Source organism: Mytilus galloprovincialis, chromosome 3 (genome assembly GCF_965363235.1).
Source record: "Mytilus galloprovincialis chromosome 3, xbMytGall1.hap1.1, whole genome shotgun sequence".
Lineage (NCBI taxonomy): Eukaryota > Metazoa > Mollusca > Bivalvia > Mytilida > Mytilidae > Mytilus > Mytilus galloprovincialis.
Window position 1 is genome coordinate 19679921 of NC_134840.1, and position 63514 is coordinate 19743434.

Genomic DNA, 63514 nt, shown 5'->3' on the forward strand with positions numbered 1-63514 from the left:
ATTTAGTCAATAAACCAACTTATAACCCATCAAAGTTTCATACCTTACATAAATTTCAAGAAAATCAACCAAAAACTGACCAAAAAAGACATTTTTGCGGAGTTATCTCCCCCTTCCAAATTTTAATTTCCATAGGAAATTAGAAATGCTGATTTTGAGTTTTCCTCAAGTTAGATTTTATGGGACTTTTTTCTGTGTATATTAAGGGCATAATGTTATAGATTAGAACTAAAACATTTTAGTTTGGGGCTCAATCTTAGTTTGACTGGACTAATTGTAAAAAAGTTTGAAAATAACACAAACAATATTCGAAACCTTTTTTAAACATGGTATTACATTTGTATATGTGACAAATGCAGTTAACAGCAATTTTGTTGCCAATTTACCAACTGTGTAGACGCTTTTACCACTGTTCCTGCACTGGTACCTAAGTCATCAAAAAATAAAACAACACCACAGAACAAATCAATTACACTACAAATTGTGATTGTAGGTAAAACATCAAGAAGCTGTTGTATCTGTAATACAACAAAGAGCCCATTTGTTAAAATGCCAAACAAGGCCATATTACATGAGTTTGTAACACAAGGTGTTCAATGGCCAACTAATGTATTTAAGTAAGATGTTGTCCAGTTAAAATATATCTAATCTTGTCTTATAGCCGATAAAACCTTAAAGAGCAGGACAAAAACAGATATACATATATTCAGAATGAGAAAAACAGCATCCCATTTGAATTTGTTCTATATTATTTGGCTTCTTGACAAGTCATGTGGTATGGTACCATATGCACATAAAGGGTGTTAACAATTAAACAGAATCAATATAAAAAATTCAATAGTCTTGGCCTTGTTTTTTGTAGGAATACCTGTTCAAGGTATGAAAAAAGATGATGTGACCTATTTTCAAGTACTATGATTAGCATCTATCGGGTTATTTAAAACATGATTTACCTATCTTATCCAATGAAAAGGACTCTAGGGAAAATGGCCCTAGCTCTTTAGCCAAATTATGAAAAAAATAATGTTTTCACAAAATCCACCTACATTGATGATGTCACAAATACATCAAATGTTGAAAAAAAATTGAAATATATTAGTAAAACATTTTAATTGTATGTCTTCATAACAATATCACACGTATAAAATGATTTCTTTTTTTTTAAGGTTGTATGTTCTTTGTGAGGGTTATTCCATTAAAATGTATCAGGGAGGGAAGTTTAATTATTGAACTTGGGTCATGGGTCGTTATCAGTATGCGTCTATTAGCATTATGAAGAATTATCTGGAAAATTGTTCTTGGTTGTAGGGATATTTTGAAAGTCCCTACCTACCTTCCGACATACAATTAAATGGAATAGCCCTCACAAACTTTTTTTGCTTATTAGCATAGATGCTATAATAACATTAACTGAATGATTTATTAATTGTAATGTTTGTGGCTCATGTTGACTGAAATGACATTGAATGAAATAAAGTTTGTACCAAAAAATGTTATAACTACTTTGAACCCAGAATTATATGCAAGTTATTAGGCTCTTAGTTAGGCAGTCAAAAGGGGACTTTAGGTTTGCACACCGTTTGTCTGTCTATCATATTAAGTTGGTGTATCAAATGATTACAAGTCAGTCTGAAAGCTACATGAACTTGGCCACATTTTTTTTCTTGGACGCTGTAAGCAGTAAGACAACAGTATTTGATGTATGGATGTATGGAATGATTATTCGATTGCAGGCTGTACATTATGGTTTACCTGTCATTGACCTCTTTTTTATGGTTTTATTGTCGAGCCTTCAACTTTTGTTGCAGAAAGCTCGACATAGGGATAGTGATCCGGCGGCGGCGGTGTTAGCTCACTTCTTAAAAGCTTTATATTTTAGAAGGTAGAAGACCTGGATGCTTCATACTTTGTATATAGATGCCTCATGTTACGAACTTTCCGTCAGTCACATGTCCAATGTCCTTGACCTCATTTTCATAGTTCAGTGACTACCTGAAAAAAAAGTTCAGATTTTTTGTAATGTTAAATTCTCTCTTATAAGTAATTGGACAACTATATTTGGTATGTGCGTACCTTGCAAGGTCCTCATGCCTGTCAGACCAGTTTCACTTGACCTCAACCTCATTTCATGGATCAGTGAACAAGGTTAAGTTTTGGTGGTCAAGTCCATATCTCAGATACTATAAGCAATAGGGCTAGTATATTCGGTGTATGGAAGGACTAAGGTGTACATGTCCAACTGGCAGGTGTCATCTGACCTTGACCTCATTTTCATGGTTCTGTGGTCAAAGTTAAGTTTTTTAGTTTTGGTCTATTTTTCTAATACTTTATGCATTAGGTCAACTATATTTGGTGTATGGAAATATTTTATGATCTATATTTTTGATACACAGATTTTATTTGACCTTGACCTCATTTTCACGGTCCATTGCTAAGTTTTAAGTGTTTGTGTTTTGGTCTGTTTTTCTTTATTTATAAGCAATAAGTCAACTATATTTGTTGTAATGAAGAATTGTTAGCTGTACATGTCTGCCTGGCATGGTTCATCTGACCTCGACCTCATTTTCATGGTTAATTAATCAATGTTTCATTTTCTTGGTTAATGTTGAGTTTATGTGACAGTTGTAATAAAGCTTTATATTTAGGTCTATCAAGATACATGTAGTATCAAGGATTAGTAAAGAAGGCGACGCATTTCAGTATGTGCACTCTTGTTGGTCAATGATTAATTTTCATACTTGCCGGTAATTCAGTTTCTCAGATGTTTTAACTATCAGATCTGATGTGTGGAACTTATGTTTGTGTTATATGACCTTGATCCAACAGTGGTCATGGATTTAAGCAACTATTGGTAATCTGACCTTCAACAATAAACAATCGTTAGAACAAGAAAACTCTAACAGAGATCATGGATTTAAGAAATTATGGGTAATCTGACCTACAACAATGAACAATTGTTACATAAGACAACTCTCCAACAGTGATCATGGATTTAAGCTATTATGGGTAATTTGATCTTCAACAATAAACAATCGTTACAATAAGAAAACTCCAACAGAGATCATGGATTTAAGAAATTATGGGTTATCTGACCTTCAACAATGAACAATCGTTACAACTCTCCTTTGGTGTATGACCGTTGTATAGGGTATATACCCATTGAATAACTGTCACATTTGTATATGCACGTTATTTAGGGTATATATACTAGTGTTGCATTGGCATATGAACGTTAAAAGGATTTGCACCCATCAAATAACTACGTCTGGCTCGTTGGTGTAAGAACTATGTATAGGTATATACCCATTGAATAATTGGTATATGAACTTTGTATAAGTTTTAGACTCATCGAATAACTTTGTCTCAATTGTGTATCAACGTTGTATAAAAGTTATTAAAAATACCAGGATTATAATGGCTCGTTGGTGTATGAACGTTGTATAGGTATATACCCATTGAGTAACTCTGTCTCATTGGTATATGAACGTTAAGTAGGGTTAATACCCATCGAATAACTTTGTCTCAACGGGTTATCAAAGTTGTATTGTGTTTATACCCATCGAATAAGTGTCTCATTGGTGTATCATCGTTAAATGGCATATACCTTTGTCTAATTGGCGTATGATCGTTACATAGGGTATATACCCATCGAATACCTGGCTGTGTCTCATTAGTGTATGCACGTTGCATAGGGTCTATACACATCGACTAACTTGGTGTATGCACGTTGTATAGGGTTTACACCCATCGAATAACTTTGTATCATTGGTATATGAACGTTGTATCAATTTTAGACTCATCAAATAATTTTGTCTCAATTGGGTATCAACGTTGATTAGGGTCTAAACCCATCGAATAACTTTGTCTCATAGATGTATGATCATTAAATGTTTGTTTAATTTGTGTATGCACGTTGTATAAGGTATATATCCATCAAATAATTCTGTTTCATTGGTGTGTGACTATTGTGTAGGCTATATACCCATCGAATAACGTTGTCTCATTGGTGTACGAACGATGTACAAGTTTTAGACCCATCGAATAACTCTGTCTCAATTGTGAATCGACGTTGCATACGGTCCATACCCATCGAATAACTCTGTCTCATTAGTGTATGAACGTTATATAGGGTCCACACCCATCGAACAACTCTGTCTCATAAGTGTATGAACGTTATATAGGGTCCTTACCCATCGAAAAACTCTGTCTTATTAGTGCATGCACGTTATATAGGGTTCATACCCATCGAACAACTCTGTTTCATTAGTGTATGAACGTTATATAGGGTCCACACCCATCGAACAACTCTGTCTCATTAGTGTATGTACGTTATATAGGGTCCACACCCATCGAAAAACACTGTCTCATTAGTGTATGAACGTTATATAGGGTCCATACCCATCGAAAAACTCTATCTCATTAGTGTATGAACGTTATATAGGGTTCATACCTATCGAATAACTCTGTCTCATTAGTGTATGAACGTTATATAGGGTTCATACCCATCGAATAACTTTGTCTCATCAGTGTATGAAAGTTATATAGGGTTCATACCCATCGAATAACTCTGTCTCATTAGTGTATGAACGTTATATAGGGTTCATACCCATCGAATAACTTTGTCTCATTAGTGTATGAACGTTATATAGGGTCCACACCCATCGAACAACTCTGTCTCATTAGTGTATGCACGTTATATAGGGTCCATACCCATCGAAAAACTCTGTCTCATTAGTGTATGAACGTTATATAAGGTTCATACCCATCGAATAAATCTGTCTCATTAGTGTATGAACTTTATATAGGGTCTACACCCATCGAACAACTCTGTCTCATTAGTGTATGCATGTTATATAGGGTCCACACTCATCGAAAAACTCCGTCTCATTAGTGTATGAACGTTATATAGGGTCCATATCCATCGAATAACTCTGTCTCATTAGTGTATGAACGTTATATAGGGTTCATACCCATCGAAAAACTCTGTCTCATTAGTGTATGAACTTTTTATAGGGTTCATACCCATCGAAAAACTCTGTCTCATTAGTGTATGAACGTAATATAGGGTTCACACCCATCGAAAAACTTCGTCTCATTAGTGTATGAACGTTATATAGGGTTCATACCCATCGAACAACTTTGTCTCATTAGTGTATGAACGTTATATAGGGTTCATACCCATCGAAAAACTCTGTCTCATTAGTATATGAACGTTATATAAGGTTCATACCCATCGAATAACTCTGTCTCATTAGTGTATGAACGTTATATAGGGTCTACACCCATCGAACAACTCTGTCTCATAAGTGTATGAACGTTATATAGGGTTCATACCCATAGAAAAACTCTGTCTCATTAGTGTATGAACGTTATACAGGGTCCATACCCATCGAAAAACTCTATCTCATTAGTGTATGAACGTTATATAGGGTTCATACCCATCGAAAAACTCTGTCTCATTAGTATATGAACGTTATGTAAGGTTCATACCCATCGAATAACTCTGTCTCATTAGTGTATGAACTTTATATAGGGTTCATACCCATCGAACAACTCTGTCTCATTAGTGTATGAACGTTATATAGGGTCTACACCCATCGAACAACTCTGTCTCATTAGTGTATGCATGTTAAATAGGGTCCACACTCATCGAAAACTCCGTCTCATTAGTGTATGAACGTTATTTAGGGTTCATACCCATCGAAAAACTCCGTCTCATTAGTATATGAACGTTATATAGGGTCCATACCCATCGAATAACTCTGTCTCATTAGTGTATGAACTTTATATAGGGTTCATACCCATCGAACAACTCTGTCTCATTAGTGTATGAACGTTATATAGGGTCTACACCCATCGAACAACTCTGTCTCATTAGTGTATGCATGTTAAATAGGGTCCACACTCATCGAAAACTCCGTCTCATTAGTGTATGAACGTTATTTAGGGTTCATACCCATCGAAAAACTCCGTCTCATTAGTGTATGAACGTTATATAAGGTTCATACCCATCGAATAAATCTGTCTCATTAGTGTATGAACTTTATATAGGGTCTACACCCATCGAACAACTCTGTCTCATTAGTGTATGCATGTTATATAGGATCCACACTCATCGAAAAACTCCGTCTCATTAGTGTATGAACGTTATATAGGGTCCATATCCATCGAAAAACTCTGTCTCATTAGTGTATGAACGTTATATAGGGTTCATACCCATCGAAAAACTCTGTCTCATTAGTGTATGAACTTTATATAGGGTTCATACCCATCGAAAAACTCTGTCTCATTAGTGTATGAACGTAATATAGGGTTCACACCCATCGAAAAACTCCGTCTCATTAGTGTATGAACGTTATATAGGGTTCATACCCATCGAACAACTCTGTCTCATTAGTGTATGAACTTTATATAGGGTTCATACCCATCGAACAACTCTGTCTCATTAGTGTATGAACGTTATATAGGGTTCATATCCATCGATTAACTCTGTCTCGTTGTATAGGGTCTATATCCATCGAATAATTCTGTTGCATTCGTGTATGAACGTTGTTATAGTGTTTATGCATTTTGTATAACTGTGTCTCATTGGTATCGTATCGTTGTAGGGTCTATATCCATCTTATAACTCTGTCTCATAGGTGTATGAACGTTATATAGAGCATTCATCTTCTAGTTAAAGCTAGATTGATTGATTGATGTTTGTTTTACGTCCAGTGACAAATATTTCATTCATGTTCAGGACGAATCATATTATCGATGATTACATAGTTAGGTTATTCTACCGCTAGTCTCTGTCCGTTCAATAAACGATTTAAATCCAGTGGCAAATATTTCATTCATGCATATAAATTGAGTTTAAGAACCATTATGTATACACCTATGAACTGCAGACAAAATTTACAGGCTGTATATATAAGAACCAGACAATACTTACAGACTGTACGTTAGAACAGACTATACTTAATACTGTATGTAAAACAACAGGCTATACTTAAAGACTATATCTAAGAACCACAGACAATGCTTACAGACTGTATCTAAGAACCACGGACAATACTTACAGACTATATCTAAGAACCACAGACAATACTTACAGACTACATCTAAGAACCACAGACAATACTTACAGACTGTATCTAAGAATCACAGACAACACTTACAGACTACATCTAAGAACCACAGACAATACTTACAGACTACATCTAAGAACCACAGACAATACTTACAGACTGTATCTAAGAATCACAGACAACACTAACAGACTACATCTAAAAACCACAGACATTACTTACAGACTGTATCTAAGAACCACGGACAATACTTACAGACTGTATCTAAGAACCACAGACAATACTTACAGACTACATCTAAGAACCACAGACAATACTTACAGACTGTATCTAAGAACCACAGACAATACTTACAGACTATATCTAAGAACAACAGACAATACTTACAGACTACATCTAAGAACCACAGACAATACTTACAGACTAAATCTAAGAACCACAGACAATACTTACAGACTACATCTAAGAACCACAGACAATACTTACAGACTATATCTAAGAACCACAGACAATACTTACATACTACATCTAAGAACCACAGACAATACTTACAGACTACATCTAAGAACCACAGAAAAGACTTACAGACTGTATCTAAGAACCACAGACAATACTTACAGACTGTATCTAAGAACCACAGACAATACTTACAGACTGTATCTAAGAACCACGGACAATACTTACAGACTGTATCTAAGAACCACAGACAATACTTACAGACTACATCTTAGAACAACAGACAATACTTACAGACTGTATCTTAGAACCACAGACAATACTTATAGCCTCTGTATCTAAGAACCACAGACAATACTTACAGGCTATATCTAGGAATCACAGACAATACTTACAGACTACATCTAAGAATCACAGACAATACTTACAGACTACATCAAAGAACCACAGCCAATACATACAGACTGTATCTAAGAACCACGGACAATACTAACAGCCTCTGTATCTAAGAAAAACAGACAATACTTACAGACTGTATCTAAGAATCACAGACAACACTTACAGACCTCATATAAGAACCACAGACAATACTTACAGACTTATATCTAAGAACTCCAGACAATACTTACAGACTGTATCTAAGAACCACAGACAATACTTACAGACAACATCTAAGAACCAGATAATACTTTGACTGTATATAAGAGCCACAGACAATACTTACAGACCATCTAAGAACAACAGACTAAACTTTCAGACCCACAGCCTATACTTACAGACTGTATCTAAGAACCATACACAATACTTACACATTACATCTAAGAACAACAGACAATACTTATAGACTGTCTAAGACCCACAGACAATACCTACAGACTGTATCTAAGAACCACAGACAATACTTACAGACTACATCTAAGAACTACAGACAATAAATACAGACTGTACCTAAGAACCACAGACAATACTTACAGACTGTATCTAAGAACCACAGACAATATTTACAGCCTCTGTATCTAAGAACCACAGACAATACTTACAGACTGTATCTAAGAACCACAGACAATATTTACAGCCTCTGTATCCAAGAACCACAGACAATACTTACAGACTACATATAAGAACCACAGACAATATTTACAGACTATATCTAAGAACCACAGACAATACTTAGACTGTATCTAAGAACCACGGACAATACTTACAGACAACATCTAAGAACCAGATAATACTTACAGACTATGTCTAAGAACCACAGACAATACTTACAGACTGTATCTAAGAACCACAGACAATACTTAGAGACTACATCTAAGAACCACAGACTACATATAAGAACCACAGACAATATTTACAGACTATATCTAAGAACCACAGACAATACTTACAGACTGTATCCAAGAACCACAGACAATACTTACAGACAACATCTAAGAACCAGATAATACTTACAGACTATGTCTAAGAACCACAGACAATACTTACAGACTGTATCTAAGAACCACAGACAATACTTAGAGACTAAATCTAAGAACCAGACAATACTTACAGACTACATCTAAGAACCACAGACTACATATAAGAACCACAGACAATACTTACAGACTGCATCTAGGAACCATATACAATACTTATAGACTGTTTCTTGGAACCTCATGAATCATGGAAATCAGCCAGACTGATATATACCCCTTTCAATCATTACAAATACAACATATAGTTGACCTACTACTTCCAGTATTTTAGAAATGGATCTAATCACATAAATTTTAACATAAAATGAGGTGAAGGTCAGAAGAACCCTGTCTAACTGAAATGTATACATTGCCAGGAACCAATATACCAAATATAGTTATACTATTACTCATAGTATATAATAAATTTAAATGACAAACATTTATTTTTTCTTTAAGCAGATGCTGAACCATTAAAATGAGGTTGAGGACATGGACATTTGACAGGAAAAAAAATCGTAGCATCCAGGTCGTCTAACCTTAGAAATATAAACTTTACATTTGAGAAAAAAATATCCTGTAACATGATAAGCTTATGGTCATTTATCATAATTTAAAACCATTACATATTGCATGGACTGTAGACCATTTCTTAGAAACCCATATAATTCACACAAAAAGTATCCTGATCTAGTTTTACTTGGTTAAAATAGTAAAGTTATCATTTAATAAAAAATCCTTTCACATATGCTAAGATACAATACCAAGTCCAATTCAGGCGTTATATTACACTCAATTCTTTGTGTAAACAGGAAATGTGACTTTGATTATGACAGTACAATCCTGTTGAAGCAATTGTCTCTCTTGTTTTCTTTCTTTTCCTCCTTTATTTTCTTTAAGATGCAAGTTATATTTAAAAGCCATATCTATATTTGGAACAGCTTTCCTTTTTGGAGAAGACATTACTAAGTTGAAAAACTTGTGTCTAATCCATTTGTAATTTTTGAACAATAAAATATGTTTAAACTAGCTTTCCTTTAATATACATATTGGATAAAATCAAATCAATCAAAACAAGTTTAACTAATTTTGTTCTTTTTATTATCATAAAACTTTTAATTTTTCCAAATTTGCATACAGTTAATATATTTTCGTGCATAGCATTATGGTACAAAATAGACAAAAATGTAACCAATTAAAACATATATAACAAGAGGTCACAATGTGGTTTCAAAAGATTTTTTTTAATAGAAAGACTAATTCAATTGACATTTTTATAAACATTCTATTCTATTATAGACCAATCAAATTTACTTGTGACTTTTGGACTTTCTGTCTTGTAACTCTTAGTCCTTTGACTTATTACTGTTTTTCAACACATAATGTCAACAATCAACGAGCATAACATGTGAACAGTCAATTCCAGTTGAAATATTCATTATATTTAAAGTTAAATTATTTGTTATAATGAAGTTTAAGCATATCATAATCATTATGTTTGCTTTCTGTATTCACAACATTTAAGGGCATACGATACAGTTTTAATCCCGTATTTACAGTTTGATGAAAATTTCCATATAGCCTATTTTTCGCCTAATTAAATCAAATATGTAATAAAAAATATACCTTCATGTGCTACTTTTTGAGTTAAATGAGGTCGAAATTTTGTATATTTGCCCAAAATTAGGATTTGTGGTTGTATTTTCCCTTTCAAGGGAAAGCCATAACTTTTTTGTTTTAAAAGATAAACACAAATTGTTTTTTGTTAAATAATTTGTAATTTCTGTATTTTATAAGAATCCTAAAAATTGTGCATTTTTTATTCAGAAATAACTCATATTTATCAAATGGTCATGAATTGAGAAAAAAACGTATTTTTTTTTGCTGTATATTTATCAACATTAAAAAAATTGCACTATTTTAGTATTTACAGTTTTATAAAATTTGGTTCACATAATCTCCCTGCAAAATGAAACAGTATGTTGTTTTAAAAAATAGGGGTCCATGCTCTGGTTTTCAAATTAAATCAGTTTGAGTGATAAAAATCAGTCGAAAAAATGCATCTTTTCCAGATATGTCACAGTTTGACGTCACGAAAATAACATTTAACGTTAGCAATGTCATTACCTCCCCTGTAACTGTATCGTATGCCCTTAACAATTATATTGTGAATATAATAATACAGATGATAAAGCATCCTCGATGCAATGAAGAAAGTCCCCAATGAAAACTGAGATTTAGAGCTTACCTGAATTATACCAGATCTAGAAGAATCACTGGTGTGATACTTTCCAAAGTATTTTTGAATGGAGTTTTCATACATACTTTTTTCTTTTGAAATTCGTATTAAATCTTTATTTAGAGAGCCAGTCATTGTTGACAGACCTTATGGAAATTAATTTTTTTACAAAACTAAATATATTTTTTTTTTGGGGGGGGGGGGGGGAGAATAATACTACACATATCAAAGAAGCAAGAAGTTCATAACTACAAGGTATTCAAGTATGACACCTTTATATAATGAAATATTATGAAATACAAAACCCAAAAACCCAAAGAAAGTAACCTTACTAAAAACTTCAAATAGTTGTCAATGCTACTCCAGTAGGAAAAGGTATAAAAAAACCCCGTCTAAATGTATCTAAAAAGGAGTAATTACAAAACAGATATATCAGAAAAAAACAATTCCTGAATTTTACATTACTCTATCATAGTGGTAAAAATATAAAACAAAAAATGAAAAACTCAAAACTAAGTGCAATAAAACAAGTCTTCTCTGTTCTTTAAAATTGTTCTTGCCCTTCACTCTGTGACACTTGTATGGCAAGCACTAAGAAGTCTTGATAAACCTAAAATAAAATTACCTTCATGTAAAATTCACAAACTCTGGTTTAATTATTGAAATAAACATTATGAAAGAAAAAAAAAAGTTTAAACTATTTTTATTACATTTCCAAAAGATGACTGGCTTTCCCAATGATATATTAAACTCAAGTTGGTATGGTGTCTTTTCCTAATCTTCTGGTTTGGACATGTCGCAAAAACAAACTTTTTTTGGCTTAAAAATATTCTACCAAGTATAGTTCATTCTGGACTGGAAAATCTCTAGCTTGCAAGGTAGATCCAACTTTCAAAACATTAAGTGTAATCAAGCGTATTTAAATTTAATTAGAAAAAAAACCACTTTTATAATCAAGGGCAGATAATTACATTGATTTGATAGGACAATTTGTGTTTTGTTCTAATGGACAGACAGACTGACAGGGTGAGTCCTATATTCACCCCAAAAACTCAATAAGTTGGATAAGGATATGATTATATCATGGCAACTGTTTGGAGCAGCATGTCCAGTCTGCCTTACTTCACTAGAGTACTAAACAGATTTTCCATTGGCCAATAAAACATAAAATCTCCATGAAAAAATGTTAAAAAGATGAATTGAAACTATGTCTTAATTAAATGGATTTTAATGAAGTTGTAATATGTATATGTTTCATATTAAAAGGTGTTTTTTTCAGATCAAATAATCCTAAATTTCTTTCAACATCACCATACAGCAGTACCTGATCGCTTTAATCTTCACTTTTGTTAGGGTAGATGTTCTTTTGGTTAAAATACTACTCACAACTTCAATACACTCTGAAACAATATACACATAGATATATCTTTATATCATTAGATACAGAACAGAGAAAAAGAGTTTTAATTTGCAATATATACACACTATTTAACTTGATTGACATACTCAGATAAATGAAAAAAACAGTAAAATTCTTTTTTTCAAAACTAAAGTTTGCTTTAACAAGTTGAAAGTACATAAAGAGTGAATGATGAACTGCAATAACAAGATGTTTGATTTTTTTTATAAATTTATAGATAAATTATACTCAAAATTAAGACTTTCAAAGAGATAGCAGAAATAGCATTTTTCTTGAAAGAAAACAAACTCCCTAAGACAATTTTACACTTGACGAAAGGAAGCTTGATAACGTCTCCTCTCGCATTGTGGCGTCACTGATAACTTCTCCTCTCACATTGTGACGTCGCTGATAATGCCTGGTCTCGTTTTGAAGTCTTGATACGAGAATACTGAGCGACAGAGCAGGGTGATATAGGCGTAGGGAAGGACGATAAGGATACGTAAAATCCATGTGCATTTATAAAGCAGGATTGGTTTTTGATGAGCATGGATAGATTATTAAATTTCCCACCTGCGCACATGCTCACTTAATCAAACAACATGGTTTTGACGACCTTTTAAAAATCTTCCTCAAATCATATTTATAAAACATTTGTTAACACATTTCTAATAACTTTCATCTTTTTGAAAAAAGAAATTAGATATAAACCGCTGAAATGTAGGAACTTCCAAATATTTTGGTGAATCATTTTAAAATGACTGTCTCTTAAGAAAGCTAAAAAGTAGATGACCGTATCATACTTATCCCAGACGAACAATGTCTGGACAAATTTCATTTGTCAGGAATATATGACCGTTTTGGAAGTCATGTTATTTATTGTATCCAATTAAATTTTTTTTTAACTTATTATTATACACTACCAAATGCTCTATGTATGTGTATCATTCTCATCACAGAAACTCCCCTCTTCCTCAACAGGATTTTCTTTATTCGGTATCTAATAAAAAGAAAAAGCAAATCATATTGAAATTAACCACCCCTCTACATAATACTTTTATATGATGTATTGAAAACAAAAGAATTAAATGCTTGTTGAAAACTGTATGTCCTTTTTTCCACAGGTTCAAATTCACGTTAGGCAAATAAAGGTCCAAATTTTCGTACTTTTGTTCAAAACGTTTTTGTATTTTTCTTAAACTGCAAATATAGGCAAGTACATTGGGTATAACAAACTACCGGTACCGGTGGGATTTTTTTAACCCACAAATGGAAGGTCATGATGGGCCTAGAACCAACCTTAATTTGAACCTCTGTATTCTAGTGTATATCAATTTTCTTGTAATTTTAGCTTCCTAGCATTTTGTAATAGTGTTTGCAAAGTAAGACTTGTCAATGATTAAGATATCGAAATTCAAGAGAGAGTTTTTTCCCCACAAATTTTCAATAGCCTATATCTCATGATATATCTCAAACAAAACAAAAACACAAACAAGACAGTCCTTTAATTGTTTTTTTTCTCTTTTGTCCTTTATTAATCACCTATCAATATTTACCAGTTTTATGAAAAGCTGAAAAGCTGAGTAGCAAACATCCTTAAAGTAATTTACCATATTTTCAAATGGTGCACGATGAATTCTGAATGTATATAACTAACCTCAAATGTAGAATCTCTGTCTGTTTTAATGTTGCTTACAAAAAAAAATGAAGGCATAAGAACATAAATGCTCATAAGAATAAAAAATAGTGCACATTGAAGAGCCATTGGTGGCCTTCGGCTGTTTTCTTCTCTTTGGTCGTGTTGTTATCTCTTTGACACATTACCCCTTTCCATTCTTTATTGTAAGTCGATCATTCAATAAATGTGACAAGCCTTAGAAAATCAAATCTATTTTTTCATGTTAGTAGCCTGTTGTCTATTTCTCACATTAAGAAAAATTTCTTGCATTACACTGCATATATATTTAAATAAATGCATTCAAGATACATTGTAATGGAGTCTAAATATATTCTTTATATGATTTTGAAAGCAACACTGTTAATGGATGGAAATGCAGAGATCTCATATTTTATATGCAGTTCAATATATATATTCATATACATCGGCACAAGTTATTAAATATATACAACAATACCTGATAAATACTATGTTAACCTTTGTTTGTTCGGATGACAGTCACATCCACGGTGAACTCAAACACTAGATCACTCGTCTATACCCTATATCTATAAAAAAAAAAATGCAATATATTAAATATGAGATGAAAGTACTAAAACATTCAACAGTCTTGAACTAAAAGAGAAGGGATTACAGTAGTTGTACAATTATTAAGTAATTTTGTTGGTAGTTATTTTTTTCCGGCTCATGCTTAAGTGAGTCCACTTCAAAATTATATCAATGTATTATCATGTGATGTAAAATATATATGTTGTGTCCAAAAGTAATTTATGAACACAAGTTTTTGTACAAGCTATCAGTTATTTAACACACATCTCCTTTCAAAAGATAATGCAATTTTATCTTATATAATTAACAGTTTATTGTTTTTCTCATATAAAATATTATAAACTTTGTAAAAAATCTGAAAATGATACCATGCATGATGATTGGGGTCAATTGCTTTGTTTCTTACAATCTTATCATTTTTAAATACTGGTTTACTAAAACAAGCTATAAAACCAGATTAAATCTAAGAAATGACTGCACTTAGTCAGGAATATGACAGTTGTTTTCTTTTTGCTTGATGTATTTCAGCTTTTAATTTCGCTATTACATTTTTAATTTTCCTCAGAGTTCCATATTTTTGTTACTTTACTTTTTACATGTAACTTGCATATCTGTCTAATTTCAATATCATATAATTCCTCTTGAAAAATAGATGCATCTTCTGTAATAGGGCCATGTTTCTAGACTTACAAAACAATAACAGCATGCATTGTTGTAAGGGATTTTCCAGTAAAAAGTATAAAGGGGTTCAGAAATACACATTTTAAGGTTTAATTGCAAAATTATTAAAATTCTAATGTAGTTAAACTGTTTTTTTTTCTTTTTTTCTACCAATCTCAACTGAAGACACACTTCTCCTTTTGGCAGGGGCTCCCATTGGTTTCTTCATTTCTATACACTGGAAACAAAATTCCAATAAAATGAACTTTATTAACCAATAACAAAAATATGATATATTTTACGATATTAGTATTCATTCATGTGATATCTACACTTCACATAAAAACTGCATTTACAAATAAGAAACGTGTGTAACCTGAATAAACTAGAACTGGGAGTCAACTCACACAAATCCCCCATCCAGCACTATTATTTTTATATTTATGAAAAATCTTTATTTCGAGTTACGAAAGTCAAAATGCTTGAAAATGGGGAAAACTATTTTCATATTTTTTTTGTGTATCTCTTAAACATTTTTGAATGATGATTGCTTATAGAATTGTATACAGTATTGTTGATTCGTGTAATAAAAATGTAATCTCTACACAAAGTATGTTTATTTTCTGCAGAAACAGATAGCCTTTTGAAATACTGCGGATGGCTTGTAGTTTAATTATCATCATTATCATTAATTCATAGCCAATATAAAAAAGACGATGTGGTATGATTGCCAATGAGACAACTATCCACAAAAGACCAAAATGACACAGACATTAACAACTATAGGTCACCATAGGGGCGTACGGCCTTCAACAATGAGCAAAACCCATACCGCATAGTCAGCTATAAAAGGCCCGGATAAGACAACACTGTCAGTGTCATTTTAAACGTAAAGAGAGATAGTAACTAAAACTATAGCACATATATGTAAAAGATCTCTTCTGCTGCAAATTTCGTTAAGAGTGGGCTTTTTGGGGCAGCTGTAGAGGCAATATTTGTTCTGGCAATTTGCAAGTATATTTTATTTGTCTACATAATTAATTTTCTTATGCTTGATTTGTTCAGAACAGAATACATTTTGTCTTGTACATGTATCTACAGTTTATCCCGTTTTATTTTAAAAATGAACAATGTCACTCTCATTAAAGAATTTTATGGGTGCATTTATACTTTCTAACATATAACCTCTTATAAATAATTATCACATAACTTTTTCAAATCCTGCAATCAAAATACTTGGACCCTTCCTCATGTAATGTATAACTAAGGTTGGGTAGATCTATACTTTGTTCATTAAATGTAAAGTAAATCTAAAAATTCTGTTTAAAAAATCAGACGCCATAACCGTTTTAAGACTCCCTGTATATATAATTCTTAAGAAATTAGAGAAACATAATATTTTTGTTACTTGCAACTCGTCTGTCATAACTTGCCCTTCATAACTCGACTATCCTAACTCGCCTATACACCTCGCTGATAAGAAACCCAATGTTTTTTGCTGTGTAATGCCATCAATTTCAGCAGTTCTGAGGGGTTGCACTTGCAAAAATTATGGACATACAGATGGATGATATAGGGATTTCTATGTATATCCCAAAACTTTGTTTGTTGGGACTAGGGGATATAAAAACAAAAAGTGACAATCAACCGGAATATATTCCATTCATTCTTATAATAATAGACATCATTTTCATACCTTTATATCAAAGGTGATCTAAGTTTGGTCTCCTGTTACATGCATAGGAAGTCTCACCACTTCAGCATAGGTCATCTTTGATTTTAATTGTAGCCCCAGGTATGCACAGTATTCTAACTGGGTCTTCCATCATTTCCATTGGTACAACTTGCTTCAGGTTGGAATCTCCTAAAATTAAAATGCTTCTCAACCTTTTCTGAAGTTTTTAAATCATATCTAAATAAATATAATCTGTATAAAAAAGTTTGTCCGATCCACCATAGATTTGAAAATTTTTCCATTTTATAATAATGAAGCATAAATGCATGTAACTCAAGAACAGTAACAGTGACAGTCAAATTTGAACTTAATCTGTGTTTCGTTGTTATAAGCAGTGTACAATGGTGTATAAGTTTTATAACATTTGTTGAGACAAATTAAAGTTAGAGACTAGAAAAGAGGTTTAGCAATTGGTCTGAGGACACAGTTATCGTCCTTCCATTTTGGTTGTCCACATATATCTTCACTAGTGTGAACAGTGTATTACTTGCCAATTTTTTTCATACCCTTTCCTAATTTATTTCTTGACATTTTTTGACATTTTATGCATGAAATATCGAGTAAGGGGATGAAATTACATGATAAAAAATTTGGGTGTTGAGTTTTTATGTTAAGTAGTGATTTGGTCCAGTTACAAAAGGTCTAAAATTAGTACCGGTATGTCTGAAGCTGTCAAACTGAATTTAAGACCCCTAAACACAGAATTGTCAATATTTTGAGTTAGAGCTGGTAGAAGTTTCTAAAATTTTGCTATTATTTGTCCCAATAGTAGTACACTACACTGTAAAAATCTTTTTGAGATTGAACTGGTGAGATTTTTTTAATTTGAATCTATTGTCTAAAAGAAATGCACTATGAAATAACTGTTCTCAGGCCTAAGAGATGAAATCAGTAAATGTAGATTCTGTACTTTGGCAACTTCCCTGAATAGTTTGCTGGTTTCAATTTGTCAAACTCAATAAAAGTAAAGAATTTAAATCTTTGTTTGATAGAAATTTTGACATTTTACGGCTAAATAAGCATTTTAAAGCAGTTTCCATGTTTATGCATAAGAGGCATGCTGACTTTCTATCTGAAAGCTTTTCATGCTTTGATATTTGTGTTTCTGTACACAATTCAAATTATATAACCCATTAGTGAACTTTGAATCTATAAAAAAGTAGATTTTAACACAGAAAAAATGTGCAAAATATGTTGTATTTCATGGCCCTGGTTAAACAACCTGTTTCATGTATGTGTCCATCTGTAGTCAATCATAAATATTTTACTAAATCTATAAAAAAAAAAAGCACTTTACAATGATCAGTACACCTTATTCATTTCATATGCCACCTTTAATGTCTTCTTTAGGATAGTTAGTGGTTCAAATATATGCCAATTGAGACTAAAACAGCATGAAAGTTTTCCTTGAAAAGTGAAAAAAACTGTGCATCAGACCATGCTGTCTGCAAAAAAAGTTGAATGCAATCTTGAGTATTTTTCAGTTAGACTTCTTGTATCATCACATCTTAGCATAGAAATAAACAATCAGTAACAAATTTCCATTTCAGATAGCTTCTGTCATTCTGTATGCATTTTTATATGTAAATATGTGCTACGGCCTAAATCGACTCTAAATAATCTTTAATCTTACATGGCCTAAGACCATTCTATACTCATGTGGTATGCTTTTTGTAACTTTTCTTTACATTTAAAGTACATTTAATATATATGGAAGAATAATTTATGGTAAAAAAACTTCAAAAACTTGAAATTGGGTGAAAAAATTGCATGTTTATGTGACAACAGTAAAAGTTAATGACCACTTCTACAAGCAGTGGTCTTGAAACAGTATATTTTAACCATGTTAACAGGAAATGAATCTGATAGGCTCTTCAGTATAAAATTGACAAAATCTTTGACCTCTGCACATGCTGCAAGACTTTGAGAGATTAATGGATTTTGGTGGCGTCTTACAGAAAAAAACGTTGAAACTGCTGAGGCTATGCATTGACCACATAATTCTAAAGTTTTATCATAAAGTAAATATATTTTGTCATATAAAAGGGATGTCAAAAATAAGTGTGATTTATAAAAGTGTTTTATAATGTTTTTGAATTTGGACTGCAATCGGCGCTGTTTTTTAATTACCCTGTTTGCTCTCTGTGATAAAATGAATGTGGTTATAACGAATTTAAAGTGACAGTATATACATGTAAGTTTGATACCCTGGCATCACTATAGTTTGAATGACATTTGATTGATATTATCTGAAATTATTAGGATAATAGTTAGTACTTTTTTTAACACATGTCTGGTACTGTATTGTATCTTTATTACCTACATGTATAGCATGACAATAAAATCAGCTACAATTAGGTTGTGTCTTAAGTCCCGCCAATATACATATGTTCCTGTGGTGCATAAAAAAAGTTATAATTATATTTATCTATTCATTCTGTCTTTGGTTTCCGGTTCCAGATATTTATTTCAAACTCTATCTGTTTATATGGTTTGATTGGTGATTTAATCAGTGGTAAAAAAACCAGACACATTATCTAATGCATGAATAGATTGTTACTAAATACAAAACTGTGGCAAAATATTTTTTTATAGACCAGATCACAGACACTTGTTTCTATCCATGGGAAGACCCACAATCAACGTATATTTACATTTCTATCCATGAGAAGACCCTTAATCAACGTATATTTACATAAATTTATGTTGATAGTGGGTCTGTCACAGAATATAAGTTCCTTCATAATATAAGTTCCAAAAGGAATAAATATTCTGGAATATTATTTCCACAGGAATAATATTACAGTATATGTTCCTAATGGAATAAATAGTATAGAATATTTGTTCCAACAGGAAAAGGTATTATGACATTGTTTATAATAAAGTTTCTAGTGGAACTTCTGTTAGGCGGAATAAATATACGTTGACAGGTCTTCCCAGGGATAGAAACAAGTGCCTGTGAACCAGATACATAATCCAAGACGGAAATAGATTGCCTCTAAATACTTAGCTCTATAGAGAAAAGATACAGCTCTTAAACGTCTTCTGTACAGTAATGAAAAATATAGTGCTCTAGCAGGTCCATGGTGATTTTAGTTTGACAAACCGCAGTCCCGATAGCATACTTTAATTTATTAATTCTGAATCTGCTTACACTTTTATGCAATAATTCTTAAAAATATGACAATCTTGCAAAAGGTACTAAATATCTGCCTGCTTATTTTAACAGCGTATATAATAACACTATTTCAAAAGAGAGAAAAAAAGAAACTTTTTGTTTGTTTTCGTATTCATATATATACCTTTGCTACCTCAAACGTAGAGAGCTCAAATAAAAATATAAAATGGAATCAAAATCGGAATCCATCCGGAGTCCTCAGTGAAAATCTCTATACACGTTGGCGTTTATGTATACGGTTGTTTTATCACTTTTGCAAGCACATCATACACCGTTCAAATTTATGTTCAAATTGAAGGATACGGCGTTGCAAACAACACTAATGTAAAACCGAGTACATCTGGAAAACTTGTGTTGTTTAACATTTTATAAAAAGGATTTCATTACCCTCAATATCATTACCAGCTGATTACTATGACCAATCTGAATGTCATCATGATCTGGATATGTCTGTTTTGTTTCATGGACTTATAAAAATAAACTTACGAAATAAGATCTTTGAAAATAACTTCTCTAACAAAAATGGCGAAGATAGCAATGGTGTCAGGAGGATCAATATCAGCGATTGGTTTATTTAAAAAAAAATTGTTATCAGTACTAAAAGATTTTGTTAGACCGTACTTGCTAGAATTCAAAGCACTATGGTATTATATGTTAACGTTAGTGATTGGTTGATCGCACTGTTCAGTTTTTGTTAACGATATTATCAGAAATTTGTTAGACCGCACGGTCTCACGGTCTTACTTTGTTAGTTATATAAGAAGGCTAAAAAACCTAATACATTTCTTATATTAAAAGATAAAAAGTAAAGGATGGGGTGAACTTAAAATTGTAAATATTATCAGCAAGTCAAATTCTTTAGATTTTTAGATGGTGACGTTCCCTTGTCACCATCTTACGGTGTTTATATATCTCAACTTGTACGATTCGCTCGTGTATGTAACAATGTTTTAGATTTTAACGAGAGAAATTTATGTATTACTGAAAAATTATTACACCAGGGTTTTCGATATCACAAACTAGTCAAAACATTTACTAAATTTTATCATCGGTATAAGGACATCATTCGTAAATATAGCTCAACATGCAGACTTCTTAAACGTTCAGGTATTTCACATCCGATATTTTATGGAAATATTCTTTATAAAGCACAAAAATGTCAATATTCACCTCAAAAGCTAACAAAACCTTTAAATAGACTTATTAAGAAGGGATATACTAGTAGTTACGATACTGTTGTCAGGTCATTAAAGATTGCATATTTTGGCGTTAATATTGATTCACTTATAGGGTCTTTGCATCGGAACTAAACACATTTATTTAAAATCCAGTTGTTGGCATGACATGGGTTATGTTCTTCTCATATATGTTATGATGGTATGATACTAAACCCCTCACGGGAAGGATTGTGCCTGATATTCATATGATGAAGACATAATCTTTCAATCAGTTTAATTGAAGTCTGGAGCTGGCATGTCAGTTAACGGTGTTATTTATGTATTATTGTCATTTTGTTTATTGTCTTTGGTTACATCTTCTGACATCAGACTCTGACTTCTCTTGAACTGAATTTAAATGTGCGTATTATTATGCGTTTACTTTTCTGCATTGGCTAGAGGTATAGGGGGAGGGTTGAGATCTCATAAACATGTTTAACCCCGCCGCATTTTTGAGCCTGTCCCAAGTCAGGAGCCTCCGGCCTTTTTTAGTCTTGTATTATTTTAAATTTTAGTTTCTTGTGTACAATTTGGAGTTTAGTATCGCGTTCATTATCACTGAACTAGTATATATTTGTTTAGGGGCAAGCTGAAGGACGCCTCAGGTGCGGGAATTTCTCGCTGCATTGAAGACCTGTTGGTGACCTTCTGCTGTTGTCTTCTCTATGGTCGGGTTGTTGTGTCTTTGACACATTCCCCATTTCTATTCTCAATTCTATAGACACTTAAATAAACAAAAAGGATCAGCAAGACAAGAAATACAAGAGGCTGTCACAACGACAGCAAACCGGATTTATTAATAAATATTTAATTGTGTCCTGGCAATATCACAAGAACCATTACTGCATGTGCATGATGAATGGTGAAAGTGAAAATCGTCAATATCAAATTTGACCTCCATTTTGTCATCAGTATCAACATATTAAAATTTGAAAAGATTAGATTGAATGGTTCATGAGTAAATGCAACAACGTGAATGGAAACGCCATTTTACAATCTTTCAAGAACCATAACGCCTGAACGGTAAAAGTCAAAATCGTCATTATTGAACTTGACCTCTAATTTGTCATCAGTAACAACATATAAAAATTTCAAAAGCTTTGGTTGAATGGTTCATGAGAAAATGCACGGACACGACTGGAAACACCATTTTCAATCTTTCAAGAACCATAACTCCTGAACGGTAAAAGTCAAAATCGTCATTATTGAACTTGACCTCTATTTTGTCATCAGTTACAACATATTAAAATTTGGGAAGCTTTGGTAGAACAGTTCATGCGTAAATGCACGGACACAACTGGAAACTCCATTTTTTAATCTTTCAAGAACCATAAAGTCAAAATCGCCATTATTGAACTTGACCTTCATTTAGTTGTCAGTAACAACATATTAAAATTTTAAAAGCTTTGAAAATTAAAAATTAACTCAACTTAAGAAAATTGTTTGATGCCCCCTTATTGAATTTTTTGCCTTTTAATGAAGATTTTTTACCATTTTTTTGTGTTATGCCTATATGATAAAAAATATAACAGACAACAAGACAATTCAAAATACAAAAAAAAAAAAATAACCAGCAAGACAAGATCTACTTACAAATCAAATTTTGGTTATATGGGTAGTAGACTGTCACTCCATATAGGAGCGATTGCCCTTAAACGAGGATTTGTTTCTACAAGCTTTTGTTTTTTGAGCAACACACTATAAGGATATATAGAAATAAAACAGAAAATGATAAGCAATACAAGATAAACAAATCAGAGATTAATGTCATGAATTTACTCTCATCTACAATGTTGAAGAGTGCCCATTGTTGAATATGCACAGGATCTTTAGAGTGTATAGTTTAATAAGCCAGAATAATGAGTTAATGTAGATAAAACACCATTCTCATTTAATACTTCTAGAAACTAATGCTTTAAAATTATATGATTTTGAATACTGTAACAACTTAGTAATTTTTTATTCTTTCTTCATTTCAGTTGCAGCAAATTTGCTAGTATTTCATCATTATGAAATGTTCAGCTGATTCACACAATCATTGTTAGTGTTTATCACAGACAATTGATAGATTATATTATGGAACTTGAATATTTCTGTGCCTGCTTTACTTATGTTTGAATTTAGGTTGAAAGTCTATAATATGAAGCTTTTGCTAAAAGTTTCACATAAACTTAACATTATCAATGATCTAATAAAAAGAGGAAACCGTCAAATAAACCCTGCCATTCAGACATATGACCTTACAATCATTTCATACACCAAATACAGTTGGTATATTCAATTGCTTATATTACTAGTATCTTAGATGCTGACAAAAACATGAACACCTATTATTGCCCAATGAATCATGAACATATGGTCAAGGTCATATGAAACCTGCCAGACAGACATGAATACCTAACATTCATTCCATACTTATCACATATTCTATTGTTTATAGTATTTGTGAGGGGGAAAAAACAACGATAACTTAATATTGACTAACGAATCATTTTGGTATGTTATATCTTCTTAGTACTGTAGTTCTACTCTGTTTTTTTCTGGTTCGATTCATTAAACAGTCAGTGATGTGTCATATTATCTTGTCTTCTATTGGTCATAGTCACTGAGTTTAGTTTTACCGCACTTTTTGAATACCGTTTGGGAGAAAGCTATATATCATAGAATACAGCAGCATATTTCTAGTAATAGTTATATTGCTATATTCTAGACACTACAAATTCCATATTGCATGATCAGGACCAGAAAAAATGATGTTATTATGATCTGGTGATGTTTCCGAATAGGAGATATAGACATTTGTACCATACAAATGGGTTATTTGTTTATGCCGTATAAATAAACATCTTTAAACTTGACGAATCCTTTTATTCTGCTCAAGAACCCTGTTAGATTGGAGCCCACAAAGGTACGGTTAGTGTTCCTTCCAAGCGACTATACTCCATGATAAAGCCACCCACTCGGGGAAAGTCAGCAAGCTACAGGCAGATATATATCATGATGCACGACATGCTTTTGTCGTTTGGAAAGGACTTAAACCACATATGAAGCATATAAACCACTATGAGAAAGAAGCTATCATACATTTGATCATGTCTGTGTAGACGTGAGGATTGAGAAAGAAACTAATCTTGATGAACTACCAAAGATGAAAGAAACATCAAAACAGGCCATTGCTAATGAGAAAGAGGAGGAATCGGAACTTGCTGCAACACTAAAGCAAACCAAACACGCATTGAACAGATAGAATCTGTACAACCAAATAAGCAAAAACAACCAAATCAACAATACAACACACAACCACAACCGTACCAACAGGTATTTAGTCAAAATCAGTTTAGAGGTAGAGGTTATAATAGAGGTGAAAGAGGTTTTGGTCAGACTCAACATCAGTCAACACCACTTATAGAATTCAACCAATTAAATGCAACCGTTGTGTTAGAGACTCGCACATTGCCAAAGGATGTCGCGCGAACACTGATGTCAATGGCAAACCTTTAAAATAGATTTCATCATCGACAAAGGGCAGCCGCTCGACATGAACATACAAATCCGTAAACAGAATTTATTCAAATCAACGATACCATCAGGACTTTGTGGACGAACGACTGAATCAAACATTATCATCAATAGCATTGAAATTTCATCTCTTCTAGATACAGGGTCCATTGTTTCAACATATAGCTAACGAGTTTTATTCTCAGCAATTTGGTGACACACCACTCACATTTTTAGAACAGATTATCAACATGAAAATTCAGTACCGTATCATGGATATATTGAGGCCAACATTCAACTGAAAAAAACTGATCAGCATTGTCCAACCATACTACTTGTTGTACCAGAAAGTCCGTATCACTCCAAAGTTCCAGTCCCGTTTGGAACAAATATATTGACAACCATCATTGATGATTAAAGATAGATTTGGCAACGGATTTCTTTAAACATCAGATTTAACAACGCCCTTGAATTCTTCATTTAGATGTATACTACTGAGGGAGAAAGAACTTAGAAAGTTAACAACAGAATAGCATTGGTTAAATCAGCTGAATACCCAAAGAGTCATTATACCACCGAACAGTCAGATATCTATCAAAGCCATGACAAACAAAGAATTACCATACCACTTCACATCTGCTATTACTCAATAAACACCTTTATCTATATTACCAAGAGATTTAGATAATGAACCATCATTGATAGATTATAAGTGCTATCACAACGACATGTTTATCATACCAAATGCTATAATTGGAAAACTACAATCTGTACTAATCCAAAATCAAACCGATCAACAAAGAGAAAGAATTTACACCACCGTTATTACAAGTAGATATATCCACTGATAATATAACATCACATCATATTCAAAGATTTTATCACATCATACCAAGATATATTTTCCAAAGATGATTATGGTATTGGACATACCAACATAGTACAACACAGGATACTGTTTAGAGGACGATCAACCATTCAAACATCGATATCGCAACATACCTTCTTCGATATATGTAGATGTTAACAGCCATTTATACCAAATGCTCAGAACAGAATGTATTGGAAAGTATAATAGTTCGTATGCTTCCAACGTTCTAGTAAAATAGAAGAATGACACACTTATGCGTGGACTATAGGAAATCGAATTTAATGACAAAAAAAGATGCCTTTGGTTTGCCATGAATGGCAGATACTTTAAACTGGATGGCTGGAAACAAGTACATCTCAATCGTAGACATGGAGTCAGGTTACTAGTATTATCGGATCGAGATACTAGAGGAACATAAGGAGAGGACAGCATTCACCGTAGGACCTCTTGGACGCTTTGGGTACAACCGGATGCCTTTCGGACTTGATTGCCTCAGAGTTCACATGCTTATATTTCATGTTTTCATAGACGATGTTATCATATTTGCTTAAAACATATGAGGAACACATAAAGCGACTTTAGAGGGTCTTCGGCCGATTTCGACAAGCCGACTTTCGTCATCGGATCTCGAATGTTCTTTCTTCCGCCCAAAAGTCAAATCTGACAAGAAAGTAGAAACAGATCCAGAGAAAGTCGAGAAAGTTATGAATTGTCCTACTCCAAAGCTACCTGAAGAAGTTCGTAGATCCATCGGATTTATAGGATATTACCGCAAATTCATCAGTAACTTCAGTCAAAGCAAATTACATCCATCGTGCCTACTTCAAATGTAAAGAAAAGGAAGAAGACTAAGAAACAACAACAATAATCACTCAGTGGACTGATAGGCAAGAAACAGATTTCACAACACTAAAACAACTCTTATCTTCACAACCTATACTTGAATATGTTGATTACTTAAAACCACTTGAACTGCCCGCCAATGCTGCTATATCAGGAGCAAGATGAACATCAACGCGTAATCGCTATCCAGCACATAAGATGGAATTTCTTACATTGAAGTGGCTCAGAACTGAAGTTTCATGCAGGACTACCTCTGTGGCCAACATTTATAGTACTCGGACAACAACCCCCTCACATATGCACTCACATCTGCAAAACTACATGCTACTGGACACCGTTAACTCGTAGCATTAGCCGCTTACAATTTCGATATCACCTATACCGGGCAAAACCAATGCCAATGCAGATGGATTATCTAGATTGACAACCATCAGCCAAGATTCCATAAAAATTTATGTTGATGTCTTCTGTGTCACAAATTCCTGATTTACAACTTTCACTGGGGGATGCTGTGAAAAAATCAAAGCGCTGTAAGCACTGTAGGCAGTTAACCAAGGCAAACATAATTATGAAAACTGTGGCAATGTTGCTTCAATTTTTTTTTAAAGATTTAAAAGAACAAACATTAAACATTCATATATAATTGTACATTTATGTTCATTTAATGAATTAATCATTAAGGCAAATAATTCATATTTTATCAAGGTTTTCAATAGCAACGTATATATCAAGTATATTTTTTTCATGGTCATGTGTCTCGAGTCAGCAGTGGTACAAATTCGCAATGATTGCAGTTCTTCAAGTTGATCGTAATTGTTCGTATTAGTTGACTGTTAGTATTTCAAGTTGACTTTAGTACGAGCTTGTAAATGTATTAATGGACTTGCTTCCCTGGAAAGAAAACTGAGTTTGTGTTCTACCGTACAAAAGTTATGAGACACAAATCAGTCAAATGTTTACTACTACAGGGATCAATAGTGAGGTCTGACTGGCCTGTCCATAGTAAATGTAAATGACTCCCACCTTCAACCCAAGTCCATGATGTCTAAGTTTGGAATAAAATGACAGGTGTTGGGTCTAGCAAAGTGATATGCATATGTGACGCCTATGAGATTGACCTTGTATGTCATTCAATCTTTTTGAAATGACAAACAGAAATGAATATGGTTTAGGAGTTGGTATCTCAATCTTTTACAAGTTCTCAAAACACACACAAGAGGGTGTGAGTGACCCTAGGGACTACCCCTATTTTTCATTTGATTTTTTATATTGTCCCATACATGAATATATATGGTTTAGGGACCCAAGTGACTTCCCCTATATTTCATTTGATTTGTTATATTGTCAAATACATGAATATATGTGGTTGAGGGGTGGGGATCTCATCTGTTTCCAAGTTATCAAACCTGATTGGGTAGGGTGACCCTTAGGACTCTCCCTATATTTCATTTGATTTGTTCTTTTGTCCCATACATGAAAATATATTGTTTAATTTAAGGTGAGGATCTCGACTGTTTCCAAGTTCTCAAACAACAGGAGGGTAGGGGTGACCGCAGGGACTTCCCCTATATTTTATTTGATTTGTTATTTAGTCCCATACACGAGTATATATGGTTGCGTGGTGAGGATCTCGACTGTTTCCAAGTTCTCAAACATGAGGGTGCAGTGACCCTAAGGACTCCCCCTATAATTCATTTGATTTGTTATATTGTCCATGAATACATGAATATATATGGTTTATGGAGGGGATCTCAACCGTTTTCGAATTTTCAAACAGGACGGGGTAGAGTGGCCCCACCAACTCCACCTATATTTCTTATGAATTATTATATTGTCCCATACATGAATATATATGGTTCAGGGGTGGGGATCTCGACCGTTTCCAAGTTCTCAAACAGGAGGGGTTGGATGACCCACAGGGACTCCCCCTATATTTCATTTGATTTATTATATTGTCCCATACATGAATATATATGGTTTAGGGGTGGGGATCTCGACCGTTTCCAAGTTCTCAAACAGGAGGGGTTGGATGACCCACAGGGACTTCACCTATTTTTCATTTGATTAGTTATATAGTTCCATACATGAATATATATGGTTTAGGGGTGGGGGACCCAGTGACTTCCCCTATATTTCATTTGATTTGTTATATTGTCCAATACATGAATATATATGGTTGAGAGGTGGGGATCTCATCCGTTTCAAAGTTATCAAACAGGAGGGGGTAGAGTGCCCCAAAGGACTCCACATACATATAATTTGCTTACATTCAGGTATCATAAAATCTAGTTGCACTATATGTGTAAAATAAGAAACTTCAAGCTATTTAAACTGACCCATCAAAATTGAGAAAAAAATACCCATTTAGTAATATGTTTACACTTTAAAGGCATCTAACTTGCTTTACCAACATTTATTACTAATAAAGAAAATTTATACTGTCACCAGGACCATATATATTGTAAAACCCGCAAGGGTCCATAATTGGATTAATAAGTATTTTTATTCTTATTCTTATACTGTTCCCAGCTGTCACAAAGACTCACATTGCATTGGATTTTGACATTAAAATTTGTCAAAAAGTAATTTTGAGTTTCCTATGGATACCTATGGATCTTCAGAACGCTGGCACTGTTGCACCATTATATTCTGCTCTACTTCATCATCATTGTATTTAATTGTACGTTTCTGAATCTCACATTTTCAGTACAAAATATTTTCTGTTTTTTCCTTCTTTTACATATATCTTTTGGTTTTCAATTCTAGTGTTTATATTTATTTACCATGCAAAGATGTATTTTGTCATCTGTCTGATTTCTTTAAAGTTTAAAGATCGCCAAAACCCGGAATTACCCATATCCGCTTCCGGAATCGGATCCAATATTAGAATTTTCTTCTCATGTCAGCCATTTTCTTTTCAATGTTGTTTTTGTCAGATACAAATTTACTCGAATTTACACATTATTTGTCGGCGATTTTCTGTATAAAGCTAGCGGTTGAACAAAATGAACATCGCGGTCATGAATAATAATTCTATAAACAAGTTTTGAGATCGTTTATGAGGAGACTTTGGTAAAAAGTTTTGCAAAGTTATTTTTTTATTTCCTCTCAAGTCGTGCATGTCGAGCGTAGCTAGTAAGGCAGCAACCATTTGATTTTCTGGGGGGGGGGGGGGGGGGGGGGCAATGGTTTTTTTTTTTGAAAAAAAAGTTTGTTTCCAGTTTTTGGAGAAAAAAATAATTTGTTTTTGATTCTGAGAAAAAAAATGTTTGTTTCACCCTCAGCTGCCACTATATGTAATGCTAAAATTGAAAGAAAAAAATTGTTTCGACTTATCGCGAAAAAAAAGTTTGTACAGAAAAAAAAAACCATAGCCCAGGATATCAAGTCGAAAGTCCGACTGCAAAAGTGGAAGTTCGCAGACCTCGGACAACCGCTAATTGAACCCCTGCCTCCATATTGAAAAGATAGAAAAATTTCGTCTTATAATTTAAAATTGCCGCCAACAGCATGAACAGTGGAACTTATTTTAAGACTACTGACGTAGTTGACAACGTATTGACGACAAACAATATTCCTACGACTTTTGCCATTTGGGAAATCTAAACTACTTGTCTTTAGAAATTTTCGGCGATTAAACATTTCATACATTTGTTCTTTGACAGCTTAGCCAAAATCTCAGGGGATAATAATTAAACTACATAAAGATTCCTAATGTGTCCTACTTCCTATGTGCAACTTCAAAACTTTTGGATAAATCGACGATCATTTAAGGTTTTTCTGATCATATTTTTTGTAATCAAGAATTAAAAGTATGAAAAAACTGTCCAATTAGTTATGAATAACATAACATCCAGCTAGATAATAAAAATGGCACATATTTCAGCATTTACTGGGTAGAAATCTAGGGTGCTCGCATAAGGCAGCTGAACTGCCTAAAAACCTTAAAACTGGTGGACAGGGTTATCTCTCTTGTAAATGTAAAGGTGGTTGTAGCAATTCCAAGTGTAATTGCATAGCAGAATATTTGGTGTAATCCGAAATGTCATAGTTCGCTCTCCTCTTCCAACAAATAGAATCATTGTATATTATTGTATAGTATTGTAAATAGAGTTATCAATGTGATTCATATTGATTCGTTATTTAAATTTAAATTATGCGTTATCATTTGATATGAAAAATTATTCTATGTAAAATATTGTACAAGTTATAAGTAAAATTAAGCCTTATTTTGTACAAATTATAATGTGTACAGGCACTTTTTGTACAAATTACAATTTGTACACAAAGTAAAACTACAAATTATAATTTGTACAATTTTTTTGTACACATAATTTGTACACAACATATATACTCCGTTGATAGCCTCTTATGTCATATCACCAGATTCCATCGACATCGGTAATTTGGCTATGAATATAATGCTTCAACTGACACTAACTGGTCGGTACAAGCTATGGGTTTCGCTGCTTCACCGAGAGAATACCATTTACGAAATGATACATCATCAACTCATACTATACCATCATCACACATCAAGTTAGTTTAAGAAGCACTTCACGATGAAATGGGTCATCCAGGCAAAGATAAAACTACCAGTCTTATTAGTCGTTGCTGATAAACATAAGTTATACGATAAATGGGAGAATGCTATCTACATTGTACTAGAACCGAACAAAGATATACGATACAGAAAGACAGTGAGGGGCGTAAGCGAACGTTACATAGGAATCCTTTTATCTATAAGTTTAATTACTGACTGGGGTACATTTCAAGTCAACCACCAACGATTCAACCAATAACAGTTCCTAGATCGAGAACAAGATTACGCACAAAAGTAAAAAAGAACAGCTTAAAGTCAACATTTCGGTGTTGACATGAATATCAATAATGTGGTCATTTTTATAAATTTCCTGTTTACAAAACTTTGAATTTTTCGAAAAACTAAGGATTTACTTTCCCCAGGCATAGATTACCTTAGCCGTATTTGGCACAACTTTTTGGAATTTTGGATCCTCATTGCTCTTCAACTTTGTACTTGTTTGGCTTTATAAACGTGTTATGAGCGTCACTGATGAGACGAAACGCGCGTCTGACGTACTAAATTATAATCCTGGTACCTTTGAAAACTAATTAAACACAGACTGTACCACGGAGGAAAGCGAAAGCGATGATTTTGAGATCTAGGAACATCAATGGCCAATGGTTCACAAAACTCCTTCTAGTGTTGAGGATGATGAAAAAGAGTCTTGATGGAGACCAAGAAGTAGTATTACCTCCGACGCCAGATGGGCACGCCGATGACATAGATGTGCAGGAACTAGATTCTGTGGATGAGGTTGAAGAGCAACATCGAGATGCCTTTAGAAGAATTTTCAAGATGATACACCACCAGTTTTGCCTCTACGATCATATCGTTTTCTTTCGACGTTTATATCGGATAATTTGTTTTACTAAAAATTCTATCAATGCCGAAATTATTGTAAAACCAGATGCTCCGCATGGCGCAGCTTTATACGACCGCAGAGGTTGAACCCTGAATGGTTGGGGCAAGTATGGACACAACATTGAAGCTGGATACAGCTCTAAATTTGGATTGTGATTAAATAGTTGACACAGCATAGGTTTCTGACACAGAATGAATGTGGTCTAATGAACTTAAAAAATTTGTTTTCCCTTTGAGCAATTCACTATGCTGTTGAAAAGTAATCCTCTCAAAAAAATGTTTGAAGAAATTTTCTTTTTATTTATGAAATCTGAAATGAGAAAAATTACCCCCCCCCCCCATTCCCATTTTTTTCACATCCCCCTTTCCCTTTTTCCAAAACTGATCTCAATTCAAATTTCTAATGGAGTTTGCAACAATAACTACTCATTTAAATACATCATAAAATATTAAAATGTAACAAAAGGTGCTTGTTATCACTGAATAGTAAAGATTGTTTTAATTAATCAGTTGGTAGTAAAAGTGAATATACATTGTATATTGTATAAAACAACGATTAAAGTTGACTCAACTACTATTCTGGACAAAGAAAGATAACTCCAATCAATTGAAAATTTCTTGCTATTGCACAATATTGTGCAATTAGATATTTCTGGCTATTGCGCAATAATGTGCAATTGAAAATATTTGCTATTGCACAATATTGTGCAATTGAAGATTTCTTGCTATTGCGCAATACTGAGCAATTGAAAATTTCTTGCTATTGCACAATACTGTGCAATTGAAGATTTCTTGCTATTGCTGAATACTGTGCAATTGAAAATTTCTTGCTATTGCACAATACTTAATATAATAATTTTGGATCCTGATTTGAACCAACTTGAAAACTGGGCCCATAAACAAAAATCTAAGTACATGTTTAGATTCAGCATATCAAAAAAGCCCAAGAATTCAATTTTTGTTAAAATCAAATTTAGTTTAATTTTGGACCCTTTGGACTTTAATGTAGACCAATTTGAAAACGAGACCAAAAATTAAGAATCTACATACACAGTTAGATTTGGCATATCAAAGAACCACAATTATTCAATTTTTGATGAAATCAAACAAAGTTTAATTTTGGACCCCGATTTGGACCAACTTGAAAACTGGGCCAATAATCAAAAATCTAAGTACATTTTTAGATTCAACATATCAAAGAACCCCAAGGATTCAATTTTTGTTAAAATCAAATTAAAGTTTAATTTTGGACCGTTTGGACCTTAATGTAGACCAATTTGAAAACGGGACCAAAAATTAAGAATCTACATACACAGTTAGATTTAGCATAGCAAAGAACCCCAATTATTCAATTTTTGATGAAATCAAACAAAGTTCAATTTTGGACCCTTTGGGCCCCTTATTCCTAAACTGTTGGGACCAAAACTCCCCAAATCAAACCCAACCTTCCTTTTATGGTCATAAACCTTGTGTTTAAATTTCATAGAAATCTATTTACTTATACTTAAGTTATGGTGCGAAAACCAAGAATAATGCTTATTTGGGCCCCTTTTTGGCCCCTAATTCCTAAACTGTTGGGACCTAAACTCCCAAATCAATCCCAACCTTCCTTTTGTGGTCATAAACCTTGTGTTTAAATTTCACTGATTTCTATTTACTTATACTAAAGTTATTGGGCGAAAACCAAGAATAATGCTTATTTGGGCCTTTTTTTGACCCCTAATTCCTAAACTGTTGGAACCAAAACTCCCAAAATCAATCCCAACCTTCCTTTTGTGGTCATAAACCTTGTGTCAAAATTTCATCGATTTCTATTCACTTTTACTAAAGTTAGAGTGCGAAAACTAAAAGTATTCGGACGACGACGACGCAAGACGACGACGACGCCAACGTGATAGCAATATACGACGAAAAATTAAAATTTTTGCGGTCGTATAAAAACCCCGATAAAAACATCGAAAGCAAACGATATGAACTTACAAAGAATTATATTACATCAACTAATTACATCAACTAATCCAGCAAGGAAGATGGTGCAGTAGAGGCAGCCTTTGAGTTTTTTTTTATTCCTAGCATATTATACTAGTAATTCATATTCAGTATGTATTAAAACTGGGTATAGTGTTACCTGGTCGCCGACTGAATCGCAGTACCAAAATGACATGATAAACGTTACCAGTGTGTGTTTTTATACAACTTTTCCGCCGCCTAGCTCCGACTATCAAACCATAAAATAACTAGGCAAAACTTAGTATAAAAATTGAGATTCCGATTGAACTTTTACTTCTAAACTTTATAAGAGCTTCATGAACCTAAATAAACCTGTGAAGCATACATCCTGGCTACGACGTAATGAGGTCTACATGGCCGATTCGAAAACATGGACAATGTATCAAATTTACGTAGGTTTATCAGACTTTTCATCAGTTCGTTGATAACTGAATGAAATCTTTCTGAAACAGACCAAAATGTCTAGCTAATCATAATGTCGTCCCAGAATAGAATATTTGACTTAACTTTATAGCTAAAACCCGCATTAGAAGTAATTGTCGGATTTTAATAGATAAATTACATTTTTAGTGTGGTTTTGGCTGATCTTCAACTCTTATACAGCTTTCTAAAATCAATTATTAATGCTTTAAGTTCTTTGATGAAGAGTTACCGCAATATTTTGGGCATAATTGACAGGATCTGAGGTTTACATAATGGACTTGTTGAGTAGATGTTTGTTAGTTGCGATATTGAGCTCAAAAGGTAGCCAGCTCTTGGCTCCAAATGAACTGATGGAGTCAATAAATGTTATACAGTGAATGTTATAACAACAGATTATAGCATTTTAAACAGCATACGACTTGAAATTGGTCATAGTTTCACTGAACTTGAATTCATTTGACTACAAAGGGTATACTGATTATATATGAAAAAGGATTGCAACAGTTATTTAGGCTGATAGTGAATTTTGGATTGCAACATATTTAAATTGAAATAAGTTTTTGTGACAAAAACGTGCAATTACTCATAAATTGACAATGCTTCTGGATTCTAATAAAATAAATAAACATTTAATTTAATTTAATTTTAACCATTATGAATAATGAATGAAATCTGATTTACGACACCACCTTTGTTTGATTAGCAAGTGTCTGTAGATCATTGTATTTCTTATCTTATACTTGTAATATTTTTTTCACACAATAAATGTTTGTTTTACTGATGTTATTCAGTATGAAATTATTTTGGGAATTGTGAACTTATCTTGTACTTGTTATAAAAGGACACTTATCTTTCACCCATTCATATTTCTAAGTGATCCACCTAAGGCTTTTCATAGTGCTATTGCACTTTGATAAGTATGTTCCTTTGTTGAGCTTTTACATTACTAGTCCAAGATTGTGGGGAGGATTGAAGGTCGTACTGGGGTCTAAAATTGCTATTTTCATCATTTGTACTATGGTGGATAGTTGTCTAATTGGCATTATATCTCATCTCCTTATATTAAGTCTTGAAACAGATTATATTGCTTCCATTCTAATAGCACTATTATAAGTTTTGTAGTTTATACAGTATTATTCTAATATATACAATTTACAACCACAACAATTGATTTATAAAATTCCATCATATCCATTGTTCACACTCACTTTGTTTCGGATTGTTTCTTTTTGTTTTCTTTTAATTTATCCAAAAAGTCTTCGAGTTCACCGAATTTTTCACTATCAAATTTACCTTTGTTTTTTTGTTTGTCATCATCTTTGGGATTGGAGCTTTTTTGGTCACGATCTTTTAAATGACCTCCTCTATTATGAGACCTCGATCTTCTTTCACGTGACCTACGACCGCGCGATTTTGAACGAGATCTTGATCTAGACCTGTGAGGTCTGTTTCCTGATGACTTCCAGCTCCCTCTACCTCTATAACTACCTCCTCTACCACGACCTCTATATGAACTGTATGATTTCTGTCTCATCGGAGATTTAGAGCCAGATCTCAAACCTGCCACTTTTCTTCCTGGTGAAATAGAGGGTGATTTTGAGTCTGTAAATTTATTCCTACCCATTATTACAGGGCGTGTTTTTGCAAATCCTCTACCAGGTTTTCTCATGGGAGGAGACCTCTTGTAAGATCTTCTTGGAGATCTTGAATTCCGCTTTCTTGATCTTGATCTAGACCTTCGTGAGGGTCTTGACCTAGACCTTCGTGGAGGTCTTGACCTAGACCTGTGTGTGGGTCTTGATCTATGTCTTGATCGTTTCCTTGATCTTGACCTTGTTCTAGATCTTGTTCTGTGTCGTGATTTTGGTCTTGATAAGGATCTAGACTTAGATTTTTGAGATGGAGAAAGACTTCTCTTTCTGTAAGACCTTTTATTATCACCTGATGCGATAGGTTTAGGATCTTCTTTTTTTATTTCTTTCTTTTCACTATTAGTTTTAGGTAATTTAATGTTACTTGCACCTTTCGGTTTTGAAGCCTTACTATCTGAATCTGACTTTGTACTTTTACTACTGTCAATCACTGGTTGTTCATTAATATGGAACATTTCTACAACACCAACATCTTCTTTCTTTTCAGTCTGTTTTCCAAATTGGTCATTTGTAATGTGAATTCGAATTCCTTCAAACTCCCTTGAATTACTTCTTCTAGTTCTTTCTTTTGCATGATAATCTTGTTTAGAATAATTAGATGCTTGGTATAAATCTTCTCTAGATTGTTTCACTGATGGTGAATTCCTCATTTCACCGGGACTATCATCCCACTTTGATTTCACAAGCTGATTGACAAACTCATGTTCTTTTCTTTTCTTTGGGCGATTCTTTATTTCTCCACCATCTTTTCTGATTAAAAGGTTACTGTATGGCTGATCATTAGATGACTCCTTGGGAACAACTCTACGAATATCTCCTACAGCCGAAGAGCCACTATAGTCCAATTCAGAGTCTCCTTTTACTATAATTTCTCCTGAGGTTTTACCTTGATTGCTTGCTAACTTTTTCTTCACCTTCTTTTTAGTGTCACCAATTTCTTTTCTTTTCTTTTTGGATTTTATTTTTTCATCAGTGCCCCCTTTCTTCTTCTTTCCTGGTTTCATTTTACTTCTATTTTCATTCTTTGATGCATCTTCTGGTAGATTCTGAAGAACTGTTGACTGCTCTTCCTTCTTAAATTCATTGCTTTCTGCCCTATCTCTTGGCTCCCTTTCAAATGATCTTCTTGACGATATTTCTCTTTCAAAATTTTCATCCTTTGGCTGTTCTTTTCTATATTGTTGAATGTCTCTTGGACTCCATGTCTTTAATCTGGTTGAAGTTTCTGCAGGACTCCTTCTTTCAAAATCTCCTGATTCTGATGGACTTCTGTCTCTTCCTACATTCCTGATATCTGTTGGACTTTTGCCACTATCATCAGTGATATTTCTCTTTGAACCTTCAAAGTTGCTAGGACTTCCACTCCACAATGTTTGCCTTTGGTTCATATCGTGTCTTCCCTCCTGATATTCTGATGGCCTTTCATGAGAACTGTTTCTTCTTCTGTACCCAGGACTTTTATCACTTTCATACCGACCATTCCTTCCATCCATTGCATTATTTCCTCCTTGGTAACTTTGATCCTGATAATACTGAATATTTCTTTCATCTCTTGAATCATTTCTCCTTCTGTTATCAGGACTATTACCATGAATATTCGACATATTTCTTTCATCCCTGGAGTTATTTCTTCTGTTATCAGGACTCCTCTTATGAAGGTTTGACATATTTCTTTCTTCCCTGGAGACATTTCTTCTGTTATTAGGACTTCTCCCTTGAACATTTGACATATTTCTTTCTCCCCTGAAGACATTACTTCTGTTATTAGGACTTCTACCTTGAACATTTGACATATTTCTTTTGCCACTGGAGACATTACTTCTGTTATCAGGACTTCTCCTTTGAACGTTTGACATATTTCTTTCACCCCTTGAGTTATTTCTTCTGTTATCAGGACTTCTCTCCATGTTAACTGTACTTTCTCTATATTTGGGCAATGGACTTCTTCCTCTCTCATATTTCAAGCTTCTAGATCTGGACCTTCTTGGACTCATGTCATCTTTTCTCCAATGCTGATTTTTCTCATAACTTGGACTTCTGGATGATCTACGTCTACTACCTTCGAAGCTTCGAGATCTACTTCTTCTGTCACTTCTACTTCTTCCAGATCTTCTACTTGGGCTCCTATTGCTGTTCCCTTGGTGACCACTATAACCCTCCTCTGTCATTGGTTGATTTTGAAAATATGTTTGTGGAACTCCTGGGTGCATTTGCTCTTGACTTGTGAACTGGTTGCTATACCTATACATCTGAACTTGTTCTGCTCCAGGGTTACCAATCCAGTTAGGTGGAGGATGACCATACATATGATGATTTGTGCCATACAGCATTGAATTAGGAATTGGTTGTGCTGGTCCCACATCACTCTCCTGGGATGAAGATCTGAACATGTCAGAAAAAGATTGGCCCCCTCCTGACAAAAATGAGGACTGTAGGTCAATACCATACTCATGGTGTGGCTGAACCTCTGGTTCATGCACTGGTTCTCTGTTCACACCCCCCTCAGGTGGACTACTGTTTCTGTGAGTCCTGTCTCTTTCTCTGGAATGACCTTTCCTCTTCCTTTCTCCGCTACTTCTGCTTTCTGAAGAATTTGATGAAGAGGTTGATGATGAGGTTGATGATGAAGAACTATCTCTAGATATTCTCCTTTTTTTCCTGAAAATATAAATGAATATTTCAAAAATAACTTTCAGTGAACTACTTTTTTCATTTTCGTACATATATAGTATTAAAAGGTTGTATATCTAATAACAATAAATCTTATTTTTAAAACATTTTATTACAATTTTAGAAAAAAGACACTTAATATACATAAAACTACTACATGAGTTTTTTTTTCTTTTGAAATCTCCAACTGATATACTTTAAAATGATATACAACAAATATTCATCATAACATGTAGCTTGTCTGGATTGATCATCAGGTGTCTTCTGTGTTGAGGAACATCTTGTTTTTTTTGTTATTTTCATCCAAGAAAAATATCCTACTTTTAAAAGGCATTATTGATTTCTTCATGCTAATTGAAGAACGACCAATGGTGACAATCTAACAGATAATCAGCAGGTCACATTGGGTTTAAACAAAATTTCATCATTATAAAAATTTGTAAGGGTTCCGCGGAACCCAGTGTCTCGCCTACTTTTGCTGTAAATCGCAGGCTTAACAAAAATGAGGAAAAAAATCAATAAAAATATTCCTCTTGATACTATCTTTTGATTGTAAGAAGCTTCTGTCCAAGTTTGGTAAAAATCCAGGATAGTTTATGAATCTAATAAATGTTTTAAAAACTTTAACTGCAGACTGTATGTAATGTTAACTGGAAGAAAAACTAAGTCCATTTATAAGTAAAATACAGATACACAGGTACAAAATATTAACAAAATTTCCTTCTAGATACTAGCTTTTGATCATAAACAAGCTTCTGTCCAAGTTTGGTACAAATTTAAAATAGTATAAGAAATTAAGTTATCAATTTTTTTTTAAATTTAACCACAGAGTGCATTCATGAATGTGTTGTTTCCTGGCAGAAAATCTAAGTCCATTTAAAAGTAAAATACGGAAAAAATGGATTTATTTTTTTACAAAATTTACTTCTGGATACTATCTTATGATCATAAACAAGCTTCTGTCCAAGTTTGGTGCAAACCCAGGATAGTTTGAGAAAGTTATTAAAATTTAAAAACTTTAACCACATAGTGAATGTAATGTTTCCCCGCAGAAAAACTAAGTCCATTTATAAGTAAAATACAGAAAAAAGGAATTTTATTTTTGCAAACTTTACTTCTGGATACTATCTTATGATCATAAACAAGCTTCTGTCCAAGTTTGGTAGAAATCCAGTATAGTTTAAGAAAGTTATTCAAATTTTAAAAACTTTAACCACACTGTGAATGTAATGTTTCCCCCCAGAAAAACTAAGTCCATTTATATATAAAATACAGAAAAAATGGAATTTTATTTTTACAAAATTTACTTCTGGATACTATCTTATGATCCTAAACAAGCTTCTGTCCAAGTTTGGTAGAAATCCAGTATAGTTGAAGAAAGTTATTAAAATTTAAAAAACTTTAACCACAGAGTGAATATTTGTGGACGCCGCCGACGACGACGACTACGACGGAATGTAGGATCGCTTAGTCTCGTTTTTTCGACTAAAGTCGAAGGCTCGACAAAAATCATTTATTATCAGTAAGACTACTTTTGGTAAATGAAAACAATGTCTGAATTATTCAAATTTGAAACAAAATTCATTATAGATAGAACTTTAAAACCAAACAAATCATCTTGGAACATGGAATTATTTGAGTTTGACAAAGGAACAGGAAGCATTTAAAATATGACAAATAGTTCAAGTTTTTTTCGCACAGGTTTAACCTTCTATTCTAAGTGGTAATTTCATTTCGTACAATGTAATGCTGATACATTTGGATCACAATTTTTTATTTAATTGCGAAATGTTGGTTTTGAAAACAAGAAAATTGGTTTAATAATGAATCCATATAAGTATATACAATTCTAAAAAAAAATTCTAAAACATAAATTCTAAGATAATGTATAAGATATAAAACAAAGTCAACAAAACAACAGAAAATTTTAATGCTAAAAATTGATATCAAAATAGCATTTGGATTGTGTGTACATAAAGATATTCTTCCAAATTTACTGATAAGAAAAAGTCATTGCACTTGTCAGTTTCCCAGATTTTATCCATTTCTTATCAGCACAATTTGTGATTTGTTTTTTTGAGTTAAATCAGTATTTTCTAAATATTTTTGTAGTTTTATTTGGTTTAAAACTGTCAATATAAGATGCCTTGTGATAAAAAGACAGCAATACAGCGAGTGTGTGTTAGTGATTTGCAAGTAAACAAAACAAGTGAAAGCTTAATTTCAATGATCACCTTTTTTATCTTCTCTCCTTTTGTTTAAAAAATTTCTTACAGTGCTGGTCTTTTCCAAACTACACAATTCTTATACTCATCAGTGAAAATGTTCACCTTTTCCTTTTATCTTCTCCTTTAATCAACTTCTTCAATGTCTTGGTTGTTCGTTCAAAGCCTTCTGGAGACTTGTTCCTTCTTTCATCTTTTGGGCTAGACTTTCTTCTGGTTTCTTTTTGTTTTCTTTGACTCTGAAAATAAATTTGTAAATTGTGCAATGAAAAACTATCTAACACTTTTAATTTGGTAAGTTGTTTATTAAGTTGTTTAACTTTCTCAAAACTTGCAGAAATTATCAATATTTCTATGTTTAAAAAAAATTGAATACTGTAAATTCAGAAATTATTGCAAAAAATGTGACAGGGTTTTTATCGCAATTACTTAAACTCACATCATTAATTTTTTGATAAGAACGATGGGGGATAATAATCGCATTTTGGTCTTAAATGACAAAATCACAAAAATAAATGCAATGAATATTTCTAAATTTACAATGGATTCTATCATCACAAACAGTAACATACCCTCCTGTAATGTAGAAATCTGAGTGCTTCTCTTGCATCAACAGATGCTTGATCCAAAGACATGGCTTTAGTATATAGTTCCTCTGCCTCTTGATACTTCTCTATGTCCTCATTTCTGAAATAAAAAAGAAAAAATGTTATTCTAAATTCAGTAGTGAATTCATGAGGAGGTGAATCTTGATCTTAAAAATCTTTCCTCTTTTACATGTATTTTTATACATGTAATACCATTGACAGAAAAAAAAAGACTGCAAAAGTATTCACTTTAAAAAGCTAACCACTTTTTAACATTTCTAATTATGTGCATGTATGTCTTTATTGCCACTGTTATCAGAACCAATTTTTTATTAAGAAACCAAAAGCATGTTTAAAGTAATATGGATTAGCATGGATAAAACCTTAATTACAACTTACGATTTTCCATAGGCTAATAGAGTATCATGTAAATATTTTCTTGCATTTGCATGTACAGAATTAATCTTCAAGGCAGCTTCAAAGTCATCAATGGCTCTGGTAAAACTTTCATTATTTGCATATCTGAAAGAAACAAAAATAAAAATAGTGTTTGCATTTTTTGGGGGGTGCTTTGTAGCTATCATATACTTTCTCCTTAAAAAATGTCTGTTCCGAAAACTCTAGCTTCAAATGTTTACAAATGCTACATATTGAAATTATGAATGATTTCTAATTTCTGAAAGTTCCAAATTCTTGTAAGTTATCTACATAATTTCACTATTACTCTACATTTAATATGTTGAATTCAAATGAAATTTATAAGTTTTAACTACATGCTAACTTACAATGCTCCTCTGGCAACCAATGCTTCAACATTTTTCTTGTCAATATCTAATGCTTTATTAAAACACTGTACAGCTTCAGGCTGTTTCCCAGCTTTAAAGTAAGTAATTCCTTGTGCAACACTGTAAATAAAATAAATGTTAAAATATATTTTTCAATCTTAATATAACAAGATTGTCTTCTTGCTGGTTTACAATTGTTTTTCTTTTAAGCTTTTAGTCTCTTTTTATAAGGGGCTGTTCGATAAATTGCCTTTCTCTTAATCTTATTTTGATACTGATTTTGCTGTATACTTCATATTATAATCATGTCCTGGTTTTTCTACATAATTTATACATTTCATACAACATGCTAATGTAAATAAAATAGTCTCCTGTCTTCTTATGCATATTTCTCTTTTTGCGTATTGCTTATTTTACATAAGTAGCAACTTTAATAGGATAACATAAGATTAATTATAAATGAAAACCACATATATATTGTACTGTAACTAGATGATTGGCCATTCCTACCTTGTATGAGCCATCTTTTGAGACTGGTATTTTCTCAAGTTTTCTGCCATATCTTTTTCTGGGATATTTATTCTACAAAATTGACAATGATTTGAAATAAATTTGCTTATCAAAATTGAATCCAGTGAAAAAATAAGTATACCATGATTTACATGATTAATCCTTGAATCCCAGCAAATGTTTCATATATCAGTAAATCCTAAACATTACAATCATCACTATAACACAAGGATATTTAACTATAGTTATTGAAAAAGATTGTAGTTCTTAGCAATACATTTAATTTGGTCCCTCATTCTTGAAAATAAATTGTTTGAGCAATTCTTATGTTTCACATTACCATCAAGATAGACATGATAGATATGCATATTTTTATTATATCTAGATGTTAATACCGTTTTTTGGTATGTATAAAGCGCACATTTATACCCTAGGTCATGTTTCTTGTAAGAGGGGTGCGTGTTATGCATGACTACAAACAATTTCTTAGTCTTTTTTTCAGGTCCAAATTCTGACAAAGAAATTTCCAGGTGAAGTGAAGAGTACGGAATATTTTTGCTAAAACCTCGATTGTTTTTATGTTTTACATGTTATAATTGTAATATGTATCGTATTGTTCTTGATTTGTCATGTTTTATTCAAATAAAATACATTTTATATCTTTGTTGTTACGTTTATTGTGTAAATTTGTCCATCTGTTTTGCAATCCGGAAATTTGCCAAGTCTTAATAAAGACACAATAAAGCTTTTGCTGTCGATTAAATTAGCCTCTAAGTTCCTTGTTGTCATAACTTACTATTTTTGTATGTGTTCATCATAGAGAGTTGAAGAAAAGTGTATGAAAATTGAATAAACCACACTCGTTTTGAAAAGATAAACCGCCATTTTTTCTAATGTATTGATCAGGTGATCGCAAGTCATGTGGGTCAGTCATGTGACTTAATATTGTAAAGTGATGATTTACTCTATGATAAATTTATTAGGAAAAGTACGTTTTTACTTTGTAACTTTTCAACTTTTAAACAACTGTTTAAAACCATTCAAGAAATTATGATTGAAAACATGATAATCCCATAATTGTAACCTGAACGAATTTAATTAGGAACAAGGTCAACCTGTCACTGATTTGTTTTGACATAGATTAGACCTGTTGATTGAGGTGTGATAATCCGGATTAACAGCTAGAATCAACAAACAAAAAATAAAAACAAGGAGATTTTAACAATTTATTACAGCACTAATGACATTAATTATAATTATTAGACTGATTCGTAATTATTTTATTGTTTGAATCAGAACAATAATTTGGACATTTAATCTTGTCCTTGATACTCAAACCATTTATTTAATTTGGATTAAAATATTTATCTCAATCTAATAAAATTCTTATTCATTTGTTAGAATACTTTCAATTTCATATTTATTACGTATTACGTACGGAATTCTCCGACATTGGTGTCCATTTAAAAAATTCCTGTTTACCGATAAACTTCCTGTTTGCCGATTTTGGAGCTGTAACTTTTCCAAAAATGTCTAGGAGTATTATATGACCAATAAACTTTTTTTTCTCTTGTTTCTTGGACCACAAAAGGGGTGTGCACTATACACAAATGCGCACTATACATACCAAAAGACGGTATTCAAATATCTTTTTTTTTTGGAATTTCATTGGTGAGATTTCCATGAAAATCTGGATCATCTTTATTAGGAACCAAATAAAAACCCAGATGAAAACATTTAGATAAGTATCCAGAACTTGCTTACCCTAACTGTGAGTATTCATTGAAATTGTATAATATATCATTTTTCATTTAGATGTGTTTTTAAAGGCATTCTTGACATTACAGAGTTAAATTCATATGTAGTGATCTACACCAGGTCTTATAGTATCATTGTAAAATTGTGCTATTTCAATGATATATACAAACTTCTTTTATACATATTTCAATGTCAACCTTGTTTTTGGTCTACACCGATAGATCAGTCTTATGTACATATTGTTAATTCATAAAACTGTAAGCATTCATAGGATTTTACACAAAAAGCATTACTTAAACTGATTGATCATAAATTTGGCAGTTTCATGTATATTTTCTGTCATTTTCCTGATATGTGTCTTAAATAGGGAGAACTCATGCAGTTTTTCTTCCTGAAAAATTTGAACATGTCCCTTACCATTATTAATCAAAATTCAGTAACTTAATTTGTAGCTTGATAGAATTGTCATTGTTGAAGACTAAGTATGTTGCACTCCACTTTCAAGTACATAAGTATTGCTTTCCCAACACTTTTTTTGGTCAAAAGGCTTCAAATTGTTCCTTCCAGCTGAGAAACTGATTGGTACATCTTTAAAATACAGAGCCCTGCATCAACAAACATGTCATTATACATAAAATTGATTAATTCTTATATTGCTGTTATATCTGCAAATCTGCTGAGAAAATATATATTAATCAATTATCAAATGAGAAATTCCTTTCCAAATATGACATCATAATGAAAACAGACAACTAAATTGTCAAAGGTCATGATCCTGGTAAAAATCAGTCCATAGAAACAATAATGGATATCTAAGAATTAAACTAAATCTAAAAACATTAATTATTAGACATGAATGTCTTTTTTTCATGAAAACCTTCACTACCTTCTTACACCCATTTGGGATTCAGAGGGAATATGAAAAACTCCAAGGAACACATATCAAGTGCATCAATTTGAAAAAAGGTATTTATCTATCCAAAACTTCAGAAATTTCTGAGTGTCCACATTGATGACCCTTCAATATTATAAATCATATAACTAGAATAACAGTTTATAAATTCAGTGCTTCAGATTATGAAGTAAACACACAAATATATATACAGACCTATTTAGTCCTCTCATTAATGAACATGTTTCTTCCTGGTCAAGTGTTTCCAACATAATACCAATGTTGCCACTATTATTAAACCCCAGAATAGAATGTAGCAGCTCATCAAATGTTAGGCCTCTTATATGAAGCTTTCTCCTGAAAATATAAAAAGTTTCAATACTTATATAAATCTTGTCACATTTTATTCCTAAGAAAAGCAAGTTTAACAAGTGAAACTGCGAGCTACTGCTCACTGATGATACCCCCGCCGCAAGTGGATAATATTAATAGTGTAAAAATATGCAAGTGTTCGGTAAACAGGAAGTTGTCGAGTGATGAATCTGAAAACGCATCACACAGTAAAGCTGACTTATATAAATCCTGAAACCAAATTTCAGAAATCCTTGTATTGTAGTTCCTGAGAAAAATGTGACGAAAATTTTCAACTTGGCTATCATGTGTAAAATCATACAAGTGTTCGGTAAACAGGAAGTTGTCGAGTGATGAATCTGAAAACGCATCACACGGTAAAGCTGACTTATATAAATCCTGAAACCAAATTTCAGAAATCCTTGTATTGTAGTTCCTGAGAAAAATGTGACGAAAATTTTCAATTTGGCTATCATGTGTAAAATCATACAAGTGTTCGGTAAACAGGAAGTTGTCAAGTGATGAATCTGAAAACGCATCACACGGTATGGCTGACATATATAAATGTTGATACCAAATTACAGAAAGGGTGGATGTGTAGTTCCTGAGAAAAATGTGACGAAAGTTTTGTGGGACGGACTGACTGACGGACTGATGGAGGGACGGACGGACGGACTGACAGACAGAGGTAAAACAGTATACCCCCCCTTTTTTAAAGCGGGGGTATAATAAAAAGTATAAAGACAAAAATTAACCTACATAACATTAATTCTTAAAGCTTTCTTCTAAAAACTAAAAGTATTGGTACATCATTGCTATCTGTCCATATTTAGTTACCATGGAGGCTATCATTTGAAAGGTAGGTACCAATGTCAGTTTTCAATATTTCAAAAATTATTAAAAATGAATGGAGAATCTGTCCATGGGACAAAACTTTCTAGAACTGTGTACGTGATGCTACTTTAAATTCAAACTTGATCTGTGTTTTGTGGTAATAAGCATTGTGTATAAGTTCATACCATTTTTTTGAGGCAAATTAAAGTTAGAGAATGGAAACTTATTTTGAAACGTATCTACCAACAGGGGTTACACTTTATACCCCCTCCTCATTGACAGGGCCATTAAAAAAATGTCAAATGGAAGAAATGTCCTTTTTTTAAGTCTTTTCCTTTAAAATCCTATTTTACTCCTTTAAGGAAAAATATGATAACTAATCACAGCTAAATATGTTGAAACTGGAAAAGAATTAACTTATTTTTCAGAAAATGTAATAAAATGAATTTTCAATTATTAGAATAGAACTTGCCTAATACTAATTTCCTCTGTGTATTCTTCATAGTAATGGAACTGATCCATCATAATAAAGGATTTCTAAGCCAAATTTTAAAATTAACTTCTTTCTGCAATCCTAGTCTTATTCCTTCATTTATCTTATAATTAACAAAGACAGTTGTGAAGATCTATACTATCAATTGATTTCTGTCTAACAAGACATGCATATGTTGTCTTTGTTAAAATTGTTTGTGTGGTTAATCAATGAAACATCTGGACAAATTATTTGATATTTCAGAAAACAATTGATTCATATGTCATTGATTCAGATGAAAGAAAAACCCTACTTTTTATATTGATTATTGAAACTTTATGATAGTTATTGATATTTGTCTAACTTTTTATAGATCCAGAAAAAAAAATAATCTTATTTGATAAGTTTTTAACACTTTTCTTTATTAACATTTATAATGACACACAGAGCCTTAAAAGGGTCAAAGCTAAATAAACTTAAGTTACATGTTAAAAGTCATAAAGGTAGGCAGCTTAAAATTGAGACAGGCTTTTTCTCATTTCATTTTTACTGCTTTTGAAATGAACAAGATGATTAAGTACAAGCAGGAAGAGAATTATATACATTTTATTGGTAAACTACCTAACCTACTAAGTAGATAATTCTGTGCTTTACAAGAAATGTAAGAACTATTTCCAAAATGTAATTTAATTATAATTGTATGAGAAGACTTTCATGAGAATAAAAAAAAAAATAGCTATTATAAATAAAATATGTATTTATGACAGCAACCAGCACTTTCATACCTTGGGCTCTTTTCCCAAAATTCTTACAAAACTTTATGGTAAATTATACTTAAATGCTCATGACTTATAGAGTATTTATCTGGTAACATTTATTTGTGAAATCAGTTGCATTAGTTTTTCTGCTCAGTTAGCAATATCATTATATATCATCCCAAAAACACTTGTAACAGTTCAAATATCCTAGCCAGCTATTTATTCCCTTATAACACTTGGAATATGACTGTAGGCTGAAAACTCAATTATTTAAGATAAACTTACCTATACTGAACAGGAAACTCATCTTCATTAATCAAAGCCTACAAAAACAAATATAAAATTGTAAAAACAAACTTCCCTGAAACCAAGACCATGTTTTGGGTAAGAAATGACACCACTTAAATTTCAATAAAATAAGGCAGAATAAGAGTTTAATTTCAATGATTTATTTTGGTTAAGGTGACTACAATATTTTGTTAATGGGATCGATCATTCGACAGAATTTTAAAACTTGAAATATTGAAGAGACTAAAGTTAGTCCTCTTTATTCTTATTGTGATTTATCACTAATAAAAAGATAGCTTGAATGTTAAAATAATACATACCAATTTAACATCTGAATGATGTTCTGGTAAAGATCTTTCCGCCATTGATACTATCAGCTTTTCTGTCTCAGGATTCACACTCAGAACAACAGCTGAAAAAATAAATGAAGAATCTACAGAATTTTTTGAACATTTTTCCTAATAATTAACAGTAAAAAAAATTTGGGGTATGCCATATCTGTGGGTGGTCATCAACCAGAATTCCTTAAAGTGATCATAAGTGTATCTTTTCTCTAATTTTTGTTTGTATTTGTTCATTAGATAAGGGTTCATTTAAAGGAGTTTTTTTTATTCCATTTAGACTTGCATTTTTTTTAAAACATGAAAGCAATGTCTATGTAATCAACTTAAAGGACCATAAATTTCTCCCAAATTTGTCAGGGTTATGTCCATATGATTCATAATGTATTCCTAATATTATTTAATATAGTGAATTTCCCCATATTTATAATTTAAGAAATATAAAATATGTTTGGATTTTCCAAGTCTTGTTAATGCTGATCTTTTCACTAACTATAGCTAAGTTTAGTCTCAATGGTCTAATTTTTGCAAACAATGTTAATGAAGAAAATAATAAACCGACAACAGCTGTCAATCTATGGCAATAGCTCCTGCTAAATAGCTCACTCCATTATCAATCATAAAAATAGTCATAAAATTATTTTTTCTTGTTCTATTTTATCTGCAGTATCTATGCAGCTTACAAGAAATGTAATGTACATGCAAAGTCAATATAAAATTTGTGATTGTTCCTGAATGGCAAGGACATCCGACAAAAGTTCAAAATACATAGCGTACCTCTAACTTTATCTCTGACTTGAAATCCTTCTATAGCATCTTGATTTGGAAATAACTTTGGTAATTCTTTTACAGGACAAAAAGCCTAGAATAACGAAATAAACATACACTTTTATACATCAATATACTGCAGTGTTTTCCATTCGGCATTTAAGCCAGGTGTGCCGACCACCTTCTTTTGCAAGCCAACCACCTTTCGATTTTAGGAGGATTTTTTTCAGTTCCGTACCGTTAAAATTTGAATACTAATCGCGCCTCGCTGATTTGTTTTCATTGACAAAGATGGCGTCCAATCGTCAAATTTCAATGTTTTCATTATCAATCGGGGTACAAGAAAGGCAGATGACGATGATGATAAAGAAAATACTAGACCAAATAAGTTAAATAAAATTGATAGTAATGTTGAAGTTGTGGAAATTGAACAAAAATCAACCAAACAACGGAAAAGACACGCAAGTGAAGACAAATATGAGCAAGACTTCAAATGGCTTATAGTCACAGAGGAAGGATACTACTGTTCTATGGGCCAAAAATACGGCACAAAAGCAAGAAACAGGACATAAAATTGTAAATGAAAGAAGAGAGAAAAGAGATAAATTGTGGACATTTAAAAAAAACCCACCCGGTTGCAAGTGATTTTTTTAAAACACCCACCTTCCCTTAGTGAAAAAAGGAAAACACTGTACTGTAAATTAAAAGAATTATTGCAAAGTTTTTAGTATTGCGGAATTTTTTTTTCTCAATATATGCATTGCAAAAATTGAAATCGCATTTATAAATGCACACAATTATTTCTGAATTCAAAGTTGTCAGGCTAAAACATGTCACAAGATAAAACTAATGTAAAGAAATCAGTTCTCTAATAAAATTAAAAAGATATAAAAATCTATCACAGCAACTGCAAGAGCTAAAGCAATAATGTGTTTATATATATAGATATTAATTGCTGACTTACAGATATTCTGAGCTGGTCAATATCCCTGGATTTGCCATTGTCCAGACACAATAAGGTGATGACCAGTCCACTGTCCATTACAGAGGAAACCACACCTATAACTATGTCATGTTTCTCCACACTCTGAAATGACATGAGTTATAAATATAAATAATAATAAAGATATTAACAACAAAAGTCAAATAAATTGTGAATGGAATTACGTGTAGTAGTAAATATGTGATCAAATTGATCAGAATAGAGAGAAAACTTACAAAAGATTCATCATGCATGCTTGTTAGGTTAGATGTGGTGTGTAAATCCGGGTCAGACTTCAAGAGACATCATTTTCCCTGATTTTGTAGTTAAAGAAAACAAGAGTACACACGCTGAAATGTCTCGCCTTCTTTACTAATCATTGATAATATGTTGATAGACCTAAATATAAAGCTTTATTACAACTGTCACATAAACTCAACATTAACCAAGAAAACAAAACATTGATCAATGAACCATGAATATGAGGTCAAGGTCAGATGAACCATGCCAAGCCGACATGTACAGCTAACAATTCTTCAATACAACAAATATAGTTGACTTATTGCTTATAAATTAAGAAAAACAGACCAAAACACAAACACCTAACACTTAGCAATGGACCGTGAAATGAGGTCACGGTCAAATAAAACCTGTGTAACAGATATATACATCATAAAATATTTCCATACACTAAAAATAGTTGACCTATTGCATAAAATATTAGAAAAATAGACCAAAACTCAAAAACTTAACTTTGACCACTGAACCATGAAAATGAGGTCACGGTCAGATGACACCTGTCAGCTAGACATGTACACCTTACAATCATTCCATACACCAAATATAGTAGACCTATAATTTGCATATAGTATAAGAAAAACAGACCAAAACACAAAAACTTAACTATAACCACTGAACCATAAAAATGAGGTCAAGGTCAGATGACACCTGCCAGTTGGACATGTACACCTTACAGTCCTTCCATACAACGAATATACTAGACCTATTGCTTATAGTATCTGAGAAATGGACTTGACCACCAAAACTTAACCTTGTTCACTGATCCATGAAATGAGGTCGAGGTCAAGTGAAAACTGTCTGACGGGCATGAGGACCTTGCAATGTACGCACATACCAAATATAGTTATCCAATTACTTATAATAAGAGAGAATTTAACATTACAAAAAATCTTAACTTTTTTTTTCAAGTAGTCACTGAACCATGAAAATGAGGTCAAGGACATTGGACATGTGACTGATGGAAAGTTCGTAACATGAGGCATCTATATACAAAGTATGAAGCATCCATGTCTTCTACCTTCTAAAATATAAAGCTTTTAAGAAGAGAGCTAACGTCGCCGCCGCTGTAGCCGCAGCCCGATCACTATCCCTATGAAAAAAATTCCAACCAATCCTTTTTCTTGAAAGCAGATATATAAAAAATTGTGTTTGTGCCAAATAACAACAAAATGTGTATCAAAATACCTTAACTTCGGAACTTACATTAAAGAAATTCTTCCTACATTCCATTTCTGGGATACCCATATAAGTCTCCAAAGGTGGCATCTTTGCAAATGTATCTGTGAAAAAATAAAAGGTTGTTTATATACCAAATTTTACAACTATATAAATTCTTAACCATTACACTGAAACAAAAACATACAGTTAAACAGCAGTCAGAGGTGTTAATTAGACAAGTCTTTTTTTTTAAATTACCTACAGATATATATATATATATATATATATATGTAACTCTTAAGAATTTTTTTACTCTTACAAAGCCTATTCCTATTAAGTAACTTTTACCTTCATAGTCTGAAGTCTTTCTTTCCTTTTCCTCTTTCTCTGAAGGTGTAATGAAAAGATAATCTGCTTTCTTTGATATAAACCTGCAAATCCTCTCCTTCAGTTCAGGATCCCTAAACATCAAAATTATTTTCATATTAAAATCATATTTTATCCTATTTTCATACATGTTATAAACTATTACAATCATACTTTCAAAACATTCAATACATCTTACTTGATATTGTCTTTTGTGAGGGACCTAGTATTTTTGCAGGTAACCTGGATTATGTGGATATGCCGTCATTTCATCTAATTATACTGTCAGATTATCAAAAGTGTTTCCTATATCTGCAGCTGCAAGCCATTCCTGCATGTTTTTACAAGATTTGGAACACGGGTGAATATCTCATCAAGGTACAGAATGCTTATAATTGTGAAGATTGATGTTTGTTAGATGCAAAATTACTCATCCATACACAAAATAGCAACAGTTTTACCGCACATACAGCAAAGGAGTAGATGAAAGGTGGGAAGTTTTGACTGAACTCCTGTTCTCAAGAGCCATTTCAGATGCAGTGTTTTAATATTGCATTTTACAGTATTCTAGTAAATCTTTTTCCTTAATAATTACACTTACTCAAATCCTGGAGGTTTTTCTCTGTATTTTGATATATAATGAACCACATTCTCTGGAAAATGCTGATTTTCTTCTTTCAAATTTCGTATCAATGCCGGACCATTTTTCTGGACTGCATGTCCGAGAAGGAAAGAATCCATCGTTCTGAAGACAAAACAATGCAATCATACTGGTAAAGAGAATTTTTAATATTTGAAATTGCAATATTTATGGATTAAAGACTCATCTAATACAAAAAGAAAGGTGATTTGCTAAATCAACTTATAAACCAGGGCCTTACATCATTCATATACTTAACTTTCGTTGTGAATATAAATTGAAAAGCTTTTATATAAGGTAATTCTATATATCTAAATTTAGAGCCCTTTTGGCAAAAATGTGTTTTGCAGATGTTTTAAGAAAATAACAGTGATAGCAAATCTGTATCACTTTGTAGTTATTCTACAGAATTTTAAAATTGTTAAAATCATTTAAAGTATTTAAGTTGATCAGAACATTTTTTCACTATATACATGTAGGTTTCAAAAGGACCTGAAGCTTTTATAGATCAAAGTTTTTATAAAAAACATCAATGTTTGGAGGTTTAAATTATTTTCTAGGGTTCCCATTAAGATGATTCCAATAGTCTTGAACTAAATGATTCATCATTTTCCTAACTGGCTACAAACAAATAAAAAAAAATTATAATATGTCAGCTTACTTTGATATTTCACCAGAAGATATTGAAGATCCATAAGGGCATAAGATCATTTACAAAGTCCTGGTCAGTTGCCATGACAAAAATGATGAGTCACCTAGCAAAACTGAAAAAATCTCAGTGAGAACTCTCAATGGATCATTTTACATAATTCCTAGAAAAAAGAAACTTTCAATGCAAGAATGAAATGTTAATAACTTGGAGTTTTTTGGAATATATCTATATTGTTCTTTACATGTTTTTAAATTGGCATTATACATGTAAAAATAAAGAGCTTCAACAATTTTATTAAACATGCTAAACCCAAAGTTCTGTGAATCCCACTTTCAAGTTATTTCTCTGAAAATCACAAATCACAAACTTAGTCTTCTTATAGTAGTGAAACATTCCTCCTATATAGATGCTGTTACTTTTGTCGACATGGGTATATACACTGATATATGGATAAAGTTGTTCTTATAACAATAGCTTTGCTAAAGTCACAGGAATAACATCCAAGAGAACGCTGTAAGACAAAGACAATTCCTTCATATTTTTGTTAATTTACTCAGTAGTAAATATTCCATAAAACATCTTCGCAGAAGTATTCCTTCCACATCTTTTCAATTTAAAACATTTCATCAACTTCTCCTGCTTTGTCTTTAGTTTATCTGCACATTTTCCAAGTCATCCATTTTTGTCAAATCCATAAATGCATCACAAATCTTTTTTCTTTCTTCAGAAATATACACTCCTGAAAAGATATTAGTTAAACAATAAGACATGTAAAACAACTGTAATTGCCTCTGATAGACTTCTTTTAATAGCTATGATACATTTGTACTTAAGACTTACTATTTCAAAGTTTCAGAAATTAAAGCCTTTATTGAACAATCTACATGAGAAATAATTTATAGTTTTTAGATTTCAGCACAATTTTCACTATCATAAATATGATAAAGCAGAGCAAAAAAATCTGAATGTATAAAAATGTACATGTTTTTTATAAAACTTAGAATAACATTTTTAGGTCTTTCCACTTTTCGTGGAAAGACCTTTTGTTTTTCTTCTGCCGTCTGAGATTTTGTCTTACAACATATCGAATGGATTTTTTGGTCAATGATGTTGTACAGTAATGGGGGTTTCAAAACTCACCCTGTGTGACCGAACACTTATTCTTATAGGAGTTATCTCTCCACGTCCCCTTTTTAATGTTATCACTATATCTCTAAAACCGTAAAAGATTTTAGCAAACTGTTTTCACCAAATTGTTTGTCTACTCCTGAGAATGATTTGGTTTATTTTGATTTAAGTGATCGGAAGACATCTTATGGGAGTTATTTCCCTTTGAAAATTTAAAATAGGCGATTTGTTGGATAAATTCATACGTTTTAAGTCGTAGAGACCTAGTCTTTTGATATGAAGTCCTTAGTCCATTTGAAGAAAATTGAGGTCAAGGTCAAAGGTCAAGGTGATGTTCTAAATTTTAGCGATTGCTGCATTCGAATAGGGACAGCTCTATTCATTCTCAAAAATTTTGCAATCTTTTGACATAGAAAACACCCTTTTCTATTTAAAATAGATATTCTTCATTATAAGGTGTCGATTGAATTTTGCTTGTTATCGTTATTCCACAGAAACTGTGGCAGTAAATGATATGATGTGTTTGCCAAATTACTGTTAACAATAAGGCGCAACTTCAACCTATTTCAGTCAAAGTGTTTTGGTTAACCCTTTTAGGAGTTTTCTCCCCTTATGTATTTCAAATCAGTATTTCTCCACAACCATACAAATGATTGACCTCCGGTCTTCCGTTTTGAGTTCACTGACCTATGACCTTGAAATTGAGGTCAAGGTCATATTCTAAATTTTGAATTTTGCTTGTTATCGTTATTCAAAAGAAACTGTTACATGATGTGTTTGCCAAATAACTGTTTACAATAAGGCGCAACTTCAACCCATTTAAGTCGAAGTGTTTTGGTCAACCCTTATAGGAGTTCTCTCCCCTTTTGTATTTGAAATCGGTATTTCTCCACACCTATTCAAGTGATTGACCTGGGGTCTTTTGATTTGAGATCACTGACCTATGACCTTGAATTTGAGGTCAAGGTCAATATGACGTTCTAGATTTTGACCTTTGCTAAAAATTCTTTCTTGTTCATTATAAAACAATTAAGACTTCTGCATATACCTATTAATCTTATTTTTTTTATATCAGTTTGAGGTACCAAATTACATCAACTAGGAGTGACATTTTCTAACATCGTTTTTTAAATTTCATTCTTATTATCGAGGTGGAAAGACCTTCAATTGTTCTCTGAAGAATTGGTTTTCAATTATTATTAAGTTACTTATTTAATATTTTTTTTATAAAACATTTTTCAGTTACATGGCTAGTAAAAACATGCAGAATCTTAGGTTAAATCTATAACACGATAGCAATGTACCAAGCTTTAAAAATTTTAGTTAAATCACAAACAAAGGGCTTTTTGAATTTTCTAGTTCTTTTGTGGTTTAATCAATTTGGTTTTCAAAAAGTGACCACTGAGATTAACAACAATAAATCAGTAAAACATTGGACTTGCTGATGAAAGGGCATAATAATTTCCTTCATTTTCTTTAAAATTTGTAAAACATAAGGCCTCTATGGATACCTCGATGAGAGGGCATAATTATTCCCTTGATCTTTTTCTATAACTAAAATAAGAAGCTTTTCAATGATAATTCACAATAAAACAACATCTTTAACAAATGCACATGTTGCATGTAAAACAATAGAGCTACCTTGGCAGTTCAAAATAAAACTTCAACAACTGCATTAGTATGCTTAAATGCATGTTATTAATAGAGCTACCTATAGGTTACCATTTTTTGAAATTATATGAGAACCAGAGATACCTTCAATATTCACAGTCACTTACTTTCTTCACTGTTTCCTTCAGAAATTCATATTCACTGTTTTCTTTGATATAGGTTTACACAGGCTTGGAAATGAAATGATCTGGAAGGAATTTAAATCGGTCCTTTCTAGCCCTTTTCTTGACACTTCAATAATCTTTTATTATATGTACCTAATAACTCTATAAAACAAAATCAGTATGTAACAAAGTTAAAAGTTTTCTGTGAATATTGTCAAGATAATAATGAAGTCTTAATTTTATTCTAGAAAGCTTTCATACTTAAACAAAGAAAATCAATTTCATTTGAAAGTGCATCCAAGTGTTTTCTTATTGTTGTGTGTGATCCATATGGCAAAAATATGCAAATGCTCTAATTTCATGAATTTCAATATTATTTTTTTCTTTAAAATTAAATTTTTCTAATCACCTGATCACTATTTAAAAACATATCTGACATGTACAATGCAATGATTAATAAACATTGAACAATAATATCAAAGAAAAATTGTTAACAGGAATGCTTCCTTTAAAAACTTACCTTCTTAATTTACTTCTTCAGTTTTTCAATTTCATACAATCATGACAAAGAAGGTATCATAAAATATCTTAAGAAGTAATTGAAATCTCTTGCTGTTGAGTTTACTGTGTCAAGGAAAACAAAAGTTGTGTCTTCAATTGTAAGATGTGTTCAGTCAAACTGATAATGCCATCATATGTATGGCTCAATATTATTTTTTTTGCTTTTTACTTATATTCAAACATGTACACAATGTTCTTTAAAAAATTGAAAACAACACGTTTAATAAATTCTTGCGTCTGAAGCGCTTTTCTGGATTTACCTTCATCAGGAACACTCAAAGCCAAACATTTGAAATCAGAAGATGTATAAGTACCGAAACGGTTGACTAGCTATATGGCAAAAATACCTAAAATAAATAGCCAAATTCCTTTAAAGCCAACTTTGCCTGAGGGAATTGAAACCTTAGTTTCTTAATAATTTACAAATTTACAAACAGACAATTTTAGTAAAGTTTGTTAAATCATGTCAGTACTGAAGTACTAACTACTGAGCTGATAATACCCTCGGGGACTGATAGTCCACCAGCAGAGGTAAAACACAAGAAACCTATAAACTACAATAATGCCTAAATGGTTTAAATACTTCCTTTACCTCTGAATTCAATAAATAAAGGAAAATCTGTTCAATGTTAAAATTTTATGTAAATGCCTGTCAAGAACAAAGCATTGCATTCATTTTATTAACTTAACATAAAACATATTTATTGCACATCTTTTTCAAACTTGCACATGTACAATGTATGTAGATGAGTAATATTGATTTAATTATTGACACATAAAGAAAGCATTTGACTGTCTACCCCATGATCTTCTTTTTAAACTTAGTAAAATAAGTCTACGTACATTCAAACTAGATCTATTAAAATGTTATCTCACAATAAAACAAAGTGTAATAAAAATAGGACAAAGAACTGTGTTGATGATAAATCTGGCACTCCTCCTGCTCCTCTGCAATCAGGTATTAAACCCTTAGGAAAAGTTAGTAAATCCTTCATATCATGGTTCTAATCCAAAGAGTAGTAGGCAAATCTAGAAAAATTCCAGCCAAAAAAACCCAACACATTCACATAATACAGCCTTTAAACTAAAGGCATAAGTAATTAGTGTGATGATGAGAAGAACTTCTAGTTGAAACCATAGTCTTTAAACTGTATTGCAATACACAATGTATCTAATATATTTGTTAAAAATCAGCACAATTAAACATACTAGACTATCTAAACTTACCATTCATCCTTCATTCTTTCATACCTCAGCTATTGTACAATAACATAGCACTAAATCTTTTTTAGAAAAATACAATAAAGAGCATTTAGGTATGGGCTTTGCTGAAGGAGCTATGGTGACCTCTGGGTGTTTATTTCTGTGTCATTTGGTCTCTTGTGGAAAGTTGTCTCATTGACAATCATACATCATTTTTTATACTTAAGATTTATTTACAATTACAAAAGCTTTTACAATGTATAAGGTTTTACTCGAACAGTAAAAATAATAAATCCATATGGATTTTTTACATAATTTTATTACCATTAACATAATTAAAGAAAAGGCATATAATTTTAGGAACAAATGCATAGTTGATACACCTCTACATAAAACAACCAGGTATGGTGAAAAAAGCTTCGATTAAGAGGCAGCAAGACTATAGAATAGAGTAGGTACATCATGTACATGACAGTATGCATTTATTAAATACAAAAATCAGGGGGAAAAAATGTCAGTATACTGAGTCAGATTTAGGTATTAGACTTTGATTTTGTGTAACATGAACCTAACATAATATCTTAATTTGGCCTAATATAAGTTATGACATATCATGCTGCTTCAGAGCTAAAAAAAGAGGGATGAAAGATACCAGAGGGACAGTCAAACTTATAAATGGAAAATAAACTGACAATGCCTGGCTAAAAATGAAAAAGACAAACATACAAACAATAGAACACATGACACAACATAGAAAACTAAAGAATAAGCAACACGAACCCCACCAAAAACTAGGGGTGATCTGAGGTGCTCAGGAAGAGTAAGCAAATCCTGCTCCACATGTGGTACCCGTCGTGTTGCTTATATTATAACAAATCCAGAAAATAGTATAATTCGGTACATTTTTGTAGGTCACATTCATGAAAGGGAAGGGGATTGTAGTTATGACTTAAGGAACATATCCAACATCATTTGTGAAATGTTTATTCCATAAAACTAATCTTTTCCACCTGCTTGATTTGGTTCATAAGTGTTTCTTGTTTTTTATATAGATTAGACTGTTGTTTTTTCCCCCGTTTGAATGCTTTTACACTAGTCACTTTTGGGGGCTCTTTATAGTTTGCTGTATGGTGTGAGCCAAGGCTCTGTGTTGGAGACTATACTTTGACCTATAATAGTTTACTGCAAGTGTGACTTGGATGGAGAGTGAGCTTTATCTTTATTAATCTATTTCTTTTCATTTTCAAACCGGATACTGTATATAATATTTTGCTGTCTTAAGTTATAACTAATAAGTTGTATTATTTTACTTATGCTTGCTCGCTTTTCTACCAGTCTTTACTTTATTGTTTATTACATACCTGTGTGAAATGTGTTGATATCTATGTTGTATTGCTTAAATGTGTTTTATGATTGAGTATGTACTTCTCTATCTCTTTACATTGCATCTGATTTGTCTGTATTTATGAACATATACAAATATATTATGCTCTTTTAAGACATGTAAATTAATGCTATGAAATATTCGCACCAGCAAAAACGGTGTATCACAAATAATTTGTGTTTTTATGTCTGACAGTTTTATTAGAATAGAGATAACAATATTGAATTTTAAGCTTGGAAGGCATCACCATTAAACTTAATTTGCGACTATCAAATCACCAAATGATGCTGTCTGAGCTTAAAATACAATACAGTTGCATTGTATCTCCTAATTCATGTAATTATATATATCAGTCGATCAAGATTTCATGTCCTGTGTTTGATCGTTTATTCAACATGTCTTTAGATAGACTATTACTTATATTCTTATAACCACTTTGGGTTATAATCTATGACCTGTTTGAGTATAATTGTAACTAATATTGACACAAAGGCAAAACCAAAGGCTTACACGGCCGTCTATAATGCATAATTAGACAAAACAGTCTGCCCATTGTGTTAATACCCTTGTTTAAATTAATCTAAAATAAACAGATATGGGAAAATTGACGCAGTTAATAGCTTCCATTCTCCGAAGGATGAACACGAAAAGTCCGAAAACGGAAAAGCCATGCTTCGTGAATTTCGTCTGAGTTAATGGCGATGAAACACTATCGTAAGAACAAAAACGAGTACCAAAATGTGAAGTAAAGGCTTCTCTTTACGAAAACTGTAGTTATGCCTACCAATCGAATTTCTATTTCTGCATATTATTGTATCGCTTATAATATTTTTACAGATTCTCAATCTCCCTTGCCAAAATAATTATGAGAATGCTACCTCCACACTGGAGAAGCAGGGTCATTGGCTCGCCGAAGTTTCCCGAAGTATTCCGTACACAACCGAATAAGTTATCCTTGTGGATCATGATCGATCATATGTATACAGGATCACATAGACAGTTTACAAGATAGATCAAGTTCGACTAAATAGAGACATATAAAGTCTCTGGACTAAATAACTTACAAACTTCATTAGTCAATTCTTCTTCTTCTTCTTCTTCTTCTTCTTCTTCTTCTTCTTCTTCTTCTTCTTCTTCTTCTTCTTCTTCTTCTTCTTCTTCTTCTTCTTCTTAGTTTTCTTGATAATTTTTTTAAATGCGTATTATTTTTTATAAAATATTAAAAATTTGTTTGGTCACGTTAGAGAATCGTTAGACATGTAACTTTGTTTTAGTAAAACAAAAATAATAAGGATAAAAGGTAAAACTTGTATTTACACTGTACAGATCATACTGCCATAAGCTTAAAAAGTAAAATCACAAAAATACTGAACTCAGAGGAAAATCAATTCGGAAAGTCCATAATCACATGGCAAAATCAAATAACAAAACGCATCAAAAACGAATGGACAAGAACTGTCATATTCCTGACTTGGTACAGGCATTTTCAAATGTAGAAAATGGTGGATTGAACCTGGTTTTATAGCTAGCTAAACCTCTCACTTGATAAAGTGAAAACACTGATTGGATTTCAAAATTCAAAAAATGGATAAAACTTAAAATTAAAAAAGTTTTAAAAAGTCCACTTGTTAAAAGATAAAAATAAGTGATAAGATTTATTTATGTCAGTGATGATCAAAAGTTAACATCAAACGAGGTTCCTCATTAGATGTTTCGTGATTAAAATCTAAAAAAAAAACCGCATTAACTCATGTTGTTAATTTATTTTAACATGTATTATTATTTTTGTTAAAAATAGAACATATCAATATTTGATTAAAACTATTTCCCTATAACCAAGGATTTGTAAACTATACAAATCCTTATTACATATCTGAGACTACAACAACACAGTCTCAGCTCATATAAACTTATGAAGTATGTCACACGATCTTATTTTTATCAGATTTTTAAAATTAAGGGATATAATGAGCGGAGTGTAGGAGTGGTCCTGATCCCGAAATACCGGACTAAAAAACACGAAATCCCGAGGTCCCGAATTGATATAAATGACTTCCCGAAATTCAAAAAAAGAATTCCCGGATCCCGAGATCAATCCCGAAATCCAAACCTGAAAAAACACCCGATCCAGGAGTCCCGATAAAGGTCCTATCCTCACCCCCCCCCCTCACCCCATTATAATGGTTGTTACAAGACAGAGCTATGAGTGCCTTCTTGAATTCCATTGATAAAACAGTTTTCAAGTCCGCAAATTTTAAAATGATCTGAATATTCATAATATTTCCCTATTCCTCATAGTTTACTAATGTTTAGAGGCAACATAACTTGACTGTACGCCCCATGTTTAGAATGTGGTGAAACATGTTTGTGAATAAGCGTCTACAACCCTCTGGCTAACTTAATTAGGCCGACATTATGGCGAAGCGCATAACAATAAAAAAAGAATACCAAAACAGATTTATCCAAAATTTGCCTTTATGAGCTACATAAAAGAGCAGATTTTTTTTGCCTTTTTTCTTAATTATATCTAGCTATTGATTTTAAGTTGGAAATGTGATCTGAGGTTCGAAAATAAATGGATTTCATTGAAGATCATTTGTTTATTGAACATTCATGTTTTTGTAATACATGAAACCTAGTTTTCGTAGCAAAATATAAAATCAGGTTCACAACGCCATTTAATAGATCCTTAGATTTTCTAAGTTTCAATGCACTGATGCACTGGATTAAGAAACGTTATGGATACAAAGAATACACGGGCGACTGACAACCGAGTACAGATATATCACTGATTGAATACGCATGTGGATGCATACGAAATAGAGTCAGGAACGGTTCTCAAAAAGCATATAATAACTGATTGAAAGGTTTACCAGGAACTTCAGTGAACTCTACTTTCTATACAGATGGGGAATTTGATTTTACGTAGTAAGTTTCTTTGTCTGGAAATTGAATTTTGAAATTATTATAGAGAATATAGATATCATAGATGTTTTTATGCACAATTTTCTTATACTTTTTATGTACCAACATACAACGTTAATAAATTTTATGCGCCTGTTATACAAGTGAGAGGTTTAGCTAGCTATAAAACCAGGTTTAATTCATAATTTTCTACCCAAGGAAATGCCTGTACCAAGGCAGGGATATGCCAGTTGTTTTAAATTTGTTTGGAGTGTTTGCGCTTTAGATTTTGCCATTTGATTTATAGGGACTTGAGTTCGGTATATTTTTTTTGTTATATTTTATTTTGTTTATATATATATATGCCTATCTGGATTGCCCGAGAATAATAATACTTGATAGATCTTCAAAGGCACTCATACATTCTGGATCTCCAATGTCGTAATAAAGGCAAATTAAAAAACACTTTTATAACGCACCTGTATTATAAAGTGTATAACTTTAAAATTATGAGGCATGAATGTTTAAAAGTATAAAACTTTAAGCTCGTGTTGTATAAAGTAATTAAAAGCATCTGCCAGATAAATTGTTTTAATTTAATCAAGCAAACGAAACTAATACTATTCTAAACAAATTAGTTTTAGATAATTTAATCACATCAAGGTATATTGGAAATGTTAAATCCCAAAAATCAGTAATTAATTATTAACGTATACAAATCTATGGTGCATAACGAGTTTAGATTTGTTTCTTTTTATGAAAACGTGTATTCAGTAAGAAATACTTATGTAAATATATCAAGGTATATAAAATACTAGTGAATCTTTTCATCTGATCCGTT

The 63514-nt window shown here is 32.4% G+C and overlaps 2 protein-coding genes and 2 long non-coding RNA genes across 9 annotated transcripts in view; 2 read left to right on the plus strand and 2 right to left on the minus strand.

Moving 5' to 3' along the window:
* LOC143067355 (uncharacterized) overlaps window positions 1-1496 on the plus strand; it is a 14778-nt gene extending 13282 nt beyond the window's left edge. For both annotated transcript variants that reach the window (XR_012975928.1, XR_012975929.1), the window contains one exon: window positions 1-1496. This exon is cut by the window's left edge and continues 897 nt beyond it. This is a non-coding gene — a long non-coding RNA (uncharacterized LOC143067355).
* A 10212-nt stretch (window positions 1497-11708) lies between these two features.
* On the minus strand, window positions 11709-20711 carry LOC143067356 (uncharacterized). 3 transcript variants are annotated; one of them, XR_012975932.1, is made up of 7 exons: window positions 20215-20711; window positions 19567-19860; window positions 17205-17372; window positions 14757-15746; window positions 13545-13621; window positions 12547-12622; window positions 11709-11832 (listed from the first exon to the last, which is right to left on the minus strand). It is a non-coding gene; the product is annotated as an uncharacterized LOC143067356 (long non-coding RNA). The 3 variants fall into 3 exon arrangements; XR_012975931.1 differs by having other exon boundaries at window positions 19567-20711; XR_012975930.1 differs by lacking the exons at window positions 19567-19860; window positions 20215-20711 and having other exon boundaries at window positions 17205-19146.
* A 15125-nt stretch (window positions 20712-35836) lies between these two features.
* LOC143067357 (uncharacterized) lies at window positions 35837-60689 on the minus strand. Of its 3 annotated transcripts, none has more exons than XM_076240547.1 (15): window positions 60554-60689; window positions 53028-53171; window positions 52409-52521; window positions 52106-52182; window positions 50585-50707; window positions 49630-49714; window positions 48832-48923; window positions 48509-48546; window positions 46025-46165; window positions 43159-43230; window positions 42649-42768; window positions 42263-42385; window positions 41849-41963; window positions 41382-41515; window positions 35837-39039 (listed from the first exon to the last, which is right to left on the minus strand). In XM_076240547.1, exons 2-15 carry the CDS (start codon window positions 53165-53167, stop codon window positions 35934-35936), a joined length of 4479 nt encoding a protein of 1492 aa, XP_076096662.1. In that variant the 5' UTR covers window positions 53168-53171; window positions 60554-60689; the 3' UTR covers window positions 35837-35933. The 3 variants fall into 3 exon arrangements, with proteins under 3 accessions (XP_076096662.1, XP_076096665.1, XP_076096664.1); XM_076240550.1 differs by having other exon boundaries at window positions 53028-53196; window positions 60554-60637; XM_076240549.1 differs by lacking the exon at window positions 60554-60689 and adding an exon at window positions 60504-60522.
* Window positions 60690-63485: 2796 nt separating this feature from the next.
* Window positions 63486-63514, plus strand: part of LOC143067358 (alpha-1A adrenergic receptor-like) — a 1478-nt gene continuing 1449 nt past the window's right edge. Inside the window, exon 1 of the mRNA XM_076240551.1 lies at window positions 63486-63514. This exon is cut by the window's right edge and continues 1449 nt beyond it. The gene's annotated coding sequence lies outside the window, so the exon portion shown is untranslated.

What these genes read in the sequence shown, in the direction of transcription:
- LOC143067357 (XM_076240547.1), bottom strand. Translation starts at nt 53,167, where the DNA reads ATGGATTCTTTCCTTCTCGGACATGCAGTCCAGAAAAATGGTCCGGCA. An exon ending in GAGTTTCCTGTTCAGTATAG is followed by an intron (nt 46,166 to 48,508) that starts GTAAGTTTATCT and finishes TTATATTTTCAG; the next exon opens with GAGAAAGCTTCATATAAGAG. An exon ending in CTATTAGCCTATGGAAAATC is followed by an intron (nt 41,964 to 42,262) that starts GTAAGTTGTAAT and finishes TTTTTATTTCAG; the next exon opens with AAATGAGGACATAGAGAAGT.